This window comes from Neofelis nebulosa, chromosome 11 (genome assembly GCF_028018385.1).
Source record: "Neofelis nebulosa isolate mNeoNeb1 chromosome 11, mNeoNeb1.pri, whole genome shotgun sequence".
Lineage (NCBI taxonomy): Eukaryota > Metazoa > Chordata > Mammalia > Carnivora > Felidae > Neofelis > Neofelis nebulosa.
The window spans coordinates 32,075,649-32,147,737 of NC_080792.1; the positions used below are offsets into that span (position 1 = coordinate 32,075,649).

At 38.6% G+C, this 72,089-nt stretch overlaps 1 pseudogene; it reads right to left on the bottom strand.

The window, feature by feature from the left end:
• Positions 1-865: 865 nt before the first annotated feature.
• On the bottom strand, positions 866-24,479 carry LOC131489585 (cleavage and polyadenylation specificity factor subunit 5-like; annotated as a pseudogene).
• Between the last annotated feature and the right edge of the window lie 47,610 nt (positions 24,480-72,089).

Genomic DNA, 72,089 nt, shown 5'->3' on the forward strand with positions numbered 1-72,089 from the left:
TATAGTCATCATGATATAAAGGATTTTTAAGAACTAGTGCTTGCTACTCAAAGTATGGTCCATAGACCAGCAACACTGCTTGGGAGTTTACTAGAAATGCAGAAATTTAGCATCACCAGGATTTCAGACCTACTGAAATCAGAAGCTGCATTTTAACAAGGGCCCCTGGTAATTTCTGTAATTGATTGAAGTTTATAAAGCACCACCCTAATGACATAAAGAGGATTTTTTGGAAGAAAGAGGGGAGGGGAGAGGAAAGGAGGAAGGAAGAAAGGGAGAGAAAGACAGAAAGAACAAAAGAAAGAAAGGAAGAAAGAAAAGGAAAAGAAAAGAATGGAGGAAAGGAAGGAAGGAAGGAGGAAAGGGAGGAAGGAAGGAAAGGAAGAAAGAAGAAGGTAAGAAAGAAGAAAAGAAAGAGAAGTCACATACTGTTGAGCATTTTGAGATTGCTGATTGGTCCTAATATATCAGAATAAAATACCAGAGTAAAAGGCTAGCATAAGGATGAGATGTAGCACAAGCACAGTCATGACTATAGTGTATTTATCATAAGATTTGGTTAAGGTTTCTATAATACATTGATACCTAAAGAGGATATGGTATGCTAGAAAAAAATTTTTTGGAGTCCACTTTCTTTAATGTACAAAAAATACAGAACAAAAAGTTAAATATTTTCACATCTGGTTACACCACTGTCTAGTTTTTTATATTAACTTTACTATTCAAACAGTGGATAGTAGCTGGCATTTTAGGGATTGGGAAAAAGATGAAACAAAACAAAAACCCAAAACACTTCTTCTACCATGTTTATTCTATACTGTGTACAGCTGTGCTCACAGAGCAACTTTCTCCATCATTCAGAAATTCAGTTGTATATAAAATTGAACCTGCCCCAAAGCCAAGGGAGACTAGAAATGATGGGTCTTTATCCCAGGGCATCATCATACAGTTCAAACAATGGTGCAGCTACCAGCTGCAGTTTTAGGGACCGCATATAAGGTTTCTTCTTGAAGCTGAACCAAAAACAAATTCTTATGCTCCTTGGGTTGTGTAATATGTGCAGAAAGGTCTGGATATTGATGAGATTCAAAATTTGGTTTCTGCCAGTTACCAATGCAGTCATCAATGACCTACAGGGCTTGGTATCTCTGCCATTAAGCATTTTAGTCTTTCAACCTCTTCTCCTGGGTTAAATTTAACACTTCATTTGGTAATTTGAAGAAAGTTGTTCCTAGCTGTAGCAGTAATGCATGGGCCAGCCAATACTCATGCATAATCAGAACCCCTTCTACGACCCTCCTCTTTCTAAGTTTATCAAATTCCTTGCCCATGCAATGAAACCTAGCTACAACAAAGCTATCCTTCTCATAGAGGTACTCTTTTATACCAAAAGTATAATTAGTAAGAGGGTACAGGTGGATGGGGCACCCCAGGGGGAGGGGCTTGGTTGGCTAGATGTACTTGTTGCCAAACTGGTTGACACCCCACCCCTTTTTGCCCGCTCTTCTCCTTTTGTAGCCAGCAGTCTGCAATTAGGTATCACCATGAACATGCTGGTAATCTCAAGCTGGTGGTGAGCTGAAAGGGAGAGGCCCAGAAACTTTCCCTGTGCTGGCAGTGGTATTCTGCATTCTGCTCAGCAGTGCCACCACCATTAACCCTAGAGCATCAATAATCTTTGATTATAGTAGATGCTCATTAAATATTTATTGATTTATTGATGGACCTTTGCCTGACCCAGTAACAGTGTCAAAATATTGAATTAAATAGCTACTAAGTTGGCATGAGCAATACATTTTTTTCTGCTGATCTGAAAATATTTTTTTTCTGATAATCTTTCCTTTTTTTTTCAGAGACACAGTGAAATCTCTATACTGTGGTATATGCTATATACTCCCTTTGGCATTTAATGACATTTGTTTGTATTAAAGAATATTATGTGGTGTGTATGGCAAATTCTTAGAAGGTGGAAAAATTATGTTTTTGGTAGTTCCTTTAACATCTACATAATACAATTGAGTTCAAATATTTGTAAAAATGAATGAATATACATCTAAAAGAAAATAATTTTACATTGGAGTGGCTTATGATAGGAACTCCTATTTATAGAAATAAAGATTTCAGTTTATTGACTATCTACTGTGTATTAGGTACTGTGCTAAGTACCTATGAGGTCTCGTAATTCTCTTAATAACATTATGAAGTAGCTGCCTTCATCCTTACTATACAGAGGGTAATACTAGAGCTCAGACAAGTCAGATGACTTTCTCAAGGTCACACCATTAGACATGTCAGAAGTGAGTTCAAAGACATCTGACAACTATGCTATTCCTCTTGTCACATAAGAAGCAAGTGGGATTCTAAGTTTGCATTCTTTATATTTCCTATGTTGAGAATTCATAGGAAAGACACTACTAGCATTAGACCCTAGCTGAAAAGATCAAAGAAAACTAGAACTCTCCTGGGAGATCCTTTGAAGAAATTTTATTTTCTTCAGTTTTTTTTTAAACTTGGGTTACATATGACCAGTCCCTATGGGCTTTGGGTATCTTTACAAAACCTTTGAAGCCAACACACAGCTTACCAAATGACATTGTGTTAACATTATAACGAAGTGGTCATATTTTACATTAGCAAGGGAGATCAGGTCAAAGCTTATGCTTTGAACTCTACTTTTTCTAAAATCCTTTCCTGACTCTCTGCCTACTTTTATTTCTACTTTCTCTCTAGCACGTTCTGGTGTTTATTACATATTTGACACAGACATATGGTAGCCTCATGTGACTAGTTACATGGAGAACCCAGATGTCAGCTTTGGTCTCCTTTCTTAAAATCTAGGTTGGCCTGTATTCCTGTTCCCTGCCTTTCTCAAGATTTTCAGCCTTTTGAAGGCAGGTTCTATCATCAAGGTCAGTAACTGGCTCCAGCTTCTTGCCTTCTCTGAATTCCAGATTTACCATCTTTTGTGTTTTCTCTTTGTTTCCACTGTGGCCTCTATCTAAGCATGGGTCTTATTCCATTTTTCTCATTTACACAAAAATACCAGTTTTTTGTTTGCTTTTGTTTTTTGCATTCTGCAGACTTTAATGAAAGTTTGAGGAGAGAAATGGAGTCTATATCCTGGCAAAGCAAAATCTTACAATCAAATATTACAGTGTCTCTCATTAAAAGTCCTTCTCCCACTTCTGTGAATTGCTGGACGACTCTTTTTTTCCTTCTCCTTCATTCTCTACCCCCATCCCAACAAAATCCAGTATCTTCCCTCATTTTCTTATGCAAAAAAATTCAGCTCTTGTCTGTTCCTGTTTCTAAATTCAGGTCTTGGCCCTTCTTTGCAAAGCTAGACACTCTCTGTAGAACTTCTTAATTATCAAATTCTTTTGGAAGAATCAAGGACTTATATTTTCAGTTACTTATTTTTTAGTTACTTATTAATACAAATATAAATTTTCACTCCCCATCTACAGGCAAATTTCCTTAAGCATAAAGACAGAATCCTGCATCTTTGCTACTCCTATAGGAAATTTAAAAGTTAGTTCATTCATACTTGTCTGGCTGAATAGATAAATAAGAAAGAAAAATAGGTATAGACATGAAGTGGGGAAGGAAATAGAGAAACAAGATGGTTTCTTCACTTAACCTGTTGCTTGGGTGAGCCCAGAAATACCGTACAGTTGGAGGCCCTATCCATTGGTCCTTTGTGTTTGGGTGAGGGTTGATAGACAGTAGCTAAATTCCTTTTCTGTCTCAAAATACTTCTTGCTGTCTACCTTTCTTATTGGATTCCTACCTTTCCAGGTTAGTTTCTGTCATCTTTCCTGCTAACTGCATTGCCCTTTAGATATGCATTTTTCTTCTTTTTTAAAATAAAAAATAATAACAATTATTATAATTGGGCTCCAAGCAATTTTTAGAACAACTGTTGCTTTTCATAGGTTTGTTTTGTTTTGGTTTGGTTATGAGCAGGACGAAGGGCATTTATGTTCTAGCTGAAAGGGTAGGATAGATATTGGTCACTCCTTTGAAGACTCTAGATAGAAAAATGTTTATTAAAAGCAAAATATGACCTAGAAGTTATGTGAGATTTTTGCTCTCTTTTTAACTTTTTAACACGCAAAATTATGCACACTTTTTCTCTTTTCTGATCACTAGAGGAGACTTGTCTTTTGTTCTCTCATGAAATAATCTTCTCAAAGCTTCCTTTACTCATGAACTTTGCTTTCAGACAAAAAATGTATTCAGATTTGCAACTTTGGATAGTCCTCAGTATATGAAAAGTGTACATGCTCTTCTGTGCTATTTCGTTTATTGTGACATTGCAGGTCCTATGTGGGTGTACTGTTCACAAAGAGAAATATTGGGATCATGGGAAGTTGTTTCACAGGTCAGCCAAGCCATAGCATAGTAGTGCTTATGAACTACTCTACTGATGCCTTATTATGAGCTACTGACAGAATAAAAGGAGAGATTCTTTTAATAAAGATGAAATGCATGGTTCATTGAAGGAAGCAGAAATGTCACCTGCTACTTCAAAATTGAACCATTTGTTTGAACATTTGTGTTGCTTTATTTGCTGCTTATCAAAAGATTTAGATAGGTCTTGCAAAGTCCTTATTGAATTTGGGAGTGTAACCATAGAAAAATAAAGTAAAAACAAACAAGAGTACAGTAAAATTTAAGAGGCAAATTCATATATAGAGGTCTTTGTGATTTCACAAGGAATGATCAAGCAGGCCACGTAGTTGGTGGGGGAACCAAGTAAACCTGGACTAAGAGACAAAGAAGAGCTGATTGCACAGAACCCCAAGTTGTAAAGCTGATATTCAAGCTTTACAATCTTTAGGTACTATTCTCTGGTTTTCCTCCAAGTGGTTTGTTAATGCCTAATCAGGAAGCTTTGGACTTAAGTATTTCTTGTATGCATTCAAGAGGCTATTGGTAAAATAATTGCACTTTCCCTCCTATTTTCCCTAGAAACAAAAGAAATGGACTTATATTCATATGAGTGAATTAGGTTTACTAGATGCTAAACTTCTTAAGATAAGGATTTGGGCTTTATTTTTTAAAATTCCCCTCACACTTAGCCCAGTGATGGGCACCAGATAGATAATAATATATATTTTGTGTTTGTTTTCGTTTGTTGTTGTTAAACATAAAGAGAAGTGACTGACAGTTTGATTAACACGAACGGAGAGCTACCGAAAAGTAGGCAGATTCTCATTAGTCTGAGATTGTTTAGGTAGGTGCTATATGAAGTCTGTGGAAACAGCCAAATGACCATTCAAACTCTTTTCGCATCTAAAGAATCTGCTAGTCAATCTAAATACTTATGATAAACTGTGTAATAGGAGGAAACAATCATAAAATGACCCTTTCCAATTGCTTCAGAGACAAGCAAATTAACACTTTGTCACAGACCCATTTATTTTAATTGTTCTCTCCTAGGTAATATCAAAAAGTCAACATGGGTAGAGGAAACAGAAAAACAAAACAAAACAAAACAATTTGTTCCTCATTAAATGTTAGAAAAGTCCAAGATAAACCTATTTAAAATTGATCTGATAAGCCCTGAGAACTGTGATGCACTGATGTGTTTTCCCCCCGCTAATGGTCTTCAGCTAATATTTATCCATTGCTTTGAGTAACCATTAATCTCTTGTGTTGAGAAACTCCACAAATGCAATTTCTAGGACATTTAACCTTTCCACGTTTGCTGTCTCTTGAGTTTGGGTGACTCGGTTGTGGTGTATACTCAATTTCATTTAGTTTTCTTGGGTCCCAATTGCCAAGATAATAGCACCAACTCCATTTAAAATTAGTCTTTCTTCTTCCACAACACAGTGATATGTTCCCAAGGTATAATGAAGTTAAATTCATTTTGCCTTCCCATACTTACATTCTTATCCATTACTACCTTCTCTTCCCTGCAATGCATTCCCTGCTATTTTTCTCTTCTATAATTTGACATCAGGAATGGCCACACAGGAAACAGCTGAGCAGTGTAAATGCCTTTCTAATGATCTCAAAGCTTCACCACAAGCTTAATAATATTAATGTCCTTGGTTCAATCTTCAGTGGTTTTATTTTTATTCTTTTTTTTTTTGTAGTTTGTTGCTGCTGAGAAATTCTCATAAGTTTAAATATGCAGTGAACTTAAGTTCACTTTTTAACCTAAGGATGTCAGATCCACCTTTTCTCTCCTGCCTCTTCTCTTTTCCGTTTCTAGTTACCCCAGTCTGGGCCTGACAAGTAAAGCTTTTGAAAAAATGACCACGGTTCTGAACAAAGCCTGTTGTTGCAGGTAATTGTTGAAATATCAAGGGTATTGCGTCCTCCATTACTTAAGCTCTCATTTGTGGTTTTCATGGTTTTGAGGAATGTTTATGGCTGACAGTCCTTTCTTTACAGCTCTATCCTTCAAGCTCCGGCTGATACTGCTGAGAATGACCGCTTGAGTGACTGATAAAATGTCAAGATGCCATTATTTCCAAGAGAGTGTTTGGGAGCAATAAGATCTGTTTCAATTTATCTCATACACCTGAATTTAAGTCTTCAGATTTAACTTCATTGGCTGCTACAACCAAATTGTCTCCGGGTTTTTGAGAGAGGAGCCATCATGGAATGCAAAGAGGGTTATAATGATGGTCACGCCATGACATTTGTGTTGTATTTCACTGTGCACATTGGTGCAATATTTTGGACTTAATTAATACTCTCCAGGAACCTCAGTTTATGGATGGCAATAACCATATTTTAGACCATGTGAAATACTGCAACAAAAATTCAATTCATAAGGCAGATGGCAAAGCCTAGTTTGAAGAACAACAAAACAGGAAGATTTACAGTGAGTTTCAGAACTCTTCAACTGGAATCCAGCCACTGCCAAAGCTCTGTTATTTCACTGGAGGGTAACAATCTGTGAGGGTCATTAGTGTCCTCATAAAAACTGAGATTAAAAAGTAGTCAAATGAAATGAATAAATAGTTGAGGCTTTTTCTGTGAAACAGAAGTGGAGTTGTTTAAAAAGCAAGGTTTCCAAATGTTTAGAAAAATCATTCTGTAGTCATTTGTTTTCAACCTGGAATGTACTAAAGTAGTAATTTTTAATGGAATGACAAGGATCTTGTTACATTCTCAAGCATGCAGTATACAAGAAAACATTTCATAAGCAGGTGTATTTTCTCCCTGTCTCTTTCAGAGCTAAGAACTCATTGTGGAAACAGTTATGATGGAGAAGAAGGGCTAATGAACAGAATGCTAGTAACACCACTGCCCAGTTACCTTGGTGTTTTTGATTTTGGCACTGCCGCAAGCGCCATATAAAATAAAGAATGGTTCATATAGGTTTTAATCAGATGAAGCACAAAGTTCATAAATAGTTTAGATGCCCTTTAAGGTTTCTGAGACTAGCTAGGGAAGGCTACTGAGGTGGAGATTCGACAACCCACAGACCCAGGAAGCAACCTGCCTCTGCCTAAGTGCTAAAGAAAATGGTACATTGAAATGAATTTTTAAAAATTAAAGTGAGAGCCATGCAACATCATAGGATTTTAATTGTTTCAGAATAGACTTCCGTCAGTGCTTGCGTGCATGTGTGTGTGTGTGCCCATGAATGTATGGAACTTGTAGCAGTTATTCACATTAATATTTCTTCTATTCTAAAAATCACAACTCTGTTTAGTTACTATAAACCTTATTGAGTGGGGAGGGAAGAGTGGGATAGAGCAATGATTTACATTTCCATTTTGTAAGACCAGAGATCTTGGAAGGATCTGAAAAGTAGAGAAATTAAGTATATGTAAGATAGCTAGAAATTTCTTACAACCATGATTTGTATCACGTCAACTCTAGTGTGGACCATCCTACTTCTAACCATTGCCCCTGGCCAATTGGCCAAGACAATACAAGTACCTTATGGAGAGTTAGAAATTCAGATGTTACTGTTATAAATCTGCTGTTTGAGTATATGTACTCTAGACCAGAGCTCCCCCTTGATGTGTACCTTAGCAACCTGAAGTACTGTGAATGGGTTATAGATGTGCTGAGATAATGATCCCGTAGCCTTCTTGGTGGCCAAGCAGGCCTGAGGTGCCCCCAGATGGTTGCCTTTAGCTATGATTGGCCTTTACAGATAATCCTATTGTTGCATAAAAATGTGTCCACTTTCTCTGTTGTCATCATATGTACATAGTTGCGAAGAACTGCTCCAGACCTCAATTTCCTATGAAATGAGGGAGATTGGACAAATTGATTCTCATGGTCCATTCCATCGCTGTAATTCTGTGAGCATATATCAGCCTGTGTTAAAATACCCAGCACACCCTGTTCCTTTAGCCATAGTTCCTTTAGCCACAGAGGCCCATAAAAATTGAATTAAAAAACATGGAAAAATGTAGTAGAGTATATTTCATGTACTGGAAATCTACTACCTGATTTTTATTGGACTCTGTGCACAAGAGGCAATCCTTGTTTTCGTGGTAGCAAAGGAGCCCATGGAACTATAACATGATCTATTATTTAAAAATATTGTTATATTAAAAGACCTATGACATACCTCTGTGATCTATCCAGTCTTCTGCCTCTTCTATTTTATTTGTTGGTTTTCGCCATCCCCAGTGGTTAGCTAGATGAGCTCCCACTCTATGCAGAGAAGAACTTGCAAGGGGAAAAATAATTATTGGCTCGTTTCGTTAGTCACCATGAGTGAGTATGTGAGGAAAAGGAGGAAGACAATGGAACTGGCTGACTCCTACATGTTCTATAGCAGTCCCTTTATAAGAAATCAAAATTCATTATTTGCTGAAAATGATGCAATGATTTTCTTCTAGATTCAGGGTACTGGAGAAAATCATCTTTGATTTCATTTTACTTTTAGTTACATTTCAGAATTCCACATGAGGTTTGCAATCATCTTCTGACATCTTCAAGATCCTGTGTATTCCCTTGGAGAGACATCGTTCTTTATAGATCTCATAGACAAAGACCAAGTAAAATAACATCATTTCACTCTACAAAACTTCATGTTAGCACACAATTACTTCTGAAGTCTGCCTTGACTGATTAGAATAAAGTTGGTAATTCAATCCTTTATATATAGCTCCAATATGTTTTAATTACTCTGTGTTCCTTAATATATCTTTTTCTAAGGTAAAGGACATAATGCTTATGAAACAGCTTAGACAAAAGACTTTATTATCATTTAGTTAACTAGACTATAAGTACAAGAAAATACTATATTAACTTATTAAATATTTTTTCCTCATTTTGCCATCATGCCTATTTCCTTTAAATGCTATTTTATAATTATTTAATGTGTCTTTGTTTATAAATATAGTAAGGGCAAGGGCAAGCTCAAGACTCCTATAAACTGCCTGGTCAAGTATTTATAACTATGTTCTGTTTCCTTACCATATGCAATGAAAAGGAGAAGCAAGTGTGTTCACTGCCCATCTAACCCACAATGGTACATTTGAGAAAACAAGGTCAACATTTATAAAACAATTTTAGAAAAATATGAGAAATAATTGATAAAGTTCTAAAGTACCCTAAACGTTTGGTATCATGGAAGCTTGAGAAGACATGATTACTTGCAGATAGCTGTGAGTTTGGGGGATCAGGGGAGACCTCTCTGAAGTTGGTGCTAAGTGGTCTTTAGCAGAGGAATAGGATTCATATTTACAGAAGGGGAAAACGTGCATGAGTAAATACTTTTCTTAAAAATACCATTACATGGGATGCCTGGGTGGCTCAGTCAGTGGAGCACCCGACTCTTGATTTTGGCTCAGGTCATGATCCCAGGGTCATGGGATCAAGCATGGAGTCATACTCCGTGCTGAGCATGGAGCCTGCTTAAGATTTTCTCCCCAGACCCTCTACCTCTGCCCCTCTCCCCTGCTAATGCTCTCTCTCTCTCTCTCAAATAAAAAAAAATACCATGACACATTGTTGCTACCCAAATTTCCGCTCTTTATATCAGAACAATGTCTTTTACAAATTGCTACACATTCATAACTTTTTTTTGAAAAGAATATTAATAACAGTAGTATGGTATACATGAATATACTACGCCACCAGAATGTGAATTAAGCATCAGTTAAAGTCAGCAAATACTTTCAAGCACTCACTATATATAAGGGTCAGCACTACATGTTATGAAAAATATAAAGATATAAATATAAAAATGGAGTACTTGATCACTTTATTAAAGAGAAAATAATCTAGGAGGTTGGAAATATCATTTTAATATAATGGAGAAAGTGAGGAATCAGTTAACTTGAATTTAATGTCAACATTTCCCGATTTGTTGTTAGAACATAGGGGAAACCTCTTACCCTTCCGAGGTTTTAGTTTTCCTTCTTACAAGTGCAGGAGTTGGATTAGACTAATTCTCTTTCCCATGATCATGGCCACTGCCCTTGGGCAATTTCTTGCCATCTCTAGGATGTACTATTACCACAGATTCTTAATTGAACTCTGTTTCCAGATTTGCTCTCCTCTTGTCTTACCCTCCATATATATGCCAAGAAAATAAATTATAGCTCTGATCTGACCCTGGCATTCACCTTGCCACTCTTAAGGCTCTCTTTAGGGTCTTTGTGGGGGCAAAATCCCAGTTCTTTACCATGGTACAGGAGGCTGTCTGTAATCTGTCTCTAATATATGCCTTTTTTCTTCAGTCTTCTAGCCACTCTAAAATTTCTGGTTTGCATCTAGGTAATACCGAAGTACTGGTAGCTTCCCAGAAGTACCATATTGCCTCTCACGACTGGGAAGTTTGTTTGTGTATGTGGTCCTTTTTATAGGGAACATCCTTCCTTTTTTCTTCAAGCTGAGCTCATGTATTTTCTAACCCCTTGCCTTCCTGCCATCCGTTCTCAGTGTTTCTATGAAGCTCCACAATCACCGAGCCTCCATTTTGTCTATATCTGTCACCCCTTCAGTCATTAATTTCTTTTAAGTTGGGCACTGCATTGCATTCACTTTTTCTTGGAACATAGGAGGCACTCAATATATACTCTGGAATGAATGAATCCATGAATGAAGAGTGTGTATTTTATATCCTATGATAGTGGAAACTCATAGAATACAGATATGGAAAAATTATTATGAGCCTAGAGTGGAAAGAGAAGTTAGTGTTAGGTAGAGGGAGTGAATTAGCCAACTTTTGATGAGTGGGATTTTTATTTATTTTTTATTATTTTATTTTATTTTGTTTTATTTTATTTTATTTTATTTTTATTAAAAACATTTTTTAACATTTATTCATTTTTGAGAGACAGCGTATGAGTGGGGGAAGAGGCAGGAAGCAAGGGAGGCACATAATCTGAAGCAGGCTCCAGGCTCTGAGCTGTCAGCACAGAGCCTGACATAACACTTGAACCAGGAACTGTGAGATCATGACCTGAGCCGAAGTCAGACGCTGAACCAACTGAGTCACCCAGGCACCCCATGAGTGAAATTTTTAAAAGGCAAAAATAAGGAGGAATAAAATTCCAAGCAGTTGGTGGTGTGCTTGGGTGGCTCAGTTGGTTGAGCATCCAACTCTTGATTTTGGCTCAGGTCATCATCCCAGGGGCGTTGTATTGAGCCTCACATCGGTCCCATGCTCAGCGTGGAGCTTGCTTGGGAGTCTCTCTCTCTCTGTCTCTCTCTCTCTCTCTCTCTCTCTCTCTCTCTCTCTCTCTCTGTCTCTCCCTCTCCTTCTTCCCTGATCTTGCTCTCTCTCTCTTAAAAAAAAAAAGAATTTCAAGCATTTGGAACAGATATGAGAGAAAGGATATTTAGGGAGTTTGACTTATTCTGAAGCATTCCCAAACTTAGTGGTTTAAAAACAACTTCTTGTTTTCTGTCGTGGTTCTGTGGGGTAACCAGGCTCTCCTAAGGAGTTTTTGTTAGGGTATCTAAAGCAGTTGTCTTCAGAGAATAGCTGGGACCAGATCATCTGAACGCTCAACTGAACTGGAAGTCCAAATGGCTGGCATTTGTGTCTCAGTACCCTCCAAGAGCCTATCTATCAGAGTAGCATAGACTTCTTACAGAAGCTGCAAGAGGCAGGAGTTGGAACTTGACGGCTCAGTTAAGGATTATGACAAGAAGAATCACGACATCACTTTGACCTATTCTATCAATCAAAACTTTCAAAGGGTTCATCCAGATTCAAGGGGGGTGGAGAATAGACTCCACCTCTCAGGGGCAAGAAGAATACATTCTGCAGAAAAACACATGAGATAGGAGACATTGCTGCAGCCCTCTTGGAAAATACACTCTACCACAGGCTTTTTTCCCCTGAGAATAGTAAGGGGTGTGTGTAGGTCACAGAGAGGGGAATATGGGCTCTTACACAGTAAGGAAAGTTAGCTTGAGTCCAGAGAGCTTTGAGTGCACAATCTCATTAAAGTTTTAATAAAAGGTGTGCCGTTCTATCAGTAGGTAGTTCATGGGGTTTTTCATTCTGCTGGAGTAGTTGCTCTCTTTCAACCCTCCGGAAACTTTTTGTTTTAATATGGCTTTGTTCTACATTGACCTATTTTGCTGAAATTGTATACCTTATGATAGGATATCAAGATGTCTCTTTATTTCTTATTTTTAACACAGTCATTCATCTTGAGACAAAATGGAAGCTGAGCAAACTTATCAAAGAGGAATATCTTCTGTATATTTGATAGATTTTGGTGAAATTTAGTACACATGTAGGGGTTGTAGAAATAACAGATTGCATTGGGGGATGGCTACAGTTCACTGAACTGCTAGGGTAGCTGCCTTTGAATACTTTCCAAAAAATCGCTTGCAGTAATTGATGCCCTGGGAGAAGCTAATGTATTGGCAGAGGGAATAGAAATTTAAGAAAACTATGTAGTGATTTGGTCGATGACATAGCCAGACTATATAAATTTAGACACAACTGCCATTTTAGTGAAAATCGGTTTTTGGGTTTTTTCTCCCCCCCCTCCCCCGCCAAAGTTTCTAAGTAATTATATCTCTACTTCAGGGTGCTTACATAGGTACAGCTTCTGGGTCCAAGAAATCTTAGGAAGATTTTCAAAAAGCCAGAGCACTCTAAGTAACAGCCCATCTGTCCCCTAATTTTAGAGTATTTTTTTAAAAAGAAAGATGTCTTTAATTTTTATTGCCCACCTCTAAAATATAATGCAAATGACTCAGCAGGCTACCCTGGTAGATGATAAACAAATGTTACTTGCTAATTTCCTGTTCTATTGCCTAACTTATCTACACAAGTAATGGCAGTACCACGGAAAATGCTATCACTGTTTTGAACTTTAGTGTCATGTCAATGAGCACACTGAGAGGCTTTCTAGGAAATAGTCTTATGAAAACCATTAATGCTTTCATAATGTGAATGTGTTTTTTAAAAAAGATGTTCGCTGCATGACAGGGTTTTTCTGTGAGGACTCTGTTCTTAGTACCAGAAGAATCAATTTCTTCTGTGAACCTGGCTTGGGTTTTATCTTCCAAACATTAAGTGATGTAACTGTTAGCTTCCTTTTTTTTTTTTTTTTTTTTTAATTGTAGTTCTCTTGGAAGTTTGGAGACAAATTTGTGTTCCATTTCCAGTATGTGCTCTGTATTATACTATGTACACTTTTGAATTCTACTTTAAATCCTTTAGGGACAACCAGGTACAAAACAAATAATCAATCACATAGTGAATTTATCTCAAGTTGATTGATCCAGGATTCATCTGCTGTAACAGTTGATTAACCCTACATATGGACATCAACCTCACTGAGTTCTGGGAAATTAAGAAGTTGCAATCCCCTTCTTTGATTCATGCAAGTTAATTCATCTTTCAAGTGAAGTAAAATAGAAATGGTTGGCTAGACTTCACCCTAAATAATGTGTGGTGATGGTGATGGTTTAGGAAACAGCCAATAGTTTAAAAAATTGTTTGGAAATGTACTTAGAGTTTCTGGCTTCTCCACATGGGGACTTTACTTCCAAATTGACTTTAGTTGGCAAATATTATAGAAAGCTTAATTATAACAGGGGCTCTGAATTACTTTTCTGTTCATTGACAGAATGTCTACACCAGCCCTACATTTTTTATGGATTGTCTCACATATCTCTCCTGCTGAGGCTGTCAGAGAAATCTGTGAGATGTGAGGCCAAGAACGGCATCCTCTGCTAAATATGTGCAAAGGGAAGGGGGTGAGTTTTGATGGCACATATATTTATTTTTTGCTCCATTGGCTGATATAAATGAGGAAAAAGTCTAGATTAAAGAGAATAGGCCCTCTTAATAAAATACTGAAACTTGGATACCAAAACATAGTACTCTTTCCAGAGTGTTCATGTCTTTATTTGTAAAATGTATAAAGTATTCCCGTTGTTTAGCCTATGGTTTTATGCACATTGTAAAAGCAACAAATAACAATTTATGATGGAAATAAACCACGTTTGTGGTTCACTACCACCCAAACTGTGATGACACTGACCCTCAATCTCTTTGACTTTGGATTCAGAACACAGTGACAAATGCTACCCAGCTGTCTGTCAGAAATAAATTTCTGGATTAAATCAACAGAGCTTCAACTCAATCCGGACAACATTGTGGCAATGTTGACAGTATAAGGGCATGACTCTGAGGAACTCATCTGAAATGAATCCTATAAGAGACTCATGCAGTAACATTTCAGAGAACCAAAAAAGTGCAAGTGAGTTTGGGTTCGTTTTCTGGATAAGCAAGTGAAGACACTCCCTCCCCACTTCAAACCTGTGTTCCATAATAGGGAACATGTATTGTTCTTTGTGGAAATCCTTTGTGTGCAGGACATGAGTAGAACTTTGAATCAATTAATTACTCAAACAATGACTAAGCTGTAAGTGCCTATCAGGGCATAATAATTATCTCAGTGACAGATGCAAATATGCAGAAGACACTATTCTTCCCTTTGACCACCTTAACATCTACTTGGGAAGATGGTCTATGGGCATAAAATAGAAGCAAATTAAAATGGTTTGGGGAGGAAGTTTCACAGAAGTTTAAAAACAGGAGAGGAAAAACCTGATAAGGCAAATTTATGCCTCACAGAAGAGAAAGTGGATTTTTCACACCCTTGCCCTCTCTCCTTTGGTTCACCGATGGTGAGTGACTATTTACCTCTGAACTTCTTGTGAAATAAGCAATAAATAGTACCCTTAAAATCTGAGTCACTTTTAGTTGGGTATTCTGTTATTTGCAGATGAAAGTGTCCTGCCATGAAAACCAGCTATTCTGGATTTAAACTCATGAGAGTTCTGATGTATTCTGGCTTGTGTAAAATCATCTAAAACATTCCCTTGGGATGTTGCCATTTTTCAAATACTTTGTTCTTTGACCCAGTTAGAGCATATATTTACTAATTCATAAAATACACTTTTATTGAATTATCTTCCATGAGATAGGCCCCATGCTGGGCACTAGAAATTTAAAGATTAATGAGATGTCCTTCTATTTACAGAGCTCACAAGCTACTGGGTGGCTGGATGGATAGGTGAGGGGGGTGGCGAGAGGAGACACAGAAACAACTAATTTTAATGAATTGCCCTAAGTTCTCATATAATTATAAGGTGCTTTGTGGAATGAAAGAGAGAGAAGTGTAATGGAAGGAAAACAGTGGGAATGACTTCCTAAGAGAAAGTTTCTCCGGGATATTTTAGGAAGTCTTTTTAATGATGGGAGTTGTAGACACCATGGCAGGATGGAGCCATCATTTGACAGCCATCCTTTTCTCTGAGACCAGAGAAATTATGAGCAATGAGCTACAAGGATCTGGTCCCATCTCTGCCATTCACTTACTCTATAACTGTGGTAGTCACTCCTGTTCTTGAGCTCTTCTTCCCTCCCTTCTAAACGGAAGGTCATTAAGCCATCATTTGGGTACAGGTGTGAGGCTAGCCTGAAGAAAAGGAGGGATGCCTAAAAGGGTGTTCCTAGTGACAGAAAGAGGGCAACTGGGTGTGGAGTATGAGCAGTAGGCTCAGGAAAATTGCAAGGAGAAGAAATAAGCCAACTAAAACAATAATGAGAAAGGCCAACAGAGTTTGCCATGTGCCAGGCCTAAACTCTTTACTTCTATTAACAAATTTTGTCTTCACAATAATCTTTTATGGTAGACACTGTTCATATCCTCGTATGACTGAGACCCAGGGATATTAAATATCTTACCCCAAGTCACACATTAATTATTATAACCTAAGCAAATGGGCTGCATTGTAACCTAAGTGCTTGTAACACTCTTCTGCATTATGAGCTCTGGTTGATTCATACCATGAAGGAAATGAGACTGTGAATGAAACAAAAGATAAATTCCAATTTCAAAATTAAGGATGGCAGAGGGAAAAAGACACTGTTGTGATGTTCTTGAGCATCTAGCCTCATTTGTAATCTCTAAGCAATCTGAAGATCAAGGTAAAGTAACTACATAGAACTGAAACATGTTTAGGCTAATGAAAATAATTTGACTATGAGAATAAAGTAATGAATCATTTCAGATTTCATTCTACTATACCTTCTAAGGGTAGGGGTGGAATGAAGGAAATAGTCTAGGTGAAGAAAGATGGTAAACTGAATTAATGTATTTGCAGTGGAGATAGAGAGAAGTGAATGGGTTTGGGTCACAGAGGAAGGAAAAGCACAGGATTTGGTGATTGAAGTGGGAGGAGGGTAAAAGGAGAAAAAGGAGAAAAGTGGGGATGACTACCAGGTTTCTGCCTCAGGTAAGTGGATAGATGATCTTATCTTTTATGGAGATAAATTATGAATACAGAAGAGGTGCATATTTGGGGAAGTGGAATAATGAGTTCATTTTTTTGACATGTTGAATTTGAGGTGCCTCTAGGATGTTCAAATGGAAGTGTTCACTATATGATTCTGGAGCTCAGGAGAAGGATATGGCTGGACTGTGAAAATCATCAGCACACAGGAACTTCTGGAGTCATAGGAATAGATGAATTCTCCCAGGAAGACAAAGTAAAATGAGAAGGGAAATGAAAACACAACACAAATATTTAAAGTGCAGTAAAAGAATGTAAGTCGTTGAAGAAATGGCTAGAGAGGTAGAACAAAAAAACAAAGAATGGGGTTTCCAAAGAAGCCAAGGAGAGTGGGCACAAGGGTTTCAGTAGAATGGAAACAATGTTCGCCACTGCAGAGAGGCCAGGTACTGTATCTACTGACCTTTGGAAGAATAGATTCACTGGAGCAGTGGGGTAAGGAGGGGCTGGAAGGGGAGAGGAAGTGAAGACAATGGTTGTGGGCAACACTTTAAAGTACTGACTGGTGAAGTAAGAGAGAGGGAGATGTCTGGATGGAACAGACTTTAGGCATATTTAATGTTGACTAGAAGGAGCCAGTAGCAAGGGAACTTTTAAAGACAGAGAACACAGGGGGAGTATTCTGAATAATGAGAAAACAGTTGTGAAATAAACAACATCGACAAGTAAAAAAACAAGTTATTTTTATATATGCCTCTGTATCCAGACACCAACAGGGACTTCTGTCTAGAACTGCTTTCCTGGGTACCCCCGAAGGACTTGTAGGAATGGTGTATCATTATGCTTAGGAAACATAGTTTCTCTCTCTGAAGAAGATCAGAGAGCCAATATGCTCCCCAATATATTTATGGTCTTCACTGTGGGAGTGAAGGGGGTTGGGAGAAACCTTCTACAAAGATGAGCACAGGTAAGAAATAAATCAATATGAGCAAAGGTGGTTTATTAGCAATTATGACTAAAACAATAAGCATTATCAGATTTAATGAGTCTGGTCAGGCAAACCTTGGGTCTGTGAAGTAAATTGTAGTTTTTTTGGCAACAAGAAGATAGCCCAGCGGGCTGTGTATATAAAGATGGCTTGGGGGGGGGGGTGGGGAACAAACAAAAAGAAGAAAAACAACAACAACCCAGCCCACTGGTCCTGGGATGGAACACTAATTCCTGAGTGGCTATAGTATCTATTTTTAAGAGAAGAATGCTAACTACTCCTTTTCTCTCATTTATTTGTTCATTCAAGCCAACATTTAGTTTGGCCCCTGTTTGTATGCCAAGCACTGTATTGGGTTCTGAAGGACTCAAAAATTAATAAAGCCCCATTCTTATTTTCATGGGGTCACAGTTTCCTGGGAAAGTTAGACATAAAGATAGTCCTTGTGGAATGTGGTAATTGCTATCTGTAAAAAAAAAAAAAAGTATGTAGAAGGAACCATGGGTGCCTAATCCTTCCTCGGCTAAAGGAAAACTTCAGATGAGAGTCAAAAGATCTCCCCTTGTTTTGAAACTACAGAAATAAATGAGTCTATTTCAGCCATCCTTTTTCATAAAGGCATTTTTTCCATACTTAAAATACTTACATATCTTTTATCTTGATGAGAAGCTCCTTACCCCATTTATACTTGCTAAGCATGTTGGCATGAATGTATTTAAAGTTTATTTATTTATTCTGACAGAGAAAGAGAGAGCAGGGGAAGGGGCAGAGAGAGAGGGAGAGAGAATCCCAAGCAGGCTCTGCACTGTCAGCACAGAGCCTGATGTGGGGCCTGAACCCATAAACTGTGAGATCATGACCTGAGCTGAAACGAAGAGTCAGACACTTAACCAACTGAGCCACCCAGGTGCCCTGGCATGAATGTATTTATAAAAGGATCACAGAATTCCATTGCTGGATGAGACTTGAGCAGTCATTCTAACCACCATACTGTCAATTGAAGAGTCCACCATTATTCAAGCTGTTATCCATATAAATCACTCATTTCCACTCTAAAATGATTCTCACTTATTGTGTAGTGTTTTTTACTTATACACATATGTATTTGTATAGTTACTAAAGTAAAAATACAATATTTTTCTACTACTATTTAACATTAGATTTTTTCCATCTTATTACAGTTTATGTACTTTTGATTTGAATGGCTGCGTGATAGTTTGTTGTCTCGATCTACCTTAAGATACTAGATAATTCCTGTAATTTTGGGCATGCACAACCACTCCACTTTATAGATAAAGAAACTGAGGCCAGTTAAGGTAACTTCCTGCTTTGGGTCTCTGCCAATACTTTCTTTATGCCATGTTGTCACTTTTATATGAAAGATGAGAGTTTTAGCTGATTCAAAATTATTGGCAAAAAGTCCTGTGAGGTTGGTTTCCTTAATGCTGGTGTATCATTTGGTATTTGTAAAATATCAAATCATAATGAAAAGCAGGTACCTGCTGAAAATTGAGGAGACTGGTCAACAGACAAGGGAATATGGGTCACTTTTTCCTGTGATCTGACAGGAGCTGCTTTTGCCATGTTGGACAGATTCCGAAGAGATCCTGTATTCTCATCCATGCATGTTAATGGACAACATGAGCTTGCTTCATGCCTCAGGTATTTAAAGCAGTAGCAGGTTTCTAAAGAGCTGGGATAAATGTGGGTAAGACTAACATAGGTGGAAGCTAGTAGAATAGGTCACCCATTGGAAGTTGTTTTAGGAGGGCATGTCTTGGAGAAAGAGAACACTACCATGGGGGAAAGGAGGGTCTTGGAAACTTAGATATGGAGCTATTTAAGGGAGGTAGGAGAGGCCCATCAGACCTCTCAAATACTAGAGTGTTGGTCCCGGAAGGGACATTAGAGACCATTTTAATTCATCAAATACCTAATTAGATAACGGGTTGAACTAAAACTCAAATATCATAATGTCAAATTGAACGTGTTGTCCATCAGAGGATGAATAATACCGGTGACAAATTTTTTCCTCCTTCAATTATTAAGCATTTTCACATACAATTTCAACTTCCTTTTTAAAAACTCTAGTCAATTTAAAATACGTGTTTTAAAGTATAGTCCAGTTAAATAGACTAGCAGTATCTTCATTCAGTAACATCTGTCTACACTCTACTTCTAAAAATGCCGATCTAATTGGGTCAGGGTTGAAGGAACATAACAGATAAAAGTTAGAAGCAGGAGGAAAAGGAGTGGTAAATGTGTTCCCCTTCTAGCATCCCAAAGGATGTGTGCAAGTAAAATGACAGAATCATAGAATTTTAGTTTTATAATTACTGTCAGAAAGCATGTTATTTACCATTTTTATTTTATAGATTGAAAAACTGAATCTTAGCTTGTTCAGGTTTTTCAAGAGCTTATTAATGGCAACATAAGTTCATGCTTTCTTTTTGACTTTAATCTAGTGCTTTCTGTCAACTAATGAAATAATTGTTACTATTGTTGCCACGAAGTAGGATGAATATCACTGTGTACAAAAGAGGTAGGAAACATGTTACTATCTTTAAGACTTTACCAATTTGGATTGCATAGACAGAAATACAGTATAGACTCAAGAACTTGATCCTGTATTCATTGGTGAATCTGAGAGAAGCTCATAGAAGGTTGATTTGGAAGAAGTGGACCTTGAGGAGGTGGGATCTGATCTAGCCTCTAAAGGATTCAATTTGAACTGGCAGGTGGTAGTTGAGGGAGAGTGTGCATTTCAGGCGATATTAGCATGCCACAGGAAGACCCAGTGACTGCAAAGACATTCATTGCATTCTTTATAATAGTTTTAATATTCTCATTTTAATCCATGTGAATAACTTTGGGCAAGTTACTTAGTCACTCTTGTCCTCTTTTTCTTTAGCAGCAAGGAGGGAATAACAAAGCAGGGCTGCATTACAGGGAAACCAGGAGGCATCGTGAATACGAAGCATTATAAAGAGTTTTATTCACATAAAGGGGAAGGAGAATATGCTCCACAAAATTCTACAGCCAGAATTTCAAAGCATCATTGTTGCCTAATGACGGTTTTAGCTTTGCCCTCAGTGAATATATAGTTGGAGTTTTGCAACTGAAAAATATCTTTGTTATGTTTTGCCGGGATCAAAGCACACATAAAGCCTGATCAAATGGAAAAAAAGGCACAAGATACAGGCGAGCGCCTCAGCATGACAAAGAGCGGCCCTCAGGTTTTCGATAATGCCCTACCCGGTTCAAATGTTCTGAAACCTTTGTAAGCAGAGACTGAAAATCCAACAAAATTACCATATATGTATCTTATCCAAAACAGTTGCTCATGCCTTACTGGAGATCAGAGTTACCACAGATAGAAAGACCTGAGCCATTCTCTCCAACAGGGTGTGAGTCCAGGCTGCCAGGGAAGAAATATTTGTTTGAAAAAAAGTGAAACTGGAAAAACTGAGAAGATTTTAAGAGAGGGTGAAGATGAAGAAATCAGTTAAAGTAAGAATGAGTCAGTGTAAGGAAATCCAGATTTTTCAATCTTAGGTATACAATGGACTCCTTAAGAAAAGGATGCTTTATAAACAGAAAGAAGTATCTTATGAGTAATTTATCAATTGTTTGCCTATAAATGAGAGTTTTAATGAGAACCAAAGAAAGTTTTCTTAGAATGAGTGAGATTGGTGTTTTAACACTGGATAGAGGGACAGCCTGTTCTCCTAGGGTGTAGTTTCTAAGGGCACCCATACACACTGAAGTTACCTTTTGTCATGATTCGAGACAGAAGTGAAAGCAGAAGCTGTTACCATTCATTCTGTACGTTCCTACCAAACCTGGAGAATCATATTGTGATGCATACTTCTAGCATTATTGGCATCTTATCTTCTTTAAAGAACTAATTAATGTCTGGTTCTTATCTTTGACTTCCTGAACCTTCTCTTTTTTTTTTTTTTTTTTTCAACAATTCACTTAAGATCTTCTAGGGTCATCATATATTTTTTTTCCTGCTTAAAGGACAATTCTTTGGGGTCTTGAAGTCCTTTTGCTACACATATGGGCTATATACAATAGGACAGATGGAAAAGTAGGAAATTCAGTTCAGAAAGGATAAGTGGTTCTTGAGCTCAAAACAAAAAAATGAAACAAAACCCACCTAATTTGATTGTCTATTTTTTTTCTCACTAGAATGACTATTTTTGTAACAGGATTCAACTGTATTGTAAACTTCTAAGGCAAATTTGTTTATGCTTTCATTTTATTTCTTATCCCCACCTCAATATTTAGGATAAAGTCTTATCCTTAGAAAATGCTCAATAAATATAAATTAATTGAATGATTATTTGCTTATCAAATTGACGGGTTAGTCAATATGCCATTGACATTGCTTGACTTCTGAGAACATTTGGGGGTTTTCAGTGGAGACACAGGGAGGCCTTCAGCGGCCATGCCATATTTATCTTCATCTCCCTTATACGGGTTAACCTCATGCTCTGCTCAGTGATTCCTGTAGGTAGACGCTCCATTTCTGTTTATTGAATAAAAAATAGTTTCTATTGTAGAGCAATAGCTCCTCAATTAAGTTTTGTTATGAGAACTTGTACCACCAGATTAAATTTAAAAACAACACCAAATTGTTGCTATATGACCTGGCCTTTCAGAACTGAGAATCTAATATAATAATAAAAGGTTATTTCCTTCAGGGTGTATTATCTCTCTAGCCAGATGCTCATTGTTACATGCATGACAAGCTCCTTAGAGCTAAAACGTTCTCCCTTATGTGGATGGAGGAAAAAAATGAAAACCACTTACCTGGTCAACATTATTTCATAGGGTGCTGAGGAATAAATCAGGCTTGGCATGACCTTCATTGAAATTTCAGATTTATTTACAGAGGTTTGTGCTGATCGCTTTATCTACTGGAGGCTCGGTTTCCCCTTGGTGACTCATAAGTAATGTGGTCCACGCAAACCCGTGTAAATAGAGCTAATATTTCAAGGGAGGTCATGCTATATACTCTTCCCCTGAGAATAGATGATGGCTGACTGCTGGGCTGATGCGAAATTTATCTTCGTGAAGGAGGAGAGGGAGTGTGTGGTCTAGAGGGCAGTATCCAGGGTTTGTGAACCCAAAGAGGGGCTGAGATACACTGGGTCCAAGTGTTTGTGTTGTGTGTTTCTACTTATGGGCAAAGATTAACAAAGGAAAACAAAATAACTCACTCAAGTCAAGGCTTCAGTAGTCTACAAAGTCATCATTGATTTTTCTCACTTTATTTATATTCATTTTTTGCCTCTGAACCACTAAATCCAGTGGTCTCCAAAGAAGAGTTTGGACTCACCAGTGAATAGATCTGTAGCCTGGTTGCCTCTATCATTTCCATTTCTTTTCCTTTATTCTACTTTCAGTCTCTCACCATGTCTCTTTTTCCCTGCCTTCTAATGTTTTCAGCTGGGATTTGTTGCACATAGTAGCTTCTATTCCCTAATTCTACATAGACCTCTACAATCAACAGCCTCCTAATTTACCATCCAGAGACTTCTCCATACATATGGAGAGATACCCACCCAGCTACTTGCAAGTATGAGGTGAATGTAAGGCTTTTGGAAAATGAAAACAATCTTCTCTCCATAAAATGTGTAAAATACAAAATCCTGTGCTCTAGGATTTCTTACATCGGCTTTGTAACATATGATTGTATTAAACCTTATAAATGTTATTAAGATGTCTAGTAGTAAGTCAGATAATTGTATAAGAGATAATCAAGAAATACACATTAAGGGTACTCTATGACCTTAGTGTGAGATAAGGATCTTATCCTCATGTAGGTTACAATGTGTTTGGGTAAACAAGACTAACACTCTGGGGCGGGGGCGGGGGGACACTGAAAAAACACAAGTCTGTATAGAATTTTCTGTGTGGTATGGGTTTAAGTGACATTCTATATACATATGTGGTCATGCCACTCTTCTTAAAATCATCCTGAGGGATAAAATCCACACCACTTTACAGTTCTTGGATCCATAAGAGCTTTGCAACCTGGCCCCAGTTCATCCAACCATGTCTCCATGCCAAGAAACGGTGTTCCAGCTTCACTAAACACATCTAAACTACTATTATATTTATTCAGGGATGAAAAAGCTGACGATAAATAACTTGTATAAGATCATAAGGCATATTAGTTATAGTCACTTGACATGTAAGGTCCTTTCCAAATGTATTACCTTATTACCTTTATCTTCTTTCAGCTTGGGATGTCTTCCACTACTGTGTCTGACTGGCAAATATCAGTGTCTCAAATCGTCCCAGAGCTGAATGAGTTATTTCTTCTTCTGAGCTCATATAGCACTTGCTTCTACTTCGCTGCATTTTAAGTCATCTCTTTAACACTCTCCCCCACAAGACCATGAGCTTTTTGAGGGCAAATGCTGTGTTTTATTCACTGTGGATTCCCCAGTGCCTAGCACCAGAATGTTTTATGGGTGTTTTAAAGGTGAGTAAATTCTCAGAAAGTGGCAGCATGATCTGCTAAATGAGTAGAGAATGCAGCCACCTCATGAGATCTAAGAGCTACTAAATAGAACCTTCACATTAAAATATCCCCCCTCATCCTGCCTCTGTCACAAGAGAATCCACACATACCTCTTGGGGCTGAGGTTGCTATGGTCCTGATCCCGTGACCTGGGGCAAATTACTTACCCTTATGTTTATTGTAGTATCTTGTATTGTCTTTATCTGCATCATTTTCAGCAATAGCAGCAACAAGGCACATGTCTATAGGGTCTTATGCCAGGTATTGTGGGTACAGACAGTCATAAAACCTGTCTTTGCCTTGGAGAATCTAACATAATAGTAGAAAATAGAAACAAATGTTATATAATAGCACAGATCTTTCCATGTAATACACCCATCTCAGAACACTTTAAAAATGAGGAGTGCTATGGATAAAAGGTGCTATATCCACTTTTTGGAGATTTTTCATGTGCAGTAACAGGATAGAAGCTTTTTGAAGTTTTGTGATAAAAATATCTATTTAATATTTTTAATATCTTTGTACTATCTCTTTTTTATTGAGATATAATTACATATAGCAACATATACACTTTTTAGATACAGAGGTTAAGTTTTGACCAGTGGATACTCTCCTGCAACCGAAACCCTAACGATCTAGAATATTTCTGTTATGCCCAGAATTCATGATCCCCAAAGACCACCAGGGAGCCGAGTCCGATGCAAAAGCAAAGAGCCTTTAGTCAAGCTAGCTCGAGTTCAATCCCCTACCTGCACCGACGCAGCGGTGAGATACCGGAGAGAGAGAGCGAGTTTCAAAAGCACAAAGGTTTTATAGGGATCATGGTCTTAGCCGATTGGCTGGGGAAGGGTCGTGGACTCAGCCAAAGTGTGGTCCTAGATCAGCAATTATCAGCGTCACCTGGAACTTGTTAAAAATGCAAATGTTGGGCCTGGTGGTCACAGACCTACTGAATCAGAAACTCCCGGGGTGGGGCTCAGCAATCTGTGTTTGAACAAGTCTTCCAAGAGATTCTGATGCACCTGAAGTTTAAGAACCACTGTGTCTGAGGATCTCTAACATGTTTGGCCTCAGTGTATACAGAACGTTTCTCACTGGTCACCTATTAACCATTGGCTGTCAGCCTTGCTGTGCTATATAAATACCTAGCACCAAACACCATCCCCAGAGACTCTGATTAATTGGTTTGGGGAGGGGTAAAATGCTCCCAGGTCATTCTAAGCCTGGACAGGGTTGAGGGCTCCTGCCTCTGGCCCCTACCTGAGAGAAGCCCTCCCTCTTCTACTCACACTTTCCACGCCTCTCACACTCCCCTTACTCCCACCTCAGACTTCGGAAGAATGCATCAATCGGTAGCCTGCTTTCTTAGAAAACGTAAGTTACTCAAGGGGAGGAGGCTGTTCTGAGGTTTGAGCAGGAACATCTTTCTGCGGCCATGTTGGGGACATAGTCACTAGTCAGCCTGCCTAGGTCTGCTCTTTCAACTTGTATCGCTCTAGAAAGCTTTCTCATGATTCCTGCCACTCAATCCTCTTCCTCCTAACCTGCCCTGCCCCCAGGAAACCACTATTCTGATTTCTACCCTCATGCACAGAGTGGTTCTTCACACTCACTAGGCAACCCTTATTAAATGTAATATTTATTAATATTATACATTTATTATATTGTGAAACATGCTTTGAAAATGCTAGGTCATCCCTTTTTAGTTTTAATGGATTTTCATATCCATTATCTGATTTAATTCAAAATAATAAGCATACTGTAGGCGTCAAATGAATGAGTGATTCAAAAGGTGGTTGCTATAGGAATTGAGATGAAAACATGTCACTTAGGGTTTAAGTTGGGACAGCTTCCCAGTGGTTATTAGCCAAACTTCACCTGGACCTTCCCGATGGTAGGATGTAGACAGGTGGAGAAAAATGGCAAAGGAGTTCCAGGACTTAGGAACAGGGTGGCAAAGACTTAAGGAAGGCCACATATGTTTTAGATTAGAAGAGCAGCAGCAGAATAAAGCCCTGGGAATAATGCTACAGTTCACACATCCTAGATCCTGCTCTGGAGCCCTGAGGGCACTGCACTCTGTGAGGGAGGGACTGCTGCTGGATCTGAGTAAGGTTGGCTCCCTGCATTGGTTTTCTGAGAACTGTTTCCTCAGCAGGGCTGACGTTACCATAACCTTTTTGTAGGGACTCATGTTGGATTTGAGTTGCTTTTCTCTTCGTACTCAGGGACAATGTATAGCTATTGTTGGAAGAGGTTGTGAGACGACGTGACAGCGGATTGAGAGGAGAGGTGGACCCCTGCAAGCGGGGCGCTCCCTACCCTTTCACCCCTCCACGACCTCAGCACGAACGTTCCGCCCCACTGGCCCTCAGCGAAGCAGTCCTCCAGAGCGCAGCAGTCCTCCAGAGCGCAGCAGTCCTCCAGAGCACAGCCGCGAGTGAGTGAGCACGTGGTGCGCAGACCCTCTGGACGCATGCGCGCCGGCACCCAATTCCTCCCTGGTGTGAGAGCCTCAGACCCTGCTGTGGGAAGTTGCGCGGTTCTGAGGCCCCTGGACACGCAAGCCTCCTGGGTGAGTTCCCTGCTGCGAAACACGCCACCTGCTCCCGGTGGCAGGGGCTGGCCTCTCGACTCCCTCCCCGCCGCCGTGCACTATGCCAGTTTCCAACTGCACCATGGAACTCCAGAGATGTGAAACACCAGCTACCAACAAAACTTTCCTGATGTTCATTGCTCTTTTAGTAAATTTTATGGGGAGCGGGGGAGGGAAGCTGCTCACAGCTTTGTGCCTAAATTTTATCGTAGGGGAGATGTTTGCAAAGATTGCTCGTGTCTTGGAAGTGTGAAGAGTCCGGATTTTCATAGGGCAGTTTCTTTAAGGTTTTTTGTTTTTTGTTTTTTTTGAATTTATTTTTGACAGAGACAGAGTGTGAACCTAAGCTGGGGAGGGGCAGAGAGAGAGAGAGGGAGATACAGAATTCGAAGCAGGCTCCAGGCTGTCAGCACAGAGCCTGACGTGGGGCTCGAACTTACAAACTGTGAGATCATGACCTGGGCGGAAGTCAGATGCTTAACGGACTGAGCCACCCAGCAGTTTCTTTAAAGACCACTGTCTTCTCTAGCCACAGGGCTGTCCTCCCAGGGGTGTGCTTATCTCCCTTCTCTGGGCTGCCCCTTACTCAGACCTCCTTGGGCCTTCAGAGGAAGGAGGTGTTAGGGAGAAAGGGCTGTGGACTGAGAAAATGTACTCTCTACTGGTAGCTTTCTTGGTTCATACCACCTACTTCCCAGAGAATTCCTCTCCAATAGGTGAGTGGGTTTGTTTGTAAGTAATTCATACAGTGGGATCACATCGTTTATGCTGAATCACAGACTCTCACAATTTTGTACAGTGCCTTATATTTGTTTTCCATAATTAAAAATAGTAATAAGAAAAACAAGAGAAATACATACAGACAATACAATGTGGTCAACATTGCATGAAAGAGGTGCTGTCTTAAATAGCAGCAAAGAGGAAAATGGATACATTGTAGGGTTAATTCTTTTTTTTTTTTTTAACATAGGAAATTTATTGTCAAATTGGTTTCCATACAACACCCAGTGCTCATCCCAAAAGGTGCCCTCCTCAATACCCATCACCCACCCTCCCCTCCCTCCCACCCCCCATCAACCCTCAGTTTGTTCTCAGTTTTTAAGAGTCTCTTATGCTTTGGCTCTCTCCCACTCTAACCTCTTTTTTTTTCCTTCCTCTCCCCCATGGGTTTCTGTTAAGTTTCTCAGGATCCACATAAGAGTGAAAACATATGGTATCTGTCTTTCTCTGTATGGCTTATTTCACTTGGCATAACACTCTCCAGTTCCATCCACGTTGCTACAAAGGGCCATATTTCATTCTTTCTCATTGCCATGTAGTACTCCATTGTGTATATAAACCACAATTTCTTTATCCATTCATCAATTGATGGACATTTAGGCTCTTTCCATAATTTGGCTATTGTTGAGAGTGCTGCTATAAACATTGGGGTACAAGTGCTGTAGGGTTAATTCTTGATAGAGTAAATATTAGTTGCATTTTTGGCAACTTTCTGCCTTCTATACCCTGTCCATCTGAGCCTTTGTGCCCTTTTATTACTTTCCAAAGTTGTCTGCACCACATTGGTCCTATCCTGTGGTAAGAGCAACAGAGAGAAGACTGTGAGAAGATAGGATGGGTGGTCCTTTCAGATGAAGTTCATGCCCCTCCTTTATCTATTATAGACATGAAAAATAAACATAAAATGATAAAATATTAGAAACTTTCCATATCATGTATCCTTCTACCCTCATTTCACAGACAAGGGAATAGGCGTTAAAAAAAAGGAAGTGCCTTGTTAAGTTCTCAGTGAGTTATCTGTAGGACCAGAGTTAGCACTCGGCTTCCTGGCCCCTTCTTTATAGCCCTTTACCCTGCACCCTGGTGACTTATGAAACAGAGAGGCAGTGGCTGTGTGCATGGTCTTCTACTAGGGGAACATACTGTTCCCTCCCTCTGGAACTCCATCTCTCCAGCCTCTACCTAGCTGCCTCCTCCTCCTTTCCTGTCTAAAGTAAAATATGACTTCTTCATAGAAAGTGTCCCTTTTAGTTCCAGGCTGCCTTCCACACTCTTCAGAAGAGGGCTGGCTTTCTTGCTACATGTTATACATCGAATTACCTGTTAACTCTTCTCCCTGCCCTACTGTGAGCTGAACATGGACATAGTGCCTGACACATAGTTTATGTTCAGTGGATATTTGCTGCTTGAATGAATGAATGTGGATTGAGCCCTTAGGTAGACCTGTAGGTTTCAGACACTTTCACAGAAACACATTGTGTATAGCATATAGGCATATTATTGTTAGTTTTTTTTTTTTTTAATTTGGTTTTTCTTGTTGTTCAGACAACTCTGATTAACTGAAGCAAACATGAAATTTAATGGAAGGATACAGCTAACTCACAGAGAAAGCTGAGGACCAGGCTTGGAAGAAGACAGGAACTGAGCCAGCTCTGGAGGAGCAGAAATGGTAATGACTGAAACAGTCTCTTAGCAGGGAGAGCTGGGTCAGGGACCGTGGCTATAATCAGTGAATTCCTGCTATTTAAAATCTCTACTGTCTCTGAACAAGTTTCATGTGTCAGAGAAGGAGCACACAATTAGCATAAGGTTGAGTCTGCTTTTTGGCCCATTGGGGAAAGAGTAGATTTCTCAAAGAAGATCCTGTTAGGAAAGAGGAGCGAATGCTGAGTGGCTGAGAAGGAAAAGCAAAATAAGACACATGTCCACTCCACATATACATAGAGGGACTGTCTCAAGTCTTTCTGTGCTTTCACAGCCTGGGCAAGGTGTCCCCCAGCACACTGGACACCTCTCACATCTTGGCAATTCTGCCAAGATCTCTTCCCCATGAGTGTGTGAGCCCCTGAGGCCTGGCATATAGATGGTATATGATAAACATGTGCTGAATGAATGAAAGGATGAATTTTAAATAGGTGAGATGGTGATCATCAGAGAGAGGTCTCAGAGAGGATGCCAGAGACAGAGATAATAATGAAGATATAGGCAGTAATAAACATTTGGCTTCAGGTGTATATTTGGTTCTTAATTATATCTCATAACAACCTTCTAAAATAGGAAGGACAGTTATATTCCTTGTGTTACTGATAAAGAAATTAGAGTAAATGAATTTACTCAGAGTCACAAAGCTAATTACTTACAAAGCTGGGATCAGAATACAGGTTGCCTGTCTCCTACCCCAATGCTTGATATAATGGGTTGAATAATTATTTTTAATGTTTTTATTCAAATGTTTGGTGATGGGTGATATGTCAGATGAATATGGGGTTTTGTAATGGAACAAAAGAAGCTTGAAGACATTTGAAAATAATGAGCAGTCTTGGCAATGAAGTTATTGAGAAGTACCATGTTGATGTGTGTATAGGGTATGAGAGCAGAGAGGGTATTGTTTGTGTGTGTGCAAAGTGGAAGATATAGGGTAGAGATTATCGTGGAAAAAGGACTCTGGGATAGGGAGTAAAGAAATAAGAATGTTGTGAAGTCTTTAAAAGTTCCATGTCATTGCTCCTATTCCTGAATATTTAGGTTTTTTTAATTGTTGTTGCCATTGCTGTTGAATTATTATATCATAAGGAATTATTGAAATAAATGCCTTTGGTTTTGTATTATACAATGTATACCCCAGCGACAACAGCAACAACAGAAGATGAGAAACAATTATTGAAAAGAGAAACTTGTGTTCTTGGAGAAACAGTTTATGAAAAGAGTAGACTCATTAAACACACATTCAAGATATTTTAGATTGAGTAGTCCTGTGATACACAAGTATTGCTGTGGGATGAAAAGCCCTTTAGAGAATACTTATGAATACTCTGAATATGGACACCGGACTTTTGAAGGGGGGGCCAGGAAAGTTTCTTATATACCCACGGCACAGTTCAGGATCTTACAACTCCCCTGGATTGGGGAAAAGTGGATCTTTGCTGTACTAGCTCATGTGGGTGGGTTACTTCACCATCTTTTGTTGTTAGATGCTGTTGTGGAGGCATAATGTTATGTAAACCCTTCCATCTCCCAGCTTTGGTGGGAGAAACAGGAAGCATTTCAGTTCAAAAGTTTATTTTCCAGTCAACTCATTCTCAACTCCTTGTTTTAGGTTAGTCATGTCATCTTCAAGAATTATTTACAAATCTAGATTCTTAGGTTATCTGTGAGGATTAATCTAAGATGGAGAAGGAGCAGTTGACACCTTTGCTTTTTCTAATCTCCATTAGTGACTCCATGCATATCCATGTTGGTGTATTGACTTCCGTATGTGAGAGAAGAAGGGAAATTACTGGAAGGAAACAAGAACAATGACTATGGTTAGTCCTAATTCTCCAGGATCTTAGGACAATAGTATAGAGGTTTTTCAAAAAATTAAAAATACAGCTACCAAAAAAAAAAAAAAAATAGAGCTACCATTTAATCCTGCAACCCCACTTCTGGGTATATATCCAGAGGAAATAAAGACAGTATCTTGAAGAGACATCTGCACTTCCATGTTCACTGTAACATTATTCACAATGGCCATGATATACAAACAACCTAAGTGTCTGTTGAGGGATGAATGGATAAGGAAAATGTGAAACACACACAAACACACATATACACACACACTGAAATATTATTCAGCCTTAAAAAAAGAAGGAAATCCTACTATTTATGAAAACATTGATAAATCTTGAGAATGTTATGCTCAGCAAACTAAGCCAGACACAGAAAGACAGTTATTGCATAGTCTCACTTATATGTAGAATCTAAAAAAGTCATACTCATAAAAACAGAGAGTAGAATGGGCTGGGATATTGGGAGATAATAGGTCAAAGTGTACAAAGGTTAAGTTATGTTAGATGAATAAGTTCTGGAGATCTAATGTATAGCCTGATGACTATAGCTACGAATTCTGCATTATATATTTGAAATTTGCTAAGACAGTTGATAGGAGATGTTCTCACCATGCACACACAAAAATCATAACTATATGAGGTGGTGGATATTTTAATTAGCTTAATTGTGACACTTCACAATGTTTGCATATATCAAAATGTCACATCTATATAAGTGTATATAATTTTTATTTGTCAAGTATACCTGAATAAAGCTAGAAAGAAAAAAAAAAGATTGGAGCAAACTAATTCTCGGTTAAATATTCCTGCAAGTGAAAAGGTCAAGGGAAAGGCAAGAAAGAAAGAAAACCAGGGGCATATGGGGACCTCAGCATGAGGTGGACATGACCTGTAGCCAGTAGCCCTGGATGGAAAAGGGGCCCCAAAGAAATCTTCTGCTAGAACAGGAAAAGAAAATGGTCATACCTCAGTCTCATTGGATCCTTGAGAAACTCACCTTCCCTTTAAGGAAGGGGAGATGGGAGAAGTAGGAGGGGGAGAAGAGAAAATGTTAGAATTCATTGTTGGCAGCATTTTTGATAATGAGAAAGATGATTCTATTCAGAGGTTCAACTTCAAAAAATAAAATAAAATGGTGTTCTGTCTTTTGGCAGTAGGGAAGTTTAGTAACTAGTATAAAGAAGGAAAAATCAACACTTAAACGTGATGTTTTACCTTCTCACCTCAGTTCTTTTAGACCTAGTTTTTCTGAGACAGAAGAGGAAAGTCCCATTTCCCCTAAAATTCTTGCAGACTGTAAATGTAATAGGAAAGGATTCCTGAGATGTATATTTTGCCTTTCTATAGAGAGCAAAAATTAGCATTCAGCCTCCTTGTTGCAAGTCCCATTTTGATCTTTTTTTAATTGCCAGTGAAAAAGTAATGAAGAGCAATTCTAATTTAGCCACAAAAATCCTACAAATGATAAAAAAAAAAAGGTTGAGCTGACAGGTGTGCTGAAAATGGTCATGTCGTTCCTCTCACTTTGAGTCTAACTACAGCTAATAATGGTCTAGAGTCATCCTTTGAACTGCTCATGGTATCTTTCATCTGGAGAGTTCAAAGCCCTTTACAAACAATAAATAATTAGATCTCACAAAAGTCCTCAAAGTAGGAACATGGGAATTACCCTGTACCCATTTTACAGTTGAATAATGGATCACCCTAGGCCCAGAGTTGGCCATGGAACCACAGTCTTCTCTGAGTCCTCTCCCCTTGATTTCTTTCTTATGCTGGGGGCCTCTCAGCCCCCTTGGGAAAAACCACCTCCACATTCTCATCTTTACCCTGTGCCAAGCCCACTGATTTAAACACCTTTCCATTCCATCTTCCACTTCTTATTGTCCCTCTCTTTTGCTTGCTTCTTGAATAATCATTGTCTCTGTGCTTTGTGAGAATTTTTATGTCTCTGGTGTACCTTGAACTTAATGAATTAGAATAGGACTTCTACTCCTTCCTTGAAAACAGTTAATGAATAAATGTTTCCTGGTTACCTCCTATGTCTGCTTAGCGGTGGCCCAAGGAGTGCAGGTGCTACAGCATAAAACACAGATCGTCCTTGTGGAACTGCAGGCAGGTGAAGGAACAGGACTGAGACCCAGGGTACAGCAAGGAGCCAAGCCATGCATCAAAGGCTTCATCATGTGTTATCAAGTCCTAGGGATCCAGGAATTCAGAAGGAAGGGCTGGGGGTCAGATAGGCTTCTTGGAAGATCTTGGGTTTGGTGACAGTTTTGAAGGCTAGGTAAGTAGATTTAGGAGAGGCTTTCCACGCCCAGGGCCAAAAGGTACCCTGAGATGCCAGGGAGATGGGTTGTTAGGAGATGATAACAGAAAAATTAAAGTTTTTCTGTAGCATGCGGCCTAGGCTCCTGAGCATTTGAGCTACTCAAGAAAATGGGGTGTTTAACTGAACATGTAGTAGTGGGTACAGAGCTCAGCACAGCCCTCTGTTCACAGTGATTGGAAACTTAATCTAGTAACCTGCAAAGAGGAGATTTGCTTCCTGTCACGCAAACTAAAGGTAACATTCTTTTAATGCAATTGTTTATTCTCATTTTGTTTTAACTTCACTCCAATGCTTGGGATCTTGAAGCTTGCTTCATGTATGTCAAAAGGGAGGGCTCTGCTATATATCAGTATCTGTAAATATAAGGCAGTCTAAGCCAGGGTTCATATATAAATGAGTATCCAAGCAAGAGAATTTTTTTTCAGGGGTCTTTGTTCAGTGCTGGCTTTAGGAGGAGATAAAATATGAGCTGAACTTGGGTTTGAATCAAAAGAGAGCAGGGCTTGGGAGGAATTCATTCCTGGGAGGAATGAAATGAGGATGTGCAATGTGGCAATAGGAGGTGATTATCTGTAGGAATATGTAGCGCTTTGCGGTTTTCAGAAGCTTTTTTTTTCTATCTACGGTATTTCACTTGATCCTATGACATCTTTGGAAAGTTAGGCATGACAGGTTTTATTACCCCATTCTATAGACGAGGAACATGAGAATGGAGAGTTTAGGTTTTCCTTAAAGATGATATAGCTGTCTAGCAGCAGTGTAGGTCTAGAATCTGACTTTTTCTCTCTTATTCTGGGGCTCTTCCTCTGCTAGTGAGCTGTGGAGCAGTGTGGGGCAGCGAAAAGTTCCGGTACCAGTCAGGTGTCAGATGATGTTTCTCTTCCTGACTCTAGGAAGAGGGAAGCAGCCGAAGAATCCAGGAGGCAAAGTTGGTCCAGGCTCTGTGGACTGGGACCTCTGCCTGAGCTGGTATTTAACAATGTTTCCCTGTTAGACAGCAAACTTAGTGCAGGGCCACGCACACAGTAGGTGTTCCATAAACATTTGTTGATGCTGTAGACTCAGTACAACTGGCTCACAGCAGGCCCACCGTACCTAATCGCCTCAGAAAGGAGTGGGAAGAGATTGAAAATAAAAATCTCATCAATAATAGAATCTGTTGTTTTCCCTCCTCTGCCCAGGGAGACTTTGGTTCCTCAGTTGCATTTCCAGTATTTTAAGATGGGAATAATTTTCACAGTGGCAGGTTCAGCTGGTGAGATGCTTTTTTAATACGAAGGAAAATGCTAGAATAGAATTTAAGAATATTAAGAAGGGATTTGGTTTCTGACAGAAATATTAGCTGTAAAGGCTGGTATGAAGATTTTAGAGAAATTTAATTAAAATTTAATCTTCTTTCTAATTAAAGTTTCCTTTAATTAAACTTAAAATTAAATTTACTTTAATTGGAGGAATTTAAAGGGTATTACCTTTTGAGTGTCAATCATTTTGAAAGAAAAAATTTATGCTGCTTTGTCTAGTTTAAAATGAGGATTGGTGTCAAATTTCTAGAAAAGTAATAAAAATATTGTATTTAAATACAAATCAGCTCTCCTTGGTGTTTGGTTCCCCATTTGCCTGGTTCAAAAACATTTGTCTTGAGTTGTGGTTTTCCTTTATGTTGGACATCTCTGGAGAAGGTCAGGTTTAGACCATCAAGGGCTACAGTATGACAGTTCTACATTTATTTCTCCATTACTCAGGCTCCCAAGGGAGGTGCCTTCCCTTCTGGCTATATTGGTCTAAGTCTCCCTCATGCTTTTTAAGGAGAACTACTCAATCCATAAGTCTGGGGAAATGCTTGCCTCCTGTCTTTCTCTGGGGCTCCAAGCCCCTTTCGTGCTCATTCCTTCCCCCAAACCTTTTCTGTGTGATATATTAGAATCTTTTCAAGCCCAAATGCCCTCACTTCAAAAACTGAGGCTGAAAGTGAGTTAATTTCTTCTTCTAGGATGGCTCCCACTTATTAATTCACCATTTACAACAATAGCATCCTCATCATTTGATAAATCCTTCATGGTAGCCAATGCAGCCATAACTTCAGTAGGCCCTGATCTCCTTTCTAGATTGGTGACAGCAATAGCCTCTAATGGCCCTGTTCCCCATTCTTTTCCCCATCTATCCTGCATGCTATTCCCAAATCATTGGTCTAAAAATATCTCTCTTTGTCCCCTGAAAACTCCAAACATCTAACCCTGGCATTCAACAACTCTAACAGTTTGGCTTCAGTTTACCTCTTACACATTCATCTCCCTTGACTTTGTACTTAGTCTTCTCCCACCGTGCTAGTTATTCATCTAAACATACCTCAAGCTTTTTTCCATACCATTGTTCCGGCCTAAGATGTTTCCTGTTTCTTTAAGATCCTGATGAAATTTTAAATCATTCACAAAGCAACCCCTTATCAATCTGGCCTGGCATGATGACTCATTGTTCTGTAGCCTTGTGATGTATATTGTGCATACTAATGTTTGTATCCTTTATTCATATGTATTCTATGTTTGACAATTTCTGAAGCTTGAAATGTGTTATCTTCCCATTTGATCACTTGAGCCATATGTGCAGTATGTCACAGAAATACTAGTATTCATATTTCATATCTGACCAATATGAAGCTCCAAAAGGTTTTGGCTTCCTTAGGATCTTACAGCCTATGAGTAACAGAGTAAAGATTAGAACTCAGGTTCTCTCTATCCATACAGTTTCCAGCCAAACTCTGGATTTTGGCCTCAAATCTTCAAATAGTTTAAATACTTAAGAAGAGAGGACAAAAAGCCTTTTAAAGATTCAGATTTGAGAGCTGTTGGGACTTGCTGAGCTAGTTATATAGATAATCTTTTGCTATTATATTCAAAGTAAGTACGACACAAATAAAGATCTTCAAAGGAGAATAAATGACTGACTTGCAATCACTAATGGAGAGATACACTCTCAAGAGCATTTCTGTTTCCTTCTTTCCTCCCTCCCTCCCTCCCTCCCTCCCTCCCTCCCTCCCTCCCTCTCTCTGTCCCCTTTCCTCCCTCTGTCCCCTTTCCTCCCTCCTCCCTTTCTTCCTTCTTTTGGAAAAGAACAAAAGTAACTGCAGTAAAAGACAGAATGCTGCAGAAAAGATAAGTGATTAAAGTGGTAGATAAAATGGACCAGGCTTTAAGGACAGTTCTTGTGTAGTTGCTGGGCACCTCAGAAACTACTCACTTGCTTTTGTCTGGAACAAGGAATGGTCTCAGTCAAGGGCAGCCATGGATAGGCTGGATAAACAGGAGGCTAACCACTGTACTTCATGGAATAAGGCACTAATCCAACCAAATAGTTTCTCTTGGAGGAATGAATGCTATAAGCACACAGGGCTGGTGGCTTGCCTGAGGTCAGGGTGAGGCCTGGGGTAGATGAACTGCTTTCCTTGGAAGTTGGAAGCTCCAGGACTCAGAATGGCTTTACTGTTCCTGAGGCAGTTGCCTTGCTGTCCTGCTTCCCTTTGTGACCTTACAAAAATGATCATTACAGAAGACATCTGAATATGTCTTATATCTTAAAAACTTAGGATCCTGATTATTTCACTTTATGTCTCAAAATCTTTAAGAATTTTGGGTCCAGTACCTTTCAAATGTGATGTATCAGCCTGTTTTTAAGACTGCCTGTCATATACATACCCTTCTAAACATTCCTCTATTACTTCTGTAAATGAGGAGCCAGTAAGTTTTTTTCTGTAAAAGGCAAGTTAGTAAATAATTTAGGCTTTTTAGGCCCCATAGTCTATATTGTAACCATTCAATTCTGTAAGTGGCTACTTACAGATAACTTTGCATAATAGAGACAGTACAAAATGAATAAGTATGACTGTGTTCTACTAAAACTTTATTAATGGACACTGAAATTTTATTCAAAGTTTATATATTTCATGTCATTTTCACTTATTCTGAAATGTTATTTGAAAAAATTTTTTTTCATTCACTTATAAATGTAAAAGCCATTCTTCAGCCACTGGCTGTACAAAAACATGTGGTAGATCAGATTTGGCCTCCAGGGCCTAACTTTACGGGCCCCACTGTCTCCATAGATAGTGTGCTCTTTTCTCACTGGGTCATTTTTATCCCTGGGGATACCTCCTGTTTTCTCACTTCCACATCTTAGTTGATGTTGGTTTCTCAAACTGAAAAATCTTATCCTCAGCCTGGGTTTGTTGAAATTCTGCCTATGTTCAAAATCTAGCTCAAATATAGAATTCAGATTATATTCCAGATTTCCTATTCTTGAGGCGTACTAGGAATAGGAAGTGGTTAAGACTTTGAAATCACACTACCTGGATCTGAATCCTGGTCTCACTGCTTACTAACTCCATCATCTTGGGCAGCCTAATATTATTAAACCTCATCTGAAAAATGGAGATAATAACAGTACTCAATTCACAGTTCAGAGGGCTATTGTAAGGATAAAATATTATAAGCAAGTAAAGAGCTTAGCACAGTACCTGACCAGGATGAAGTAATTTGTTCATGTTAGCAGTTGTCAGCTCTTGTGTCCTGGGTCCTGTGCTTAATGGTATACTGCCCTTCTGCAGTTTATAGAAGAAATAGTTTTGCAGTGAGAACAAACTCAATGCAATATTCTCTGTTTTAGCAAGTGTCTTCATTCCTATGTCTAATTTCTTTCACTTGGTTTAGAAATAACTTAAAAGAACAAATGTGTTTTTCCCTCCCTTCTCTATGTTCACCTCCACAAAGGAAATGTTGTAATTTTCTCCTTTCTATGTTTCTTTTTTTTTTAAATTTTAGGTTTGTTATATGTGGTGATAGAATTAATGTAGTTCCTTCTTTTAACAAAAATTTATGCTCTCACAGTCTTATCCAACCACCACATCTTGGTTTGGGCACTAGAACCATCAATTTATATCAACCCAGTTCCAGGAATAATGTTGGTTTATTAATTCTTTCTGTGGAGTATAGAAGCAGGGCCAGGAAACCGCAGAAAGAATTTATTTCCTTTCACTTGCCTTTTGATAAAGTGTAAAGAACATCAGGTAATTAGGAGTAGGAGGGTAAGACTTTTTTTTTTTTTTTAATTTAAATTTACTTTAAACCATGTCAGATACAAGTTGGAAACCAGTTTAAACTTTTTGAATTCAAGTGTAGTTTTTCATAATCAAGGATCTTTGCTTTCTATGGTTACTTCATCTATCATTTCACTCATTCAGGGCATTTAATGAACACTTAGAGTTCACCTTAGCTAGGTTGTCTAGGGGAAAGAAGATAAATGAGGGATAGTCATAATTAACTCTAGTAGCTTCCAGGCCGTGAGAGTATAGAACCATACAAACAATGAACTATAACATCAGGCAGAGTGAAATGCCCTGGGTTAGGCACACAGCCACTGTGTGTAGGAAGGAGTAGCTAATAGTGGTAGTCCAAGGGGAAAAAGCTCAAGGGAAGTTGGATGTGTCTGAAGATTGGTGAAAGGGCTCCCCCAGCTAATGGAACAGCATACTGTGAAGATGTATGGCAGTTTCAGGAACAACAACGACAGTAGTTTGTTTGAAAAGAGCACATAATCTGCAGAGGGATATGAGAGAGGAGACTGAGAAATCCACACCCACCACTGAAAAGCCTATCATATCCTTCTTGGAAGAAGGCAAGGACACCCAACTGAAGGTGATAATTATCTTTTCAATTCAGAAAATTTACAGAAAACTTTATTTATAGAACCAGATATTGACATACGAACATTCCTGATTGTTCAATGGTAATCTATAGGAATTGTGATCACCAAAAGGAATTTCTAAGAATGAAGCATACACCTTTTAAAAAGCATTGTCAAGTTCTCCCTCTCTGCTTCAAGCCAAAGAATCATAGAAGCTTACAATAGTGGGTTGCCTGGCTAGTTCAAGTTGATAGCATGCAACTCTTGATCTTAGGGTCTTGAGTTCAAGCCCCATTTTGGGTGTAGAAATTAATTTTTTAAAAAAGCTTGGAATAGAAAGCAACCATAAATTTCCTCTGATCCAATATATCTAGACATTTTTTTAAAAAAATTAATGTTTACTTACTTTTGAGAGAGAGAGAGAGAGAGAGAGCGTGCGCAAGCGAGCAAGTGGGGGAGGGGCAGAGAGAGAGGGAGACACAGGATCCAAAGCAGGCTCCAGGCTCTGAGCTGTCAGCACAGAACCCGACGTGGGACTCGAACCCATGAACTGTAAGACCATGACCTGAACCAAAGTCGATGCTCAACCAACTGAGCCACCTAGGCGCCCCTAAATTGTTAACAATACAAAAGGGAGTATATGTCATACAAAAGATGGTACAAAACAAGATCTGTTTAACTTCATTGTCTGATGAATTAAAATAAAGCAAAGACCCAGCAGAGACCCGTGATTATAAAATAAATGAAGACTATCATAGAAATGTATTTTTAGAAGATGGCAGCAAGCCAGATTTTACCCCTCACAAGTTTCAGGGATTCTTCATCTTGGACATTCTTTATAAGCACTATATTATTATAAGTGGAAAATGCAATGTCTTAAATAAAACTGTATTTAAAATTGGCACCAAAAAATGTACAAAAAATGAATAGCAGATTTCCCCCTGCTCAAAGTCTGAGAATGACAGATGTCCAAATGGGGAAATCTGCTATTACCACGTGCTGACCAGATTGGGCGCTGACCAAATTGAGCCCTTTGAATAGAATGTTACTTCGAGTTTATTTCCGGCACTTTGGGGGTTCATCTTCAGTGACCCTGCTGCTGCAGTTCTTACCATTTCCCACAGAAGCCATCCTGCTGTCTCATTGACTCTTGGTTAGGAGCTCTTCCCTTGCAGTAGAGCATATATTTTCCTTCCTTCAATCTCATGTCGTTGTTCTAACTAACACCCTCTTGGGTGAAATAGAACTATTTTTCACCTCTTTTGGGACTTGTGATCTTTCAATATTTGCCTACAGTTCCCTCTCCAGCATTACCAACCCATCTAGATAACTTAGCTCTAATATTAGTATAAATGTTCCCAATTTAAATGCTAAATCAGTAGGTGAGTTTTAAAGACTGTGTGCTGGGAGAAGTGAGGAGGGAACAAGAAAAGGCTGTCGATTTAGAGGAGTGGATTGCAAGCCTGCAGAGGTGAACTGTGTGTGTCTTGGTGAACTACCTGCCATGTTCCTTTGCTGGTGAAGAGGGGAGAAGTGGCAGTAGTCAACAAGAGACCAATTAAAGTCTGACCTCTTCATCGGCATGGGTCCCGGCTGTGGGTGTCTGGGCCAGGGGGTGGCCTCTAACTACCTCTTAACCTATGCAACTGGTTTAGAAGCTTCTCTTCTGAGATTAGATGGAGGTGGGGGTGGAGGGGCATGCTGGAAAGACACTGTGGCTTGAGAATGGTTTTCAGTAACATGGTCCCCTTTGGAAGCAGACGGTGAAGCTGAGTAAAACCTTCAGGGAGAAAAGTAAGCAGAAGGTACTGGGAGGAAGAAGTGCAAGGGAGCAAAGTAGGCATTGCCAATTTGTTTTAGAGAACATGAGGGAAGAATTTTCAAGGACAAAGGGTGAGAAGCAAAAGGGGAAAGAAATACACACCCTGAAAACACACCACACCACATCACTCACACACACACACACACACACACACACACACACACACACACACACGGGGTTCTCTGGTATTCTGTGCAGCAGGATTGACAGGTTCTTGTCTGCAGGCTCCCTTTGTCATCCAGAATCTATCAAACTGGCAGTTGAGAGAAGGCACTTTTCTGGGATGACAGTGTTAATGATTAAGGACTTTCTTGTTGAGTTTAGCTCTCCTGACAAACTGGTGTTATCATAATTAAATTCACACACCTCCCTCCTACCCTTCAAATTACCATTACATGAGGGTATTTATTTATTTATTTCTGTTTGTTTCAGTTGCTCTTGGCACTTCTCCCCTTGAACTCCTTCCTCTGAGAAAAATTTCTGCGGGATTCAGGATTTTATTTTATTTTTCCCTGAGAAACTACCTTGTTTTCTTAGTCTGGCTGAATAGAAGTTGGATCGTTGAATATTTCCAACACTATCGTGCTAGAGATTTCTTAGGTTGGCCTGGGCACTAGTGTCAAAGGTGAACATTGTGTAAGGCCACTACCAAATTTTCTGGAATAATATGCCTTGACTCTAAGAGCTTCAACCTCATCATTAATTAGTTCTGTGTTTTGACCCTGTTGAATAGGCATGTTATAGCAAAAATTAGTAAGAATGATTGATGTTATAACTTTGAAACAAGGATCTTACTTTCTATCTATTCCACTCTTCAGATTTATTTGCAAATACTTTCCAGCATGTTCCTTTTGATATAATGAGGATAGTTTCTGTGAAGTCAAAACCTTTTGGGCTCCTAGTTGTGCTCATTGATTTTCTCTGCTTTTCACTAAGTTTATCCCACTTCTACTCCCTCTCAAGTTCGAAATCAAGGTCTACCTCTTCTAAGAAGCTTTCTATGACTCTGCCTATTTTTGACAAGTCATTCTAGATGACCTTCTCTATGTATGTATATATGTACGTATGTATGTATGTATCACCTGTCTCTTTACTAATTAAATAGACTGTTTTTTTAGAGCACTTTTAGGTTCATAGCAAAATTGAGTGGAAGGTACAGAGAATTCCCATACACCCTTGCCTTCACACATGTACCCCATTTATTTTTCATTCATTCAGAACATTCTTAAATTTTTATAGTTTTGGTGTGTGTTCAATTTTTTTAAAGTTTTATTTATGTACTTTGGGAGAGAGAGAGAGAGGGAGGGAGTGCATGCTGGGGTGGGGCAGAGAGAGAGGGAGAGAGAGAGAATCCCAAGCAGACTCCACACTGCCAGCACAGAGCCCATGTAGGGCTGAAACCTACAAACTGTGAGATTATGACTGAGCCTAAATTCAGAGTCAGATGCTTAACTGACTGAGCCACCCAGGCGTCCTGTGTGTGTTTAATTTTTATCTTTTCATTAGGGAGGGCAGGAGTGTTGTCTTCTCTCAGTGTCCTGGGTGATGCTAGTGCTCAAAAATGTCATGTTGGTTGATAATGCCATAATTTTTACTTAGTCATGAAAAAGGTAAAAATTGGTGGTACATTTCTTCTCTTGTCTTCCTTTTTAATGTTTGTATTGTTGTTTTTATAATAAGTTAGAAATAATAAGCATATGGCTAAACATTCATAATGTACAATATCTCTATCCAGATTTAGTCTTGGGGATACACCAACCTGGCTAATCATTTGAAATAAAAGTCTGTTTGTAACAACTGCACTTAGTACACAAGAAACTGTGTAGTTGGTTTTCTTCAGATCCACCCATCCTTTCCCATCTTCTGGAAAAGGAACTTCAACTGATCTTCCACTCATGTTAGAGGGATGCCTTTGTATACCAATGATTATGCCAAATGAAATGAAAAGTTTTAGAAAGTCTCCTTGATCTCTGCTTCCTCACCTGAACAGATCGCTTTAATCTATTTATGCCCAGAGTAGAGGAAAACTCACTCATCTGGGAACCTTATGACTAAGGGTATTGAAAGGAAACTTCAATAATATGATGCCCTCACAAGGGTAGGATCAGAAATGAACTAATTTTGAATCTTATGCTCCTAATGGGGTAAAAAAAAGAAATTCTCTATCCAGACAGCGCTGTTTTTTTCCGAGCAGGAGTTCGTGAAGTAAGTCCTTAAAATCACATCTGTTCACCTTATGTGACGGGAAGGAGAGGCGACTTCTGAAACAGGGTGATTGAAATGGAAATACATTCAAATAAATGGACTCTGGAGCTCCACTTTGTTCTAAATAACCTCTACTGTAAGTGATCAGCTTATTTGAAAGTATGATGGGTGGGCTATCGGGGCAAGGCTGTATCTGATTTTTTTTTTTTTTAATCATTAGTCTATCTTCCTTTTTATTCAACCTTTTGGAATAAGGTCTTACACTCAGGGCACAATACAGTGTGGGGGAGCTGAGCCTTCAAAGGACACTCTGCACGTGTTTCTAATGGGTTTTCAAGTGCATTCTTCTCCCCTTGGACTATGTCTCTTTCAGAACCCCTAGATTTGAAATTTGCTGTATTATCGCTAGGTGGTCAGAAACCAAGGAATGCCATAAGTAGTCCTCTGTATATAAGAGGAGAAGAAATTAGATTTTATTTTTTGATCAAGAAAGCCATGTGCTCAATATCCTGCAGCAGTAACAATTGCACCTTGCCATAGCACAACTGGCTTCCATGGTTAAAGGTATCTGAGTTGCATGGGAATGGAGGGTCAGTTACAATGATTTGTACATATTTGCATATGATTAGCTCAGGTTTTTTCTTTATAACCTCTGACTTCACCTTAAAGTAGCCTCGTTTTATATAGCTTGATCTCTACATTGTCCCTGTTAACTGAGTTGCCTCTTCTATATTTTTGCTCACTTGAGTGAGTGCCCTTTTTTCCATTCTTTGAAGAAGAAAGATGAAGAAAAATTTCCCCTTTATTTAAAACATGGTATCTTTCAGGCATTTATATTTGGGGCTTTACATTCTGCATCTTATTTTATCCTTTTAGCAACCCTAAAAAAATAAAATATTACCCTCAGTTTCTAGTCAGGAAATTTGAGGCTTAGAAAGGATTGAATTGTCCAAAATTATACAACTTATAAGTGGTGATATCAGGATGCCAATTCTCAGTCAAGGTTCAGCCTTGTCTTCCTTTCTCCCCTAAATCTGATCTATATTTTATTTATTCATGAACTCAGCTAGATTTTCAGTTCCTGGACAAAGCTGTTTATCTATTCTTCCTCCTTTCATGCTTTCTTCCCTTCCTTCTCCCTCTTCCCTTTAAATAATAGGCTGGTGGCACAAAATTCAAACAGTCTAGAAATCCAGAGACCAAGTTTCATGTCTCTTTATCTTCTTGTTCCATTCTTTCTCCCATCTCTTGAGGTAACATTTGCAACATACTGTATGTCTTTCTGGATAGTTGTCTGTATTCTTAGGCATATACAAAAACACATGCATACATATGTATATATATAGTAACACATATATACTTCTATACTCACACCTACATTTATAGTTTGGATTGATATTTTTCCATAAGTGGGATTATACTACATATATTGTCCTGAGACTTGGTATCTTTCATATAAAGTATCTGTTCTAGTTATTTGGCTCCATAATAAATTATCCCAGAACTCAGTGGCATAAAATGATCATTTATTATGTTCATGGATTCTATGGGTCAGAAATGTAGAGAGAACATGGTATGGAAGGTATGTCTCCACTTACCAATGTCTGGGGCTTAGAGGACTTGAGAGATGGAAGCTGGAATCATCTGAAGGTTTATTCAGTCATGTGTCTGAAGGTTGATGTGGCTATTGGTTGGAGGTCTTAGTTCCCCTCCATGTCAGCGTCTCTGTCTCATCTCTCTGTGTGGGATAGTTTAGGCTCCCCCCCCAGAATGGTGTTGGCTGCTGCCAGAGTAAGTTTACCCCAAAACAGAGAGAGCCAGGAGGATGCTGTATCTTCTTTTATGACCTTGCGTGGGAGGTCACACAGCATCACTTCCACTCAGCACTGTGCTCATAATTCCACCCAAATTCAAAGAGGGGGAACATAGTCCCATTTCTAGGTAGGAAGAAAGTCAATGTTACATTGTGAGAAAAGCTTGTGGGGATGGGAGATTTTCTTGTCTTCATGTAGGAAAACAACAAAACAAACCATCTGCTACAGTAGCTTAGATGTATTTCCAAATCAGTCTGGAGTCTTGTATAGTGTCCTGTGTTAAACATGTACTAAAATTTATTTGACCTTCTGCTTCTTAGTGGACATTCAGATGGCCTCCTTTTTTTTCTTAATATAAAAAATGCAGGAACAAATATCTTTGCGAATGTAATTTTGGGCATCTGTGTGTTTTTGTAGATTTGTATCCTAGAAATAGAAATTTGGGGCTAAAAAGTATACATATCAGATAGTGCAAAATTGCCCTCCTTAAAAAGCTGTTCTAAACTTTGCCCCACAGGGTATAGATAGATGGCCTGTATCATTACATCCTTATGAGGACAAATAGTTTTGATTTTTGTATATATTCAGTGCAAAACAGATTCTAGTGGTTGTTTTTAATTTGCATTTGCCTGCTAACTAGAGAGATTGAGTATTTTCCTCTGAGTTTGTGCTTCTTTTGTTTTTTTTTTTTTAATTTTTAAGTGCTTTTTTAAATTTATTTTTGAGAGAGAGACAGAGAGAGACAGAGAGAGACAGAGAGAGACAGAGAGAGAGAGAGAGAGAGAGAGACAGAGAGCGAGTGGGGGAGGGGCAGACAGAGAGGAACCCGGAATCTGAAATAGGTATGCTTATTGTCTCTTAATATAATTTGGCCATTTTTTTATTATAGATTGAAATAATTGTTATGTATTACATATATTAATCTTTTCTTGGTTATATGTGTTGTAGTTGACTCCAACTCTGTTACTTGTCTTCTAAATTAGTTTGTATATCTTTGTCTTAAGAGAGTTTATAAGTTGTATGATGTAGTCATATGCAGTCACATAAGTTGTGATGTTCTCCTCTGTGCCTTCTCAGTTATTCTTACAAAGGAAAATCTTTCCTACCCCAATATTCTTCTGTACATTCTTCCAATATTATTTATGGCTTAGTTTATATATGTGTGTATATACACACACGCACACACATACATATATACACATATACACACATATGTATATTTTTAAATGTTCATTTATTTTGAAAGAGAGAGCATGAGTGTGGTAGAGGGGCAGAGAGAGGCAGAGAGAATCCCAAGCAGGCTCCGTGCTCAGCTCAGAGCCTGATGTGGAGCTCAAGCCCATGACTGTGAGATCATGATCTGAGCCAAAATCAAGAGTCAAATGCTTAGCCAACTGAGCCACCCAGGCATTTTTATATTTGTTCTTTAATCCATTTGCATCATATATAAGTGAGAAAATGTGCAAAAGACCTAAAGTTTGTACCTATTGGTGCATGTTTTCTCTCAAGTCTTAAATGTTTAAAAGCTTCATACCTTGGCCAGCTAAGTTCATGCCATTTAATACCTATTTTTATTTTCTTCTCAGAAACTGAATTTAGTGGTTAGAATGGGAAATGCTTTTGTTGATGTTTTTAAAGGTTAGGGATATTGGCATTTTTATTTAGAACATGCAGATCTTTATTTTTTATTTTTTAAAAGTTTTTGTTTAAATTCCAGTTAGTTAACATACAGTGTGATTTTAGTTTCAAGTGTTCACTGTAGTGATTCAGCACATCCATACATCATCCAGTGCTCATCATGACAAGAGCACTCCTTAATCTGCATCATCTATTCCTTCCTTCCTTTCTTTTTTTTTTTACTTTCTATAATTTATTTATTTTTTATAATTTACATCCAAGTTAGTTAGCATATAGTGCAACAATGATTTCAGGAGGAGATTCCTTAAGCCCCTTACCCATTTAACCCATCCCCCCCTCCCACAACCCCTCCAGCAACCCCGTTCTCTATATTTAAGATTCCCTCATGTTTTGTTCCCCTCCTTATTTTTATACTATTTTTGCTTCCCTTCCCTTATGTTCATCTGTTTTGTATCTTAAAAGTCCTCATATGAGTGAAGTCATATGATATTTGTCTTTCTCTGACTAATTTCGCTTAGCATAATGCCCTCTGGTTCCATCCATATAGTTGGAAATGGCAAGATTTCATTCTTTCTGATTGCTGAGTAATACTCCATTGTATATATATACCACATCTTTATCCATTCATCAACCAATGGGCATTTGGGCTCTTTTCATACTTTGGCTATTGTTGGTAGTGCTGCTATAAACATTGGGGTGCACGTGCCCCTTCGAAACAGCACCCTGTATCCCTTGGATAAATACCTAGTAGTGCAATTGCTGAGTCATAGGGTAGTTCTATTTTTAATTTTTTGAGGAACTTCCATACTGATTTCCAGAGTGGCTGCACCAGTTTTCATTCCCACCAGCAGTGCAAAAGAGATCCTCTTTCTCCGCATCCTCGCCAACATCTGTTGTTGCCTGAATTGTTAGTGTTAGCCATTCTGACAGGTGTGAGGTGGTTTCTCATTGTGGTTTTGATTTGTATTTCCTGGATGATGAGTGATGTTGAGCATTTTTGCATCATCTATTTAACCCATCCCCCCACCCTCGTGCCTTTGGTAACCATCAGTTGGTAGAACATGCAGATGTTTATAAGAAGCTGGCTGGAAGAGGACATGGTGTCCAAGTAAAGAAGGTACTTACTAGCACAGCAGTAAGACCTCCACCCATCAACCATATGCTTTAGGTCTGGGTTATCTTTTACCTAGTTTGTGCGAGAAATAGGGTGTCCTTATTTCTATTCTGTAGTCCACATTTCACTGTTCTGAATTATCCTTTCAGTTTTTTTGTTGAATCAATGGGCCCTTGAGAGAATCACACACACACAAAAATCTCTGATCAGGGGTAAAAGCTATTTATAGTAGGACCTTTAAAATTGTTTTCAGTCAGGGGTGCCTGGGTGGCGCAGTCGGTTAAGTGTCCGACTTCAGCCAGGTCACAATCTCACGGTCTGTGAGTTCGAGCCCCGCGTCAGGCTCTGGGCTGATGGCTCGGAGCCTGGAGCCTGTTTCCGATTCTGTGTCTCCCTCTCTCTCTGCCCCTCCCCCGTTCATGCTCTGTCTCTCTCTGTCCCAAAAATAAATAGAAAACATTGAAAAAAAAAATTTAAAATTGTTTTCAGTCAGAGAAACAAGAACTCTATTTTGTTGAATGTCAATGTCCTTTTAACAAATATTTTCTGAACAATGTTGTCCTTGCATCCTAGGAAAGATGGCTCCACCTTCATAAGCCATACTCATTCCATAGTGAAGCTTAGACTGCTTCTCCTGAGGGAGGGAAGAAGGCTAAGCTACGGATCTTTTAGTAGATACTTAGTACCTGCCTGATGTTTCACATATACTTCCACTACCTTTATAAAGTTGCCATTAATAGTCTCATTTTCAGTTCTAGCAACCAAGACTCAGAAGGTTAAGTAATGTGACCTAAAGTCATGTAGCTAGAAAATACCAGAGGTAAAACTCTGAGTCAGATCTGACTCCAAAGCCCATTGTGTTATATATTGCCTGTCCTACTCATGGACTTGGAAATTGTTATCTCATATTTATAAAAATGAGGGGCGCCTGGGTGGCGCAGTCGGTTAAGCGTCCGACTTCAGCCAGGTCACGATCTCGCGGTCCGGTCCGTGAGTTCGAGCCCCGCGTCAGGCTCTGGGCTGATGGCTCGGAGCCTGGAGCCTGTTTCCGATTCTGTGTCTCCCTCTCTCTCTGCCCCTCCCCCGTTCATGCTCTGTCTCTCTCTGTCCCAAAAATAAAAAAAAATAAAAAACGTTGAAAAAAAAAAAATTAAAAAAATGAAAACAATATGTAATACGTACTGAACATTTAAGCTTTTTACATTACAATAACTCATTTAATTCTTACAAGGTAATCAAGTGAGAATGTTATTTTCTCCATCTGCAGATGCAAAATCAGAAATTAAGTAGCTAGCCTAAATTTTTCTAGCTAAAAAGTAGTAGAGTGGGGTTCCAAGATAATATTGTCCAAAATTAAAAATGTATTTAATAGAGTGGATTTACTCATGAATTATAGCTCTGTAAACTGTTATTACAGGGATGTTGATCTTGAGGCTATATTGTTACGCTGTGTAACTGTTACACTTACTGCTCCTCCAAATGCCCCACAGTGCTGCTCTTGGAGGCAGAGTTCTGGCCTGGATGGATCCAGTATGTCAACGTGTGCATTATTCAGGTCTGAAGTTAATCATCAACTTGAACAGAGGAGTCCGGTTAACTCACCCACAAATCTGCTTCATCTTGAGCAGCAGGATTCTCACCCCTTCTGAAGCATCTAATTAATCTGCCTGGTCTTCTCACTGTGGCCAGATGAACACAGCCTTGGCAGAACAGAGAACCACCTCCGGCCTCTTGGAATGTAGGGAAAGAGACAGGGCACCCTGGAAAGGACTTGTTTGGAGGTCAGCACAATTATTGGCAAGCAATTTCTCTAACAGAGGGAGGGAATTTGGAATTCAAAAGTTTCTGCATTCTAAGAGCGCACACATTTCAAGGAGGTAATGTCCAGTCAGGGCTGATGGTTCAGATACCCCATTTATAGCCTCAGCATGGGAAGGGGCCTGAGGCAACACTACTGCTGTCAACTCAACTTGTGAAAGAATCTGTAGAGGAGCAGTTATAGGATGTTGCTTTTGGGGAAATATCTCCAACTGCAGACATCTGGTTGCAGAATGAGTGCCCACATAAGAAGAGCAGCGAGTCGAGGCAGTGACAGGAGCCATTGTTCTGTGGCCTTAGTGCCACATACTTAGAATCATAGCCTTTCAAAACCAGTGGCTATAGTTCAGAATTCTCTGCCTGGGGAGGAAGAGAAGTTCTGAAAAATCAGAAGTTCAAAAAAATGAATAGGCTGTACAAGTTTGCATAGGAATTAAGTGATAAAACTAGACAGGGGACCCAGCAGATGCTCAATAAGTACGTGATGAACTAGCAGTTTTAATAAATGCATCCTGTAGGATCAACTCTGTCCTCCATCATTCTTTCATTGTTTAAAAAAAAATTGAACCCGACTAATTATAACATAACAAGTATTGGTATTTAAAATCATGGCCCTGTGCTATAACAAGGCTGTGAAGTATTATCTGATTTGTTAAAGATTAAATTATATCCAGCAAAATCTCCGGGTCAAAATGTATTATTTTTCTGAAGATTTGTAATCCCTATAGAGAGCACAAAATAATTCAGTTAGTCAAAGTCTGATGAACTGAAACAGTCCATTCCAAGCAAATTGTGCAAACAATGAAGTTCGTTAAATCCTAAAGCTGCATGTGGGATCCTCTGCTGGATGGCAGGTGAACAAGATGGAACAAATATGGACACCTTGTACCATATTCTTTCTTACACAAAGACCTTTAGGTATAATCATAATTAAAAAAGTATAATACATATGTCTTAATTTGTTGTGGTATAAATTTGGTTCTAACAAGGGCCCAAAATAAAATTGGTTCAAATAATATAGAAGTATGTTTCTCTTGTGCATGAAGGTCCAGGCTGGTCTGGAAGTTTTAAATGTCAGTAAAACTATAAGGTGCCTAGTAAGGTTGAGAAAAGTCCATGTGGTTGAGAAATATTATTGGGAAAGATAATTTGTCCCTACAATATGTCTCCTTCATCCACATTTCAAGCCAGATGTCAATATTTTCTTTACTTCCACAGGAAGGGACTTTACCCTTTTCTTGAGGGCATATCCCAGAAGTTGCCAATGTCAGTTGCATTAATGTTCTGTAATGAGAACTTTGCCATGTGGTTAGGAAAGATAGTCCTAACTAGATGGCCAGTTGCCCTGTTGATAATTCAACTGTCATGTAAGAAGGAGAAAACATAATGAGAGATGATTGGTAGTCTTCCCTATGGGAATATTAAATAAGAGTTATGGGTATTTCTTTCTTTGTGTCACTGATAGCTTCTGAGTATAGGCCATATAGCTGTATGTTAGCATAATAGAGGTATCTGTGCAACTGATCCTTGTTCTGGTTCCATGGTATTGAATTCAAAATGTACTTGGAATAGACTATACTATCATAGAGGCTGAGATAAATACATGAAAAACTGTGCTTGAGTGTCTGTATTATCCTGCATAGTCATGTTGTGTAGGCATGACCCATGATTGCAGAGTGTATCTAACCCAGATGATGTGGTTTCTGGGAAGTGTCCATGCTCTTTATCCATCTGCTCCTACTGAGAGTCTAATGGGACTCTCACTCACTCAAGTGTCACTACTCATGGTTGTGTACTTTATTAGTTGAGGGTCTGAAACCTAATACTTCTGTGTGTTGCTAAGTTCTCTTCTTTGGTTTCTAAACATGGTTACTTTCTCTTGTGTCCTTTGGTTAAGTGTATTACTCAGGGTTCTCCAGAGAAACAGAAACCAGTGAGGTATCTGTATATCTACGTAGACATATAGAAAAACAGTAGATGTATAAATAGATGTATAGAAAGAAATGAGAAAAATCGTGATCTGCCATCTGTAAGCTGGAGGTTCAGGAAAGTGGGTGGTGTAGGTCTAGTCCAAACCTGAAGATCCGAGAACCTGGGGAGCCAGTGGTGTAAGTCCTGGTCTGAGTCTAGAGGCCCTAAGAACCATGCGTTAAGATGTCCAAAGGCATGAAAAGATGGACAGGCCAGCTCAGGCAGAGAACACATTTGCCCTTTCTGTTTTTGTTTTATCTAAGCGTTCAAAGGATTGAATGATGCCCACTTGCATTTGTGAGGGTATCTTCTTTACTCATCCTACCCATCTAAGTGCTAATGTCTCCTGGAAACACCCTCACAAACACACCCAGAAATAATGTTTTGCCAGCTAGCTGGGTATCCCTTAGTTCAGTCAAGTTGATACATTAAAGATAACGATCACATTAAGTAAATCTGGTCTGACCCAAGTAGTGTCTGTTATAAATGTCAGTCTCCTTTGTCAAGATTTTTTATGTTAATTCGCACAGGTTTTTGTTCTTAGGAAAGAGTTGGTGGGAGGGAGCTCACAGTGTGACTTTTAAGGACAGCCCTGAGTTTGGATGATCCTAGGGTTATCTCTTAGTTTCTCTGTGGAGCAGACTTCTGCATAAACTCCAAGAACAGGAGCAAGTATGCTGACTCAGTCTGTACCCTCAGCATTTAATACAGGATCTGCCATAAAGTAGAAGCACAAGAAATATTTGTTTATTGAATTTGTGGTACTCAAATATAAGAACATTTAGAGAGGCTACCCTGGAACAGTATTAATGCTATTTTAATACAACTTTTTGTTTCTGAACAAGAATTTGCTTCAAAGACCCTAACATCCCCTTAACACGGATGTTGAATTTATCACTTATTGGTCTAAACTTTTCCAGAAGCTTTTTATGGGGTAAGAATTTTTAGTGTTTATTGTTTGAAACCAATTTAAATTAACCTAGTGCTGTTTTTACCCCAATGTTTAGATAGTGATGATATTTGAACTCTGTGTGAATAAATCAGAATAATACCAACTGGTATATTCTAATCAATGAATTTTCATTGAGAAAGACTTTTCAGAGTGAACTCAAGCCAGTTTAATGCCTTGGTCAGTTTTCTACAAAGTATAGTTAAGCCTTTTACTTATTTCTTATTTTTCTAATTCTATTTTATTAAAATTATTTACTTCAGGAACAATTCTCCATGCATAAAATTTATAATAATGATTTGATTCATCAATCATGTATAAAAAAAATCTTGCAATAATGCTTCTGCCAGTCTGAATTTTCTTGTATGGCAGTTATTTTTACCATGTCCAATTTTCCTGGATCAGATTCTCCAGATCAACATTTGGGAAAGAAAATTAGATTCTTCTGTCAATTTTTACTCAATAGCACATTCTTCCATAATGCAGTTATGGCCATTGTCAGTTTTATTTTGCAATGATTGTTTCTAGTAAGGGTAATTTTTCTTGGTCAGTTTATTAACACGGTGAGATTTTTTCAGTTGATTTTCCTTTTAATTTTGTTGTGTGCAGTGTTAACCTTTTATAATTTTAACTTCGGGGTTTTTTTTTTTTTTTTTTTTTAGTATTTAGTTTTGGAACAAAACTCCATAGTAGATGAAAGGCTTTATGTGGTCAAGTCAAATGATGGGGTTAAAATGGCAGCATTCTACCTCATCTAGGATAAGTACCTACAGTTCTGGTGGAGAGATAGAGGCAGTCTTTCTTATACAAGGCTCATGGCAATTACTGTTTTGTGAATTTATATTTAGCTATCCCTGAAGACAAAACTGGGACCAGTAGAACCAAGGAGGTATTTTATTTCAATATAAGAAAAAAAAATGTCAACTAAAATGGAGCAAGTTGAAACAGAGTTGTGAGCTTCTTCCTAGTACTTAAAAATTTGGGTAAAAATCTGTCAGAGATGCCACTGGGTTTTCTATATGTCCCTTAAAAAGTCCATATCAAATAATATTGTATCAATTTATTTTGCATATGGTTTAAGGGCAGATTTGGGTTTTCTCTCCTTTCAGCCTCCATCTTTCTAAATTACAGACAACTGATTTGTTTAATCTATTTTATTTTTAGGTCTTCTTCTTCTGCTCCACTTTGGCCCCAACCTAAAATCTTAGGTCCTGTCCCTGGGTTTCTGAGAATGTCACACCTTCTACTTCTGTGTCTCCTTCTACCCCGCCCTTCCCCTGGCTTTTCTGTCCTCAGCCTTCAGAATTCTGCTCACTTCCCAGTAACTCTGAGAAGCCTGCCCACCCTGGCCTTCTGAAGGCAGGCAAGGTACTCCTTCAGTGTCACTCAGATGTTTAGCAACAAGTGGAATTGGATCATCTGGATGATTGATTGATTTTCAGAAGTTTTATCATGAATATCGATGACATCCAAACAGACAAGTATACCATACTTTGTCAAAATTACACAAAGAAATTTTGTGTGGCTTAAATGAAGCCTGGTATTATGCAGTCCTTCTCTAAGGGCTCCCATGCTTGTTGAGGAATCAAAATACATCTTTGTAAATGTTTAGAAAAATTCCAGGACACTAATTATCCAAGTATTCCATAGGTGTTATAAACAAAACTTGCTAAGGAGGTTTAGGAAAAAAGGATTCATGTGGGAGAGTGTTATAAAACAAGGTTTAATGGAAAAGGTAAAATTATTAATTATTTAGGCAGCTTTGATATGTGGTAAATACAGGTGTATTTACCACAAATTAAATTGTTGTTTAGGAAATCCTGCCAGTGTTTTGGTTTAAAACTTATCTGTGAGTTGTAACAGAATGAGCTTAAGTTTTCAGCTGGCCTTTAGCATGTGTGACAATCACAGACACCAAAATCCTCTTTTTACAAAAGAGATGTTAGAAAGTCTAGATTGTAAAGAAAGAAACGGAAAAAGTATGGCTAGAACTCTGGTCCAGAGAGTGGAACAGAGAGTGGTGGTTGAATCCTAAATTTCCTGGGAGAGCTCAGAGAACAGTAGTGAAGAGAAATCCCAGGCAGCATTAGATTCATTCATTCATTCCTATCCCAAATATTCAGAGTATCTGTGATGTGTCAGGTGCTGTCCTAATTATTGGGAAGGAAGAAATGGACTAGACAGGTGCAGTTGGGATTTTTTCATGATTCTAAGTGGAAGAAGCATCCACATTTCCCCTTGTTCCCATCACCTATTTATAATACTCATTCTGCCTCCAGCTCTACCTTGCATGTAAAATGTTATTTTGTCATGAAAGAGCAAGTGAAGTGGCCTAGGGGAAGGGTAATGGGCCTAATAACCTCTGAACGTCCCATCTAGCTTGAGCAATCCATGATGCTCTCTAGCTGTTCATGAGTCATAAATCTGGAGAGTTGATCATCTTTCCCTGATCTCCATGTTACACTGGAGCTGCGGCTGTTCCCCTGCGAGGCTCGCAATTGACAGTCATTTAATAATGCTCCTTCGCTCTGAACCTAGGATTGCTCACTTTAAAAAAATGGATTTGAAAACCCATATGGGGGATTATTCTCACTTTATATGTATATATTTTCCCTCGAAGGTGGTAACATATGGAGGAATAATTACAGCAAGATTTTCTTCTGTCATTACCGTCTCTAACATTTTTTTCCCCACATGGAATATTCATTTTTAAAATCCTTGGCCAAAATTCAATGTTGTCCTTTTAAATGACTAAACCTTTGTTGAGTTCTCACGCAGTGTATAATATAGGCTTAGCTAATCAGCTTCACCCAGCTCATATATCATGGCAAAGTGTTTCTCAGAGCAGCTCAATCTGGTGGCAATGATGATGAAACTATTGAATTTAACAGGCCCATTTCAGATGTGCCCTTTCAAACAGCAGCTGTGATGTCTGTGACACTAATCTTCCCCCTCCACTCTTTCCCCTTCCTCCTGCATGTCTCTTTTTTATTTTCTTTCTTCATTCTCCTCTTCCTTCTTCCTACTTTCTCCTATTTCTCTTCTTCTCTTCCTCCCTCTTTGCCACACACACAACAGGCAGGTATTGATCCTTGCTGATAATTGTCTTTAACTCATAAAGTGTGGCGAATTATGTGAATTCCCTGCTTCTACTAATAGTCTGAATTTAAGTCAACTCTCCCTAAGAGAGTTAGTTCTCTTCCCACAGGAATGTTGGGACTAAAGGGCAAGAGTTTCCCACCCTCCCTCCTGATTTAACTCTAGTTCAATTTCTACCATATTGCAGAATTTTCCCTTACTGCTACAAATGGATTGGCCTTCTCAAATTCTGTAGCCCTGAATGTGCTGCTTGCTTGTCTGGTCCTTGCCATGCTCTGTATTGTGTGATTCATCAGCTTCCTCATGGATAAAGTTTAATCTACCTAGGGAATGAATGGGAAGATATCTAATGGTTTTGAACTTCTTGTAAGCCAGGCACTGTCAGAAATGGTCACTTACATAAATTATCTCTTTTAATCCTAACAACAACCCAATAAAGTGGGTGTCATTATCCCCCTTCTAAGTTGAGAAAAGTAAAGTTCAGTGGGATTTGAAACATTTGGATGTTGCAATTTGAACAAGGCTTTATTGACTTCCAAGGAAACACTTGTTTCTAAACAAGTTTCCAGCCACGTTACCTGAGGACATAGACCTTTTCTTTTGGATTACTTATATCTAGCATTGCATCCTTATTTAGGAAGTATCCAGACATTGTTGTAACTACCTCTGCATTCTCCAGTGTCCCAGTGGTCTCAAAACAGATGCTTTCCCCAAATAAATATTGGATAATTAACCCATTGATTGATTTTTTTTGCATAACCTTTGAATATTCCCAGATATCATAAATTTTTAAGATACATGTAATGACTAACTATAAAGTCAACATATCCTAACTATTATTTATCACAAAAATATTGTTTATCATCACACCTCTTTCTGGGTTTCAGGTAATCTTAAATAGGTACCTTGTATTTGCTTTCTCCATTTCTATGTTTTTAACTTTGATCTTGTGTTTTATAAATCTGATTTCAGTCCTTATCACTATTAGGGATGGGTGGTTGTGGTGGTTTGTGTCTCGTTATATCTCTAAATTATCTTCCCCCTGGAATTATTGTGTTATAGGAGATAGATATGCACAACTAAACCATAGTAAAAATGCAAGACAGAATATTTTGCTGATATCTGTGATACTATTTCCTAATTTCCAGTGCAGTGCTCTAAGGAAAGCTGAACATGACTTGGACCAGGGAAGTCTTTTCTTCTTCCATCTTCTCCTCTGAATCTCAGATAGTCAAGCATTGCCAAGGTGGTTTTGAATTCAGAATGTTTCTCAATCTGTTCCTTCCTTGTTCTGGTTGTAGCAGATGCAGTGAAGGAAGTTAGAGAAGAGTGGAAGGGCTGTTTCTGGGAAGCAGGCCCTAAATACTTCTGCTTAGCATATTAACCATGTAGAGAGTCAGATAGGCAGACAAGATACAGGATGGCTGAGTAAGTCCAAAGAAACAGATCCTGCCCTGGCAGTTTAGCACATGGGACAGGAAATAGGAGCTCTGTCCCCATACTTGGGCATTGATGTGTAATAAACAGTGTCCTTGATTACTAGTAAGAAAAAAAAAGGCTTTATGTTTCACACTCTTAGTAATCAGATTGAGAGCTTCTCTTCCCCATTAGAAATTAGTGAGGATGATGGGAAGAAGCCTGGGTGAAAATTTTCTTTCCAGTAAGCACGTATTCCTAAAGTTTTCTGTGTGCTCACTGGAGATTCTTCAAAAATTGGGCATTTCAGAGGACAGACACCTTTTTTTCTGTTACCTTGTAGAGCAAACTGCATTTCTCTCTCTCTCTCTCTCTCTCTCTCTCTCTCTCTCTCTCTATATATATATATATATATATATATATATATATATTCTCCCTTTCTCTCTCTCTATGTATATACACATATATATATACATATAAATATATATATATATATATATATATATATATATATGTGTATATATATATATATATATATTTCTGCTGTTTGAGTAGGGAAATGGAGAGAACAACAGTTATGCACTGATCCTTCAGGTGTGGCAGCACAGTGAGATGTAAACATGGGGATTTTCCTGTTCAGCAATGGCCGGGTCATCCCAGGCTGCTGTCCTTTACAAAGCCCAGAAGGCTAATCAGTTTGTATGTGTCATTGTAATACCATAGTGTAGGTGGGCATTATTCTTCAACAGTGGGTTAAACAGTGACTGGAGAAATTAGCCAGATAGAAGTCAAGGAGAGATGGCTATGTAGATTTGGAGGTGTGACTTCAAGAATTTGAGGCAGGTCTGAGATCCAGGACAACTTTTCCTTGATTTATCTTGTATCCAGGCCTGGGCATATGCCATTTACCTTATGTTCTCTGTCCCTCTTGCTGGCTGTCTTCAACTTAATAGTCTACATTCCTCTCTTGATTCTTCCCTTAGCATCTCTTTTTCGGCTGTTTCCTGCCTTCTCAAGGCTGGGCTAGGGAACTCCCGTTGTGTCCTTCTGAGGTCCTGTTCTTAGCTCTAGCCTGTAACTACTTATTTAATTGCATCCTCCCTCCCCCACCAACCTCTCTTGGCTGTGAGCCCGCTAGGGCAGCTCCTGGAATGGGGATTAAGGTTCACAGAGTACCTTCAACTTGCCAGACATTGTACCAGACGTGTCCTATCCATTATCTTAATAAATCTCTATACCCTGCCCTGTGAGGTGGATTTTATTATCTTTATTTTATGGATGGGTAAATGGTGGCTTAGAGATATTAAGTAGCTTGCCCAAGGCCATTTATTAAGTGGTAGAGCTGGGATTTGAAACCAGTTTTCTCTGACACTCCAGCCCTTGCTTTTCTCCTGATGTTGCCCTTCACATCCTGTGGTAGAGTTCATGGGCTCTACTGATTCGTACATTCACTGCTGGCTCAATTAATGTTGCTGTCTTTATTTCACTTTTCTGACCTCCTATCAGGGGCACCTGCAGCCACGGCTGAACCTGTCGACTTCTCCCTTTCCTGTTTTCTGCTTCTAGGTTTCTCTTGCTGACTAGAAGATTTGCAACTCGAGTGACAGAGAGTGACTGATATCATCCCCACTCATTTCACTGTCAAGGGTTGGGCCTGTCAGCAGTTGGTGAATAATTTGCCGGCGATGGGCACTGATCATAAATCGTTCCCCATTAGCTGTCACGGTCAAACTCACCTCCCCAAGTTGTGGAGTTCCAGATGGACCATGTCCTGCACTTAGGCTTAAAAAAATCTTTCACTACTTGGTCATTGGATTTTTCACTCGAGCTGGAGGCTCTCTGATTTCCTAGTGATTTGCATTTCTGTATTCTAAGAGGAAAATGTGCATCAGTCATGATGGAGCACATATTCCTTTCTATGCTTATCATGAATTGACACTCATCAGATTAGAAAAGCAATTAACAGCTTTCTTCTCTCCTGATATCTAGTCAGAAAAGAGACTGGTTTTGCTTGTTTATTTTCTGTGTTATTCTTTGCTTCTTCCTCATCACTACTCTTTTACCGAATCTGTTTTAACAATAATTTATGCTTCTTGAGTGTTTCACAGGTATCAGGCTCTGGTCTAAGAGCCTCGTGCAGATCAACTCATGTAATCCTTGCTATAGCCCTGTGTGGTAGGGACTATTCAAGGCAGCTGAATACAGCCTCTCTGGACATGCACTGCACCAGCCCAGGGCACCATTCACGTATGTGCAATGTGAACAGTATCCCTGGATCTGTGTGGTGGCTGTACTGCTGGCACTATTATCACCTCCGTCTTAAAGATGAGGAAACAGAGAAGTAGAGAAGTTCAGTAATGCGCAGCCTCCCACTGCTATACGTAGTGCATGCTGGGCTTCAGACTCCGGCAGCCTGGCTCCAAAGCCCACCTGATTCTCTCAATTTGCTGCTTCTTTTAGTCTCTGGGTCACAGTTGAACCTCGGAAAGAAAGGTTTTGTTTGGTGACATATTCTGGGTACTCGAGAGTAATAAAACTTTTTTGCTTCAACACCATTCTTGAAGATCTTTCTAACATGACCCAGTTGACTTCCTCCTCTAGTGAGTTAAGTCCTCAGTAAATGTATTTTTATTTGTGTAAGTGAGGGTCCTGCAGGTGCATGGGTTCATCCTGAAACTCTACTTACAGTTCAGAGGAATTTCCATGTAGATGGAGAAATGTATAGGATACTAGAAGAGTCTTTCCCTAAAACTGCACCTAATTGAGACATCTGACTTTAAAAGTTAATTCCTCATCTCTGTGTACAAACTTCTTTGGGCTCACTAAATAATAGGTTTCCTTATTTTGACTGTCAGGCTAGTTTATAGCTGACCACTGAGTTGATTTGGCAGAACCTTTACTCCAAATCGCCTTTCAATATCGATAAGTGTATATATACTCTGATGATGGAATAGAAACTTTTTTTTAACCATTGCTTGATTATAGCACTGCAGGGTACCTTATTTCAACCCAAATTAGAAATCACTTTACGCTTCTATCCTTTTTTTTTTTTTTAATTTTTGTTTAACATTTATTTATTTTTGAGACAGATAGAGACAAAGCATGAGCAGGTGAGGGTCAGAGAGAGGGAGACACAGAATCCGAAACAGGCTCCAGGCTCTGAGCTGTCAGAGCCCGATGCGGGGCTCGAACTCACGGACTGCGAGATCATGAACCGAGCCGAAGTTGGACGCCCAACTGACTGAGCCACCCAGGCGCCCGTCTATCCTTTCTTAAAATGAAATCTCTGCTTTTGGTATCTTTATTCACAGGGATCTCACCACCTCTAAAGATGGCAGTGGTCCATTAAAAGAGCATTTGTTTAGATTAACTTCTGGCTCACCTAGTTCATACTACTCTTAGGGAAAAGGCTAGGCCATCTGCTCAGAGGGTCCACAAATCACAAACATATGGAAAACTGATAAATAGCTTTAAAAGTTCTTGTGTGCCTCTATCAATTAGGGTCTGATGCAGCATGACCCATGACTCTAAACATCTACTGTCACAACTAACACCATTCAGGCCCCAGGGAAAGTCTTTTCCTCATCTCTTTCTCTAAGTCCTCAAAACACAAATATCTGTGTCTGAGTGTCATGGAGGCTTGTAGATTGAATGAACACTGTGGAAGCCAGGGGCAAGCAGTGCTTTGGAGTATGGGAAGGATTTGAGCAGACAAAGTATATAGTGAAGATCAAAGACAAATTAATTAGCATGTCAAGTCTTCTCTCAGAAGGCATGGAGGCAATCAATTTCTGCAGTAGGGGTCCATTTCTTATTGCTCGTCAGGTTCCACATCATGATTCTGGAGGTACTCACAAAGTGCCATGGCTGCTCAGAAAATTTTGCCATATTAAATAATTTCCTATTTTCAAATTTGTATATAGTTTTAGCTATATGTAACAGACATGGAGAGTAATACTGATTCTTTACCTTGACAATTAGATGAGCATTGAAAGCTAGTACAGTGAATGTTTTTATTTTTAAAAAAGTGTTTACTATATGGGCACATGGGTGGCTCAGTCAGTTAAGTGTTTGACTTTGGCTTAGGACATGGACTCATGGTTTGTGAGTTCGAGCCCCGTGTTGGGCTCTGTGCTGACAGTACAGAGCTGGAGCCTGCTTCCAGTTCTGTGTCTCTCCCTCTCTCTTTTCCTCCTCTGCTCACACTCTATCTCCCTCTCAAAAATAAATATAAAATTAAAAAAAAAGTGTTTACTGTATCTTACTATATTGTGAAATTATTAAATTCATTCAACTTATAAAGATAATAGTTTCAAAAATTTTATTCATTGATTGTAATTGATATTTTACCTTTTAATTTTTAATACTTCAGGAGAAAACTTTAAAAAATATATATGAAAATATTTTTAATTTTTACTTTTTATGTTATTAGTTTTTTCAAGATACATTAAAATGTATATACTTTGAATATAATTACATTTAAAATACAGATCATTATGTTCAGTAAAATCCAAATTATGTGAAAATACTGATAACAGCATAATGAGTAATTTATTAAAATTAAGTCAAGAAAATACAGTTGGTGGAATAAATATATGACATGAATTATTAACATATTTTTAAAATATCACAGGCACATCCATAGAACATTCAGACCTATGGTAGTAATTACTAATAATAATTAAATTCAGTCATCTTTTATATTTTGCCAAATTTTAGTCATAAAAAACATACATGTTTTTGATACTATGGTTTGAAGATACATTTTCTAAGGGAGAGAATTAAATCCAGAGCTTTAACTATTTTTGTTTGATTTATAACTTTTAAATATTTAGGTATAAGATATGTGGGCCTTCAGTTGCGCTCTTGCCCTGAGTCCTGCAAATGTGATACCTTAGGACCATAGATTAATTTCTGGAGGGCTCAGTCTGCTTATTTATAATTTGGAGACCATGATCTTTGGTGGCTGTGGTGATAACTGATATGCATATCATATCACTTTGTAAATCCCAAGGCACCATTCCCATATTTAAATTATTGTTGTCTAGTATCACTAACTTCTTAAAACACTTTTTAAAATGTTGAATGAAAATCTATTCCCACATAGTATAGAATAACAGAATCTTCAAGTTGAAAGAACCTCACAGATAATATAGACCACTTCTCTTTTCTTCCCTCTGCACTTTTGGAGACGGTCCATTTTATTCTTTGATAGCTCAGTTTTTAGAGAGTTGAAATGTACCCCTCTTTCCATCTTTGTAATCTGCCCTTATCAGCAGCATCATTACTGCTATACCTTTTTCTTGAATGTTACTTCTCTCCTGCCTTGAAAATTGAAATAATTTTCAAAGACATAATAAATTGCAGTTTAAAGACACTTCTACCTCTTATGAGTCTTATTCCCTTTAAAAACCACTTATCAGGGCACCATATCTCTATTTTCCTTGACGTTAAAATTTCCCCCCAAATATACATATCCACGTGCTCCTCTCTTCAATGTCACCAATTCCAGCTTGACACGATCATTTCTCTCCTGCCTTATTTCTAAGCTATTAGTTTATTTTTCTCACTGGTCAGAGTTAAACCCAGAATAACAACTTTCCTCTTTGCTCTTCCTCCTTCAGTGCAACCATGTTCATCAGCAAGACAAGCTGAAGGTGTATCAGATCCTGTACCTTTAACATAATTGTATCACTTCTTTTGTTGATGAAGATTGTGCATATATAAGCAGCCTATGTGAGGTACTGAAATGCTGCATTAATTTTCATTTCGTATAACTGTGAAATCATCCATATTCCAATCTAGCAGATGTCCTGAGCTATGAGAATTGAATGTAGTAGGAGTAATGGTGGGAGCCCTATGATAAGTTAGAGAGAATTCTAAATATTTGTTTTAGTAAAATTCCTGCCCAAACTTTGAAACACTGTTCGCCCTTCCCCACTACAGAACATTGTGTCCAAACATTTACATTAAATAAAGAAAAGTACAATTGTATTGTAGAGCTGACAGTGTGTGTATATAACATTAACTGCGTGGGGTACCATGGCAGTAGTTCAGAGTGAAGTTACGGAGGTTCACATCCTCCTCCTGCTGCCTTCCTTCCACATTATCAAGTAATAGATTGTTTGAAGTCAAAGGTAAACCCTATTGAGTTTCTATATTCAACTTAGGTTGTACCAGAATTAATTATGCCTTCTGCTACTTTGCAAAGGATTGTCACCAATAAATTCTAATAAATAGGAGTAGAAAGATTTTATTCATACTATTCCAAAAAAATTAGAACATAGTAGTGTTATTTAGTAATGCAGATGTTATATTATTGTGTTGCTTATATTAAAATGGATATGACATGGAGAGGTATATCAAATGAGTAGGAGAGAGATTTGAGCTGGGCTACTGTTTTGATTATGCATATTTATTCATAATACAAAAGTCGCTCTATGGAACCTCTTCTAAGATATTTTTGGAAGCCATATTCTATTTTTTTAAATATTTAGATATGTCAGTACTATCCTGTACTATATTTATGAATATGTTATTTAAATTGTACCTTAATTGGTTTAGTCTCCAGAATTGTAAGACATGATGCTAATACCTGGTGTTGTCCAAGTGAGCAGGGGAGATAATGGTGTGGTGCTGTTGGTTGGTTGCTGGGGAATGAGCCTGCTGTACATGGTCTGAAAACAGTAATTGCAATGTGACTCTGATTTCTTGTTTTGAGCATAATGTTATTTTACCAGTAGATCACCTCATTTTCTATTATGATTACTCTGTCAGGACCATATCCCCATGAACATATTTTATTTTATGTACTTGATGGCAGTATGCCAAAAGAAGATCTATGTTAACCAACTGATTAAAGAATTAAAACTATTAGATGACCTCTATGCACACATGTGCACACACACACACATGCCATTCTTCACTCTCTTTTCTTGTGTGTGTGTGTGTGTGTGTGTGTGTGTGTGTGTGTGTGTGTTTCTTGCTTGGAGCATTAATCACATTGTGGTCAAAATGATTTAAGGAGTACTTTGAATTATCAGTATCATGACTCAGTATTATGACTGTTTCTTCAGTGGAATAGTCACACTCAAATATTTCACGTCTTTCAAAAAGAAAGATAAAGAGTAATAAATTATTATGGATGGAGAAGTTAGTATCTTCTGAGTTAGTATCCTATGTGGGGCAGATTAGAAGGATCAGGAAAAAGAAGGGGACACCTGTAGTAACTTTACAAATAATTTTCAACTTGGCACAATAATTACATCCATCTTCAAAACTGGTACAGGTCCTACTCCCTTCCACAAGGCCTTATAACCTTATACTCAAAACTCATTCCCACTTCACATTACTCCTCATCTCATCAAGCACAGAAGATAACACATTAATTTCAAGTTTTTCTAGTTATATCTCACTTGATTCTAACATGCTAATTCTTCCAAGCCTGCACCATCTAGTCCTCCAATGTAGTCTGTGCTGATTTTTCTGTGTCCATAATACCCAACGACTATCACATTTCATACAGTGGCAGCTCTCCCTCCCATGTGTCTGTTTTATGATTGGTTATACCTAGCAACAAGGACAACTTAAAGCATTTTATTTTTGTGCCAAAAGTACACATTTGTTTTTATTTCCACTCCCCACTGTCTTTAAGCTAAGCAGATAAGAAGAGGGATGAACCTAGCTGAAAGACACACTCCGCAATTTCAACCCTCTGATGGTACCTATAACCAGTCAAAACAATGCAAAGGGATTAAGGGCCTTTCCTGCCATCTCCAGATTCTCTTAAGACTGTAGTTCTTCTTCCTGTGGGCAGGGGTAAGGTAGCATTTCTCCTTGTGGGTCCCCAGGATTGAAGTTGTCAAGCCCATGATTACCACTTTGCCAAGATGCCCTGAAGAGGAGGTGCAGCATCTTCCTTTTCATGAAGTTTTTGAGGGTGTATCTGTGATTTTTACAAGTTACTCAGATGAGCCCAGGTGGTTCACTTCTTTGACAATTGAACCATTCTAATTAAAAATTTAAGGTCACCCCTGCATCATTAGAAAGATCTGATAGAAAATTTGAAATTTCTACAATTAAATCCTCAATTAATTTAGTGGGATGGTAGCCACCATCCAAAGGGATCTCATTATATAGTTAATAAAAGCCAAGAGCATGGAAAAAAGCCAAGGCCAAAGAGATTTTCCAGGATTTATTCCGGCTATACTTTTGCTATTTCAGGTCCCAAATCCCATCTTCTCCCTGGCACCCACACTGACCATTCCAACTTGCCCACTTTAGGCTTTAAAAGCATGTCTTACATACTACATGTATTCCTAGTTACTTAAATGATTTCTGATGTGTCTTTGCCTTTTTCTCTCACTTAGGATGTAAGCAACTTGAATGAAAGAGATTATTATGATTCTTTGTATTCTACAAAGTCACCTAAACTATGATTTAGCAAATACTGAACCACAGTTCCTAAGGGAAAGTGATTAGAAGTGTTAAGTGATTTGCTGGAGGCCACCATTAATAAATGCCAGAGTTGTGATTCGAACCCTATCCATTGGCCCCAGAACTGGAGCATCTTTCATCACACTGCATTGCCTCCTACTGTCTCCGTTCCCTGGTCGTTTCTGTTTGAGAGCTGGGACAAGATGGCAGAACATTGTTTTATTTGATCTCCGCTGGGAAATGCAGGTCGGAGTCTTGAATTTTTCACCACTTTGGGCATGTCCCTGCATGTCTGCAAATTACCCAAAAGCCGGTGAGTATTGATTTGGGGATTACAAATCAATTTTAGCAGTAGGTGAATTTGCAAATGCGGAATCCATGAGTAATGAAGATTGATTGTGTATGTCATATTTTTTTGGATGCCCCAAACACTGAATATAGCCATTTGCTGGTAGTGATTGCTCAATAAAGGTTTGTTCAGTGATGGGTTGGGTGAGTCAGCAGCTCAAGAATCAAAGAACTAGGTTTATTTCTCATCCTTTTGTAGTATACCTCCCAGTGTGTTGAAAGACATATAGCGAAGGAGCTGAGAGAATGGACTTGGGAGACATAAGGGCTGGATTTGAGACCTAACTCTATGATAACTGTTAACCCCTGTGATATTAGGCCTCAGTTCCCTCATTTGTAAAAGGGGAGATAATAATAGTATTGGTCTTAAGGAGTTGTTATAAGAATAAAATGAGTTAATATTTGAAAAGAACTTAGAAAGTGCCTGGTACAAAGTGTTATATAAGCATTTGGTAAAACAAAAAGCAGAGACAAAAACAAAAACAAACCCCAATACCATGTTCTCAATACCTGGCATTACTATAAACTATTTTTACCGTATTGCTAAAAATCTGTGTGAGTTTTCATTTCTCTATCCTTATTGTAGATAACAACATATAAGAGCCTTCTTCATAAGAAGACTGGGAGAGTACAGTGAAATCTATATTGCAAAGTATAAACTTAAAGAAATGCAAAATAGTACTGTGAAAGTCTGGCAGTCTTTAAAACCGGGATGTGGTCTCTGGGGACTGTCCTGGCACTACTCTGAAACTTGTCCTTTGTGGCGTACCCAGTCCATGGACAGGTAGCAATTTTGTTGTGACTTTCTCACACTTAATGTCTTTAAATGAGCTGACAGAGCTCCCTGCTGCACTGCCAGAAATAACTGCTTAGGGTGGAACTGTATACATTTCTTCCCTTTTCCACCAATCAACAGGTTGTAACTTAAGATAGAAATGAGGCCCCTGAGTTCATGCTGGAAATGGGGGGAAAAAAGTAGGAAATGATAGGTTGTCAACTTCACTGAAAAGGTGCAAGGCATCAGAACTGAAAATAAAGACTTTATTGCCTTGCAAAGAAGGCTTGGTAGCATTCAGATATTACCTACATCTGCTTTAATGATTCCATTTAAGCTGTCATTTTCTGCATTTACCTTGCAGCATTCAAAAGCAACTATACTTACATGTTCACAGCCAGTGCATTGCCAGCATTACAAAAGTGGGAAGATGGGGTGGAGGGGGGTAGAAAATGGTATATGATGTATTTCAAAGAACAGTTTCCTTACAGAAAATTAGCAGTAATTTTGAGGCTACTCTTAAAGTGAAATAAAGTTTCTTTGGTTATAAAAAATGCTGACACTGAACGGAAGAGAAAGTGGTACGGGACTAAATTCACTCTCCTGTCCTTTCTCCCTCTACCCTTTTGCTATTTGCTAGAAACCTGGTCAAGCACTTCAATGGGAAGGGCAAGGAATCTTGGGACAAGGTCACCTTGGTTTATTCCCACCATGATCAGTCCTGATTGATAAAGGGACCAAATAATAGTGGTTTTCCTTGAGATTCACTTGGCTGCTTCTGGAATGGGGGTGAGAAGGTCCCAAGATTTTCTCAGTGCTCCTCAGAAGCCCCACAGTGATTGACAATCTAGAAATGCAAATCATGGGGCACCTGGGTGGCTCAGTTGGTTAAGCTTCCAACTTCGGCTCAGGTCATGATCTCACGGTTTGTGAGTTCAAGCCCCGCATCAGGCTCTCTGCTGTCAGCGTGGAACCCGCTTCAGATCCTCTGTCTCATTGTCTCTCTGCCCCTCCCTGCTCATGCTCTTTCCCTCTCTCAAAGATAAATAAACATTAAAAAAAAAAAAAAAAGAAATGCAAATCACCTTGAATATAGCACTTTTGTTATGGCTGGCCAAATATTCTCAGATGCTGTAATTTCTTCTCTAAATAGGCTTCATTTTTCAAGTTCCCCCTTAAATCTTACCACCACTGCTTCTGGTGCCATTAACCCCCAGAAGTCTCTTCCTCCTCCTGGTTCCTATGGTTTTGGTTAACTTGACTCTGGGTCTCTACTTTGCGTGCTGAACTAGGGCATTTGTTTACCTGTTTCTGTATCTACATTCATTTTCTTAGGTTTGCAGGTAAAATTTAATTTTGTGAATTCAGAGTTACACTTTTTGGGGCCACTCATGACTCCTGCACGGCACATTTTAAAGAGGAGGTATTTCACACAGTAATAGTCTGTTTGCTGATTTTTACTAAAGGTGAATTCCAAATCCACACAGTTTATATGACTATGTCTGTTTACTTTTTGGACTCCTTCTCTTGTCTGTTTTGCCTGTTAGGGGATTCTACCCACATTAAGTTTCCAAGTGGTTTCAAATTCATTATGTTAGTGCTCCAAATAAACTTGAGCTAACAATTCAGATCAAGCAAACTTGGGTTCATAGAAAGAACACTGAGGACTAAGCTGACCTGGCCCATCTGCCCATTGTTTTCCACTGTAAGCCTCTTCAGGACCAGGTAATAGTGAAGCCAACTGTATGGTCTTCCTTAGTATTGAGAACAGAGAGTGCTCAGGATTACAAAGTGGAACTTCATAAATGAATGCACTAATGAATTAATAAACAAATTCAGCATTCTTGCCCAATTTGTTTAGTCCCCTTTAGATCTTCTGTGATCATGGGAATAATGCATAGTGTCCTTTTAATTTGGCACATAATTCAACAGATTAATGCTCAGTTGTTATGATAAATCATTTTTAATCTTTTTTTGAAGGAATGAAGACTTTAAAAGAGGAGAAAATTAGGGATTCTGAAATAGATGATAGGGTCAGAAACAGAAGCAGAGAGAGAAAATGTTTATTAATGTTACTGCAAGCAGTATTTTATTTCATGGGAGGTGAGAGAACCCTAAGAAACATGAGCTAGAGTTTAGTTATGAATTTTAATTATTTTTCTTTCTTGACTGAAGGGAAGATATCTTGTCTTAATTTACTTTTTCATTCAAATGGCTAAGCACAATGTCTAGAATATGGTAGGTGTTCAGTAGTTATGAAAGGTAGGCCAGGTGGATAGAAGTTGACAGCCTAATGGAGAACATTTTATCTGTGTTTCTGCCTCTCTTTCCAGATACACTTCCACATGGGAGTTAGAAAGAGAAAGGAGTAAATTTTTTACTGCTGCCATTTTTATTCCATATCTCTGCCAGGTCCTGGCTTTAATTCCTTGTGTTTGCAATTCATAAAAGGACTGCATACCTCACTCCACACCACTTTCTCACTTCTCATGAACTCATCTGTCTTGTGGAGAGAATTTGAAGAAATAATTGCCCTGGAAGTGCTAATAATTGAATGAAAATTATTTAGTTTTTCACAAATATTTGGCTTTATCAGAAAACAAATTCTGATACCAAGTATTTCATGCCTAATAGAATTTAAGATAAGATTCACCAAAGGTATTCATAAATAATTTAAAAAATACACATTCATGTATTTTTTTCTGAGGTCCAAGTAAGTTTAAAAAGCGTGGCTTGAACACAGTTAAACAGTTTGGACTTCGCAGTTTTATGTCTTTAATATACAAGAGACCATGTGAATCTCCACATTTCTCAAAGTTATTTTCCCCATGGAACTTTGTTTTTTTAATAGAGTGTTTTGAGATGTTAGCATTCTATGCAGAATTCTTTGGAAAAATTTGTAATAAGTCACCTCCCAGAGCTCATTCACAGAGTGAGGGCTATAAGCCTCAATCTGAAAACAAGCTGAAATGGAATAATTTTCTGATTCATTTTTTTCCATTTTGGAATTCACACAGCATTATTCATCTCAAGCTGCAAGAATGTTGAGCAGTACTTTCCCTTCACCAAAACAAGAAAGAATATATTACAGGTGTGTGCAAGAAATTTTGCAGTAAAACCACCTGCCCTGCATAATGACTAGTTTAGTTATTGATAAGGTTAGAGACAATAACTCTCTGAAATCTATTCTGTGACATTTCTCATAAGCGGTATCTTCAAGTTTTTCAGCTGCTTCAAAACCATTAATTAGTGAAGAAGTGTATTCTGAATGCAGTAATTTCCTAATAAAACCCACGGGTATCAGACTGAATGGATGCAAGCTGATCAAAATGCAATGTTATGTTTCCAATAATCATGGCGGGCTATTTGCTTAGTATTGAAATTTAGACTTTAATTTTCTGCCATGACCAAAAGGAAATTGCAGCCAAATATGGCAGAAACTCAGGAGGCTGTGCTTGCCACAGGTGTTTAATCATCAGGGATGCTCTTGGGGGAAAATAGTATTGATGGCTGGCAGGCCGGTGTCTACAGATGGGGAAAAGCTAGTAGGGGGTGGGAGGAGAGGCAGGTTAGAAGATTATCACAATCTGGACAAGCACCAAAGAAAATCTCATCTCTCATTTCACACCTTTGCTATTTGCTGTCAGTCTCTCTGCAGCAAGTGTTATTACCTTGCAGTGCTCGGCAGGGGTCGATGGGCAACCCCAACACTTCCCCTTGGCTTCACTGCCTCCTGGATGGACTTCTTCATTAAAGCACACACCACACTTCTCCTGGTTTAATGGGCATAAATATAGCTACTCAAAAAGGGGAAGCACTTTCCTATCCATGAAGATATTACATCCAAGAGACGAAAGGAAAACCTGCTAATTGAGAATCGCACTTTGGTTTAATTACACAGATGCTAAAATAATGTAACTGAAGCGCCTTAAAAATATAATTATCCACTATGCAATGCTTGAGAGCATGTTTTATGTTTTTGCTTTTAATGCATATGATCAAGAAAGAGCCAACAAAAGAATCGTTCCTGGGTAATTTGGGAAACTGGGACATGTTTGGGTTTGAAAGATGTTTCAGAAAGTATCTTGCTTTTGGAAGGAATCATCAAAGGTATTTTGTGAGTAACTACACATAAAAGTCTTCTTCTTTACCTGGATGTTCTTCAAAGGCACCTGGGATTAAAATAAATAATAGATTTTAGGGTAGGCTTGAAATTGTATACAATTATCTTCTCCAGTATAGTAAAGAGTAAGGACTGCTATACATTTGGAAAGACATACTGTGTTTGTGGTGTAATTTGAAGAAGATCTAGAAAGCGCTTCTGACTGGCCAATATTCTTTTCACCTTTCATTCCCCAACCTTAAGCCCCATCCTGTTGAAGTTATTATTAATACAGTGGTTAGTTACTATATATTTTTTCAAAATATTTGCATAGAATGCTAATATCTCAAAACACTGGTAAACATAAACCCAAGTATTGTTTTCTATTGGCTAGTTTGTGTTTTTATGTATGGTACTTTGTGTTTTGATGTTTATTTTCCTTGTAGATGTTGTCTATTTCTATAGGTAGTGTTTGCCATGGGTTATAGTAAACACTGCCTGATGCTAACATTGTGCATTTATGATTAACATGGTGGGCAATGTGGACTATTGCTATCCTTCTAAGACAGAAATGTGTAGTAAGTTAGGGATAAAGTGTACTTCCATATAGCAATCTAGAAATGGTACTAAAATCATTTAGTAGACCTAATTCGAGCCTTCAGGAGGTCAGAAACTTGTAGACACTGGCAAGAGATGGGTGTAGCCCTGAGAGGGGGAGGAAGGAAGCAGGAGATGGACTACATGGAGCTTCTAAGGCCAGTTTGAGGAGGGGAACTGTGAGTGACATGGTGCATCTATAAGCCATCTTGGTTAACCTCTTGATAAATAGGCTGCAGAGGTGGGAATGTGACAGACAGGGAATGGAGCCTGGGCTACGTTTAAGCTGAGGGAGGTGTTGATTTTTCCCTCCACCCATGAAGCCAGAGAGCTATGAAGGAGCGCAGGGGTTGAAAGCTCAGGCTCTGGAGTCTGAATGCCTGGACCCTAATCCTGTCTCCATCTGTCACTAGCTGCAGAGCCTTGGAGAAGTGACCCATGTGTTTAATCCTGAGTTTTTTCCTTTGTAAAATAAAGTTAAAGTACCCACTGAGTAGAGGTGATGTGATAATTAAATGAAATAAACCAAATGATACACTTAAAAGAGCACCTCGCCTATTGTGAACAACTCAAAAAATTAGCTGGCATCAGTTCTCCAGAGCTGCTTTGCCAAACCATGTATTCATTTCAAACACCATATGTGTGAACACTCAGAAGGTGGTCTGTAGCTCTCAGAACCTTGGAGAAGAAAGAAAAATTCCTCAAAGTTTGAGGAATCTTGGATTTTAATCCAGTGTCAAGCCAGGCTGCCCCATTCTTGCTCTACTAGAAGAAGCAGAGCATCACAGCTAAGAAATGGAACTAGAGCTGTACCGGACAT